This window comes from Aegilops tauschii, chromosome 5, assembly GCF_002575655.3.
Source record: "Aegilops tauschii subsp. strangulata cultivar AL8/78 chromosome 5, Aet v6.0, whole genome shotgun sequence".
Taxonomy (NCBI): Eukaryota; Viridiplantae; Streptophyta; class Magnoliopsida; order Poales; family Poaceae; genus Aegilops; species Aegilops tauschii.
This window is the reverse complement of record NC_053039.3, coordinates 394,064,608-394,136,696: the sequence shown is the minus strand read 5'-3', so window position 1 is coordinate 394,136,696 and position 72,089 is coordinate 394,064,608. Positions and strand designations below refer to the sequence as shown.

Here is a 72,089-nt window from a genome sequence, read left to right as displayed (position 1 = left end):
TACCAGTCCACTACGCTGCCCTTTGGTGATAAAATTAGCACAAGATTTATAAGAACATACTACGCCGGTGCGCAAAACCAGTCCATCGGCACATCAATCTGGACCACCCAAGAAAAAATTATGTGTTTTATTCACACTTCTCAAGACTCGATTATCAACTGTAGGCTTTCTGCTTGTGGAGATATTTTCTAAAATGCCAAAATGCTATATATATGAATGCAATTAAAAAAGAACACCTAAAATACTTTTTATGCATGCAACCTGCCTGCCATAGACGACAAATTGATCTGGTAGGACGTTTTCTGTAACAAGATAGGGCCATCTTAGATTTTGACACAGGGACCTCGATTTTGATGGACCGCCCTGGAACACACGAACACCCCAATCTCCAAGGAGGAAAAACATTCGCGGAATTGAAAAATGTTCATCGATTTGAAAAAAAGTTCACGAATTTGACCAAAAAAATCGCAAAATTGAAAAAGTTCATCGATTTGAAAACAAGTTCACGAATTTGAAAACATGTTCACAAATTAAATACTTTATTCATAGGAGGCCGCCCGACCGGGCTGGTTCTCAGGGCCTCGTACGTTCCAATTCAAGGCACAATGACAAGCTGTTTTGGTTTTCAAATCTTTCTGCATTTTATGGAGTTTTCTCGGCCAAAAAAGACCGATAAATGGCCGAACGTGTAGCAACTTGCATAATATGTCAGAAATCATTCAGACTTAACATGGATGTCTACCATGAACATGCCGACCTGTTTGCAAAAGTTGGGGTGATTTGAAGGATGTCCAAACATATACCATGACGGAGGGTGTTCAGGTAGGCGAGAAGGCTTCGTGTGAGAGTATGTTGTTTTTCGACATCCTTGAAATGAACCCAAATTATTCATGACCCTGTATGAGCAATTCAAGGGAACATGCCAAGTTGTTTTGGTTTTCGACAATTTTTTTATTTTTCAGAGTTTTCTTGGTAAAAGAAAGACCGATAAATGGACAGGCGTGTCAGAACTTGCATACGGTGTCAGAAAAATTTCAAACCTGGTAAGGATAACTACCATGGTCACGCCCACCTGCTTGAAAAAGTTGGGGCTAGTTCAAGAATGTGTAAAACTAGACCATGTTCAATGGAGGGTGTTCGAGATGGCCAGAAGGCTCCACCTGAGGGTATGTTGTTTCTTGACATAATTAAAATAGTCTCAAATTTTTTTCCACCGACTTCTAAGATCAAATCAAGGCACCTTGCCAATTTGTTTGAGTTTTCGACAATTGTTACATTTTTTGGAGTTTTCTCGATGAAAATTGGCCGATAAATGGCCGGACGTGACACAACTTGCATATTGTGTTGAAAATTCATTCAAACCTCGCATGGATGCCTACCATGGACATGCCTGCTACTAAAAAAAGTTGAGGACATTTCATGCATGCCAGAAATAGATCACATTCAACAGAGGGTGTTCGGGTAGGTGAGAAGGGTTCGTTTGAGAGCTTGTATTTTTGGCATCCATCAAATGACCCCATTTTTTCTATGATCTTATATTTCCTATCCTGTTTTATTTTTTCTTTTTATTTCCTGTCCTATTTTGTTTTTTCTGTTTCTTTTTTCCTTTTTCATCTTCTTTGACTTTTTGTTTTTTTGTTTATTGTTTCTATTTCTCAAATTCAAAATTTTCAAAATTCAAATTGTGTTTGTATTTTTCTGATTTTTTAAAAAGTTTATGTATAATTTTTAATTTCTATTTTACGAAAAAAAGGGAAAATAAAAACGAAAGAAAAGCAAAGAGTTTTTTTCTTAGCGTTATTTATCTCATTCAAAAAGAGAAAAAGAAGGTCAGTTGGCACGCAAGGTTAGCTATCTCAGATGGTTGTGCACTTACGCATTGTTCCTGAGGACTTGAGATCGAATCCCATGTCGGACCCCCAGTTTTTTGAAGTTTAAGACTAAAAATGAAACTAAACGGGCTGAGCCCATGAGGGACGAGTGTGGCCGGGAATTGTACAAACCTACGCCGTATACATTCTAATGAGTACAATTTGTGAAATGTTCGTACTACCCTTTATACGTTTTTTGTGAGGGGGGGTGTACCGAAGCGCTCCTCTAATACAAATGCAAATGAAGTCCGCGATGCTCCGCCGGACAACGGCCACTGTGGCGTTCACTGAGCTGCTCGCCGCTACCCCCCAATTGCGCCGACCGGCTTCATCAAGCTTTAACTGCAAGTTTCATAAGTTCTACACATTTGCCTACGTCCATTATGTATAGGAAGCCATCAACTTAGGCAAAATAGCCACTGGAACAATTGTCGGGAAATTGAAAGTATGAACTTGTGTTTTCATTTAAAGTGGTGTTGTTTTCATATATTTGTACAAGATAGCTTCCTTCATTTCTGTCTAGCTGAGCAATTGGATACTAATTTTTGTTCACTCCAAATTTCATAACAACCACATGGGAACATTTTCAATACATTAAGGTCTGTTGATTGTTCTATCCCTTTTTAGCTTCTGAAGGCAAACATTACAGAGTTAGTCACACTTGTATGAGTAAAAGAAATCTTGATAGCTTGTTGTTGCTGGTTAGTGGGCTTGGTGGATAAATTTGATTACTTGCTGTAGCTTACTTCATGATTTTACATATAGTTCATCGGCCTCAAAAGAACAATGATCAAAATGTGTAATTATGCATTAGTTGTATTTCAGTTGACTCAACTTTCAGGTACTCTTTTGTGGTTATGCAAGAGCAGATGGCACCAGAGATCTGAAAGTATACGTACAAGCCTGTTTCAATCACACAATGCCTCAAGAATACTCTGTACTTCCTCCCTGGATGCTCCCGCGCTACCACAAGCTTGCCGCCAGGGGAGCTCTCGCGGTAGCTCGAAATTAGGCTCTGGTTTTGGCAGTAAACATGTTTATTTTGATCAACGACCTGCTATGTTCTGAATTTGTTTTTTAATTTATTTTAGCATGGTTTAGTTCACATATCAACTGGGATCTTCTACGGGCTGAAGTACCTTCTGGCACAGATATAGGCAAGAAATCCAGTGAATATATGGACAATGGCATCTTCTCCCGGACCAAGTTGTGACAGATGTTGTGGTCCAATTCTTGGGTTCTTTGTAGATGGTAGAATTCTATGAGCTAATAATGATGGTTGTTATTTCATATAGATGGCTGTCTCACGACTATCACAACCTATTCTTTGGGTGGTAAGAAGTTTATCAGTGGTAGTTCCTCCCTGATATATAAAGGTCTTCCCTCGGCTACTACGCTGAGAACACCCGCCCTTGGTACTGAGAAGTTCTGCTCCACTACTTTGAGAACTATGACAACGAGTTTTCAAGAGAGGTTTACAGTTGATATTTTTATCTGCTTTGCAGCTTCATATGTTTGTTCTTCCACCGCAAAGTCTGAACGAATCCCGTTGCAAGAGCACCTTACTATAAATCGAGTTGACTTTTAGCTATGGTTTTAAACATAAGATGATATTTTTGTAGCACATTTCGTATAAGTTTTCCTCCTATAAGGCTAGAATTCCAAATTCAAGCCACACACAAAGTTTCTAGCTTTTTATTTCCTATATTTTTTGGTTGTAGTTGACACAGTTGTGGTATTGATGAACGACACCCCATGCAGAGGCAACACTAACCATAGGGAAGAGATCAAGAACATCAACAACCTCTTGTGGTATTCCTCTTCATCACCGCCACCTCCACCAGTAGCAGCAATGACGACCATCTCATGAGACGGCCACTAGAGCATTGGAGCCTTCTTGAGAAGGCAACACACTCGAGATCAATAGAGGGTGAGTGAGAAAAGTGGGAGAGGGGGAAGAGATCGAGGGAGGGAGAGGGAGGAAGGGGAGAGAGATCTTGCAGGTACACATTAGTAGGACAACCACGTTCCAAAATATAAATGAGATTTGGTGGTAAGTCACCATTGTGTTTGTTTCCAATCTTTCGGATGCCATAACTTTCATGTCGAATGTGTAGTAGCAATGTTATTCGATACATATGTTTTATATCTTGATATTTTAGTATGGTTGTTAATTTATCCATTCAAATATCACTTCAAAAAACATATTTAGTTGGGAGAGGAAAGAAAGGAAGAAAAGCAGAGTGCTTTAACAGTAAAAAGGAAGTCGCCAATGCAGTCCGTTGCAACGCACGGGCGTTCTACTAGTCAATTATAAAACACCAATATTACTGAGCATCACAGATGCCTAAGAGCATCTCTAGCCGCGCCCCCAACAGGCCCTCCCCAGGCGATTTTTCTGCATCGGCGCCCAAAAATCGGCCGAGACGCGCCCCCAGGAGCCCTTTTTCGCCGGTTTGGGCCGAAACTGGCGCCAACGGACCCAGACCGAACCCGGCGCGCTGGGAGGCGCCCGGGGCTTCGGGGCGAGCGATTTTGGCGCGAAAAAGCCGTGGGCCCGCCGAGTCAGCGACGCGCGCCTCGTCTTCCCTCAGAACGCCTCGGTTTCCTGCGGGGAATCAATGGCAAGGCTGCCCAGCCATTGATTCCTCACAGGCGGCGCGGCGACGCCTCCCCTCCCGCCACGCATACACACGGCGCGGGGCTATAAAACCGGCGGCTCCCCTCGCCTCTGGCCACACCAGCCCGAGCCCAAACCAGCCGCCGAGCTCTGCCTCACTCCCTGTCCGCCGCCGAGCTCTGCCTCTCTTCCCGTCCGCCGGCGTTTGCCGAACTTTAGCCAAACGTTTTGTCCAATTTGTCGAACTTTGCCGAATTCCTTTTTTTTAATAAAAAACCGCGTCTTGGGGCGACCCTGGGGCCGGCGGCTGGGAACCCGCTCGCCCCCACGCCGATTTTAGCGCCGGCTCGCCCCTAGGCGGCGATTTTACGCCCCCCTGGGGGGCCAACGGCTGGAGATGCTCTAAGATGTTTGGTTCTGATAATATCTGGTAAATCAAAAACACTCTAAACAGTTTCAGAAGTGCAATGTACGAGGTAGCAGGCCATGTACACATGGAGTTCAAATTAGTTCCAAATGTCAGCATCTTTTAATCCTAGTATGAACTGCTACATCATACACTGCATTGATCTTGCCATTAGAACTTTAAGAAATGCAGCGCAGAATATACTCCCTCAGTTCCGAAATATAAGTCTTTTTAGACATTTCAAATGGTCTACAACATACGGATGTATGTAGACATATTTTAGAGTATAGCTTCATTAATTTTGCTTCGTATGTAGTCACATATTGAAATCTCTAGAAAGACTTATATTTTGGAATGGAGGGAGTAGTTCGGTACAGCAAATCAACCAGTGTCTTGGCATCAGAACTTCCAGAAATACAATGCAGAAATATAGTTCGGTACAGCAAACCGAAACTGGTGTCCAGTGCAGTGTAGCAGGTTCAGAGCTCCCATTTTTCAGTCCAACACTTAAGTCTCCATGAGAAGATTAATAATGAAACGCGGGGAAAAGTGTCCCTTTTGCCGAGGCACGCCAAAAGGGTGGCGCCTGGGGAACCCTAGGGCCTTTGCACATTTTATCTGATATAAGTACAAACAAAGATGATTTACCCTTTTTTAGAAAGGACGTGCTCTCCCTTAATGCATATGTTTAACACTTACTATTTGCATCACTTCATCTGTCTTGTTTACTTTTCTTGTATGTTCCGTCAGGCAGAAACATGACTGCTACAAATGATCACACTTGCAGTAGCATACAGGTCAAGGCAAAGATGAAGTGTGTATTACACTATTACCATTCCAAGATAGAAAGTACGGCAAATATAAAATTATACAATACAAGTTCACAACAATATTTAATGGACAACAGTAATATTAAGTACATTGGACAATCTGATAAACAAAGTTATCAGGAAGGTAATATCACAGACTCCTAAACAGCTCTGGTGACTTGAATGTAACATAGCACCAGACAACTAAAACATATCACCATTCAATAGTATCAGATAGCTACAGTGATTTGACACCTGAATTACTAAAAGCGATGGCATCGTTGGCAAGGCTTCGGCACATTTAACTTGACTGTAGAGGGAACATTCCCCTTGATGTATTTTTTCACAGCCAAGATTGATTTCAGGGGACAGCATTTCCTGCCCTTGCCAGAACACCGGTAATTAGCAGGACTAGCATCCACTATAAGGGACTCAAGTGATGTTGCATTCTCAAGAAGATGGCATGCCAGCTCAATCATGCTCTTTTGGGGGAAGAAACCAATGATCTTCACACTCTTGAGCTTCCCATGGCAGTGTTGTGGCAGTCGCCTAAGAGAGGCAGGATCTCCCTCAAACCAGTGATACATGGAGTGCTCCCATACCTTAAGATCAAAAGCCAAGGTATTTAAATTGATGATCCAAACATGGTTAGCAGATAATCATTGCAGAATGCAGTGGCTTTCCCCCCTTTTTTGAGGAAAGGGTGAACGACAAACTTACAAACAAGCGAAACGTCTCCAGGGAAGGAGATGCTTGGAAAACAGGAACCGAACGATAAATAATTGTAGTCCTTGTCAAAATTAGATCCACTCATAAGAAGAATACTCAAGAACTTGAGGTGGAGGAATTTGCCGGATGCCATTGGAGAATTGACTATCTGCATAAAGATGTCTCAGGTCTATTATTCCAACACTTGGCTACCTTTATATGGATGTTTGCCAACTTAAGAGTAAGACCATACCCCACAAGTAGAATATATGGTAAGAGTCTCGAGATTCGGCACACGTGAAGGAAGGTTGTCAGTAGCATAACTGATGGCACGGCTCTGCATTAACTGCACTTTCTTCACTTTCGACTCTCCGAACGAGACTTGCACCAGTTCACCTGCTTCACGGTAAAATCTGGAAAGATTTGGAGCTTTGTTCTCTATCACTTGAAGATTCATGCATCCAGCCACCTCCAGGAAGCTGAGCCTCTGCAGCAGGCAAGGTATCTCCAGACGAACTATATCATCACAATATACGAGCTTGAGGTGTTCCAAAGCAGTTGAACTGGACAGAATGCACCCTAACTCCTCCCCCGTGATACGCACATCGCGCAGATACAGCGTTTCCAGGCGAGAGCAGACGTCCTGCACGCAGCGGCCGCTGCTCCAGGCGATGTGATATGGGCATTAATCTTTGTTCAAACGAGAAAAGGGGACATACATCGGTCCATTCTTGCGAAATACCTGACGCAAAGGACCTGGCATGCAGAGTGTGTAATTAGGGTCCGGGACCTGGCGTGTAGCAGGTGGGGAAACATGACCCAATTGTCAACAACGGCGGTGGTGGGGCCGCACCATGCACGCATGCAGGGGACACGTCCTCTGGTGTGTACGACGTATACGCTGCCCGTGAGCGCGCTGGGGGCATGGACGAAATGTGCAGCGTGGGCGTCCGTGGCCTAGCACAAATGCTGTAAAAAAGTACGCCATGCTAGTTTGGTTATGTTGTACGTATAGTGTTGGAGATCGCTTATGAGTTTTTTATTTATATAATAAGTTGATAGTGTAAGCGTTTCGTTTGGAATAAAACTAGAGATATTTTGGTGTTTATGGATCAACCATGTGATTACCGCGACTAATAAAAAACATCAATATGTTTGCTTTCCTAGCTAAGGCTGCTGCGTTGCAGTACAACATGCATTAACTGAAAACACTCCTGATAATGGAGCGTAACTGGGTTGTGCGGGTACATGCTGTTGCGTTGCACGTCGTCCTCTCGTCCTCTCGTCTGCGCGCGTACCCTGCTTGTGTGAGATAGTGGTGTCAGGTTTGGTCCTTTGAATATGCATATACTCCCACTGCCCTATAATATAAGAACGTTTTTTATATTGATATAATGTCAAAAACGTTATTATATTATGGGACAGAAGGAGTACATTTCAGTTTGCTCTCCAACATTCGGCTATACTCTAAGTAGCATGCTTAGCTGATTCGAATCGCGATGGCACGCGCGCCGTCGATGCCCTGCGTGCAGCTGCCGCTGCGTTCAGGGATGCACTTCTCGTTTTCACGCTTCTCAAACCAAGTTGAAATGTGGGACCCAAGGCGCATCTGAACACTTCGTCTTCGGTACAACTCCCGTTGGACACATCAATGGCCCAGATTAGAAGATACCCTTTCGTGAGGATAAGTGAGGAGGGGTAGGATGGGAAGTTCAGATGGGCGCGGCGTACCGCGGCGGGCGGACGTACGGTCCGCTATACGCCGTACGTGGCGGTGTACGCCCGCGTCAGGGGCGGCCCACGCATACTTAGTCCACCACCACCGTCCCCGCATTAATCCGGCGCGGATTGCGGTGGCCATTTACGCCGCGCAACACCCCGTCGAATCGCCACAGTGAGGAGTCTAATCGCCGGCGTCGATTCCCACGCTGACCGCCTGCGCTCACCGCCTGCCCATGCCACCGCTTTGACCGTCTGCGCACGTCGCCCCCTCGCCTGCCGACATTAATCGCCGGTATCCACCCCGCCCCTCCTCCGCCCTATAAAAGTCAGCCCCTCCCGCCGTCGGTGGCACCCCGTTCTCGCCTCCCCACTCGCCGGCACCCACCACCGCCTCTCGCGCGCTCTCTCTCTGTCGCCGGCGATGGCCCGCCCCAACCTGACCTTGGAGGAGGCGGAGGAGCTCGCCCACTTCTCCATCCCCGCCGCGCCCGACGTCCGCTTGCCGTCGAGGTGGCGTCTCAGCGTCGACGCCGTGCCTGTCGCGCCGGTGCCCGACGTCGGCACGCCCAACATCGCCCATGCCGTTGGTCTGTATCGGGCGCGGCTCTCGCCGGAGGAGCGGGCGGACCCGCAGTACGCCCCCGACCACCCCGGGTGGGCGGCCCGGCTCGCCGACGACCACAACCGCCGTCTCCACGCCTACGCCGGCCCCCGCCCGCCCGTGAAGCACAACCACGCGGGGCGGCACCACCTCTGGGACGGGCGCTCCTTCGAGGACGTCGTCACCCCGTACCGCGCCCAGGCAGTCGCCGGCGTCGTGCCCGCCGCAACGAGCTACGGCTACGCGCTGTTCCGCCGCGGCGAGGCGTGGTCCACCCATGAAAACATGGGGGCGCGTATGAACCTCAGCACGCACGCGCCCCCGCGTGGGCCCCTCGCCGGCATAGGCGGCGACCGCGGCTCTGTCCGCCTCGGCAGCGGCGATCGTCGTACGCTGGCGAGGGACGGCGCCGGGTCCAGCCGCGCCCCTCCACCCGAGCCAGCGCAGGAACTAGAGCCGGCGTTGCTGGCTGAGTACAGGCGGATGGTGGCGGAGGCCGGCGACCCGGAGGACATGCCGGGCTACTTGACGGCGATCCGGGAGTCGGAGAATGTCCCGATGCCGCCGCCCCTCGTCCAGGAGTACATGCAGGTCGCCCCAGTCGCCGTCCACCCAGAGGACCCGCCGGACTTCCCCGGTTACCACGCCGCGGTGGCCGACTCGATGGCTGCACCGGCCGCGCCGGTGGTGCCCCTGGACGACGACAGCAGCAGCAGCAACGACAGCGACGACGACGACGGGCTCTACGATGAGGCGGACTTCGGCGGTGTCGAGGACGAGTAGTTTAGTTTAGGTTACTTTCGGAATAATGTTTAGTAATGTTTAATTATTTTCGTAATGTTGTTTACACTACTAGGAAAAGGCCTACTAGTGGCGCACCAGTTTTGCCTACTAATGGCGCACTACTGGTGCGCCACTAGTACCACGCCACTAGTATTAAATACTAATGGCGCACCACTGGTGCGCCGTTAGTATCTGGTACACTAATGGCGCATCACGCCGTGCGCCATTAGTATAGACCAACATGCGCCATTAGTGTGCCTCCCAGGGGGCGATATTTACACATGTGCTTTGCCATACTAATGGCGCACTGTGGGGTGATGCGCCATTGCTATTTTTGAATTATGAATTTGGATCTGGATCGCGATTTTTTTGCCCATTTTTTGCTCGTTTTTTTTGCTCGTTTTTTTGCACGATATTTTTTCAAATTTTGTTCTCGTTTTTGGATCTTGTATGTTCTTTTGCCGGAGAGGAGTTCGCCGGAGAGGAGGGCCGAGGTCACCGGAGAGGAGGAGGAGGAGGTCACCGGAGAGGCGCTCGCCTACATCGCCGGAGAGGAGGAGGAGGTCGCCGAAGAGGAGTTCACCGGAGCATCGGAGAGGAGGAAGGAGAAACCATGAGGGGAGGGGAGGAGAGGAGAGGAGGAGCTCACCGGAGAGGGAGGAGATCACCGGAGAGGAGGGAGGAGGAGATCACCGGAGAGGAGGGAGGAGAAACCGTGAGGGGAGGGGAGGAGAGGAGGGAGGAGGAGGTCGCCGGAGAGGAGGAGGAGGAGGAGGTCGTCGGAGAGGAGGAGGAGGAGGCCGCCGGAGAGGAGGAGGGGAGTATGGTGGAGGAGAGAAGGGGAGATGGAGTGGAGGAGAGGAGGAGAGGTGGAGTGGAGGAGAACAATGAAGAGGTAAGGAGGAGAGGACCCCGCCCAGCCATATATACGGCATAGTAATGGCGCATCGTGGGCAGGTGCGCCATTACTAACTTTTTTATTTTTTTGATTTATTTTGAATTTTGAAGGCGGGAAGATAGTAATGGCGCACCGTGGGCAGGTGCGCCATTACTAACTTTATTTTTTATTTTTTTGATATAGTTTGAATTTTGAAGGCGGGAAGATAGTAATGGTGCACCATGGGTAGGTGCGCCATTACTGAGTTTGTTTTTTTGAATTTTTTTGCCTCCCCGGATCTTAAAAGCCCCGTAACTTTTTTTGTTAGGTTTTTGAGGATTCTGAAAATGTTTAACGGGGTTCCCCCGTTAAATTCGGATGTATCTTTTCGAGTAGATGATTTTTCATATAAAAAACTTTTTAATCCGAGTTCGTATGCAAAAGTTATGCGCATTTTACAAATTCCAGAGAGATTTTGCAAATAAAGTCGAAATTCATATTTGTAAATTTTCCCAACAAGTAGACCACATATCACATAGGAAACTTATTTTCTTTTATTTTTTTGACATTTCCATCATTTTCTTTTATTTTTTCTAAAACTGAAAAGGCGGTCCACGGGGGGTGCATTTGGTGGAATTTTTGTGGCAAGTTACTAATGGCGCACCGTGGGAGTGATGCGCCATTACTAGTTCAACTAGTAATGGCGCACCATTCACACAGTGCGCCATTAGTAGTTTTGAAAAAAAAATTGAAAAAAATTACTAGTGGCGCACCGTGGATGTGGTGCGCCATTACTAGTTTAACTAGTAATGACGCACCATCCCCTGGTGCGCCATTACTAGTTTTGAAAAAAAATTGTTACTAGTGGCGCACCGTAGATGTGGTGCGTCATTAGTATTTGGACACTAATGGCGCACCAACACATGGTGCACCACTGCTATATAGTAGTGGCGCACCACATGTCTGGTGCGCCATTAGTGTCCATATCATCTATAGCCCCTTTTCCTAGTAGTGTTAGTTTAGTTAAGTTAAATTTCTAGCAGTATGTAAAATATTTATGAAAACTATAATGAAACATCGAGTGTGTTTCAATGCATGGTTTTAAAATATTGTTTAAAAATCGAGTGTTTGAGTTGATAATATTATTTAAAATTGTTTTATTGTACAAAATTATTGTAAAAAATTGAAAACAGAAAAAGTTAAACTTTAAGTGCAAAAAAACTATGAAAATTAGGAAAGAAAAAAAAGAAAAAAGGGGGAAAATAAATAATATTAGCAAAAAAGAATGAAAATAAATTTTAAAAACAGAAATGAGTTAAACTTTAAATGCAAAAAACTATGAAAATTAGGAAAGGAAATAAAAATGAAACAAAGGGGAAAATAAATAATATTTGCAAAAAAGAATGAAAATATTTTTTTTGTTTTAAAAAGAGTTTGAACAGATACCATTATTTGAAATCGTTCTATTGTAAAAAATTAAAAATCACAACCGAATAAAACTTGAATTGAAAAAGTATAAAAATTAGAAAAGTAAATAAATATGAAACAATAAAAAATTACATAATATTAGCAAAAACAAAAATCAAAAGAACCTTGTTAAAAAAAAGACTGCCGGCCCGGAGCCGAGCGAGGCGTAGTAAGTCGGTCCCGATCAAGCCGACGGCGAAAGGGACCGCTTTTCGGCCCTGCAAGGCCCACGGGCCCAACCAGACGGCGAAGAGAGAGTAGGCGAGCTATTTTTTTAGGAGTACGGTGGGGTAGGGCGGGGCGTGCTATTTAAGCGGTGTGGGCGCGTTTCGGCAGGCGAGGTGGGACTAAAGTTAGACCTCGCCTCCCGCAGCGCTGCGCGGACCACTGAGGGGGGCCAATTTCGGTGGGCCGAGTGGGCCGCCTGGAAGGCGCGCGCGCGAGCGGTCCAGGGCACAGGGGCGGTGTGCGGTACGGTGGAGGCGCATTTTTTAGTCCCACCTCGTGTTGGGAAACGCAGTAATTTCAAAAAAATTCCTACGCACACGCAGGATCATGGGGATGCATAGCAACGAGAGGGGAGAGTGTTGTCCACGTACCCTCGTAGACCGAAAGCGGAAGCGTTAGCACAATGCGGTTGATGTAGTTGTACGTCTTCACGATCCGACCGATCAAGTACCGAACGCATGGCACCTCCGAGTTCAGCACACGTTCAGCCCGATGACGTCCCTCGAACTCCGATCCAGCCGAGTGTTGAGCGATAGTTTCGTCAGCACGACGGCGTGGTGACGATGATGATGCTCTACCGACGCAGGGCTTCGCCTAAGCACCGCTACAGTATTATCGAGGTGGACTAAGATGGAGGGGGGCACCGCACACGGCTAAAAGATCAAACGATCAATTGTTGTGTCTCTAGGGTGCACCCTGCCCCCGTATATAAAGGAGCAAGGGGGGGAGGTGCGGCCGGCCAGGAGGGGCGCGCCAGGTGGAGTCCTACTCCCACCGGGAGTAGGGTCGGAGTAGGACTCCCTCCCTTTTCCGAGTTGGATTAGGAGTGGAGGGGAAAGAGGAGGGAGAGAGGAAGGAAAGGGGGGGGGGGCGCCGCCCCCTCTCCTTGTCCTATTCGGACTAGGGGGGAGGGGCGTGCGGCCCTACCCTGGCCACCTCTCCTCTTCTCCACAAAGGCCCACTATGGCCCATTAAGCCCCCGGGGGGTTCCGGTAACCCCTCGGTACTCCGGTAAAATCCCGATTTCACCCGGAACACTTCCGATATCCAAATATAGGCTTCCAATATATCAATCTTCATGTCTCGACCATTTCGAGACTCCTCTTCAAGTCCGTGATCATATCCGGGACTCCGAACAACCTTCGGTACATCAAAACATATAAACTCATAATATAACTGTCATCGAAACGTTAAGCGTGCGGACCCTACGGGTTCGAGAACTATGTAGACATGACCGAGACACGTCTCCGGTCAATAACCAATAGCGGAACCTGGATGCTCATATTGGCTCCCACATATTCTAGAAGATCTTTATCGGTCAGACCGCATAACAACATACGTTGTTCCCTTTGTCATCGGTATGTTACTTGCCCGAGATTCGATCGTCGGTATCTCAATACCTGGTTCAATCTCGTTACCGGCAAGTCTCTTTACTCGTTCCGTAATATATCATCCCACAACTAAATCATTAGTTGCAATGCTTGCAAGGCTTAAGTGATGTGCATTACCGAGAGGGCCCAGAGATACCTTTCCGACAATCGAAGTGACAAATCCTAATCTCGAAATACGCCAACCCAACAAGTACCTTCGGAGACACCTGTAGAGCACCTTTATAATCACCCAGTTACGTTGTGACGTTTGGTAGCACACAAAGTGTTCCTCCAATAAACGGGAGTTGCATAATCTCATAGTCATAGGAACATGTATAAGTCATGAAGAAAGCAATAGCAACATACTAAACGATCGAGTGCTAAGTTAACGGAATGGGTCAAGTCAATCACATCATTCTCCTAATGATGTGATCCCGTTAATCAAATGACAACTCATGTCTATGGCTAGGAAACATAACCATCTTTGATCAACGAGCTAGTCAAGTAGAGCATACTAGTGACACTCTGTTTGTCTATGTATTCACACAAGTATTATGTTTCCGGTTAATACAATTCTAGCACGAATAATAAACATTTATCGTGATATAAGGAAATAAATTATAACTTTATTATTGCCTCTAGGGCATATTTCCTTCAGTCTCCCACTTGCACTAGAGTCAATAATCTAGTTCACATCACCATGTGATTTAATACCAATAGTTCACATCACAATGTGATTAACACCCATAGTTCACATCGGTGTGTGACCAACACCCAAAGGGTTTACTAGAGTCAATAATCTAGTTCACATCGCTATGTGATTAACACCCAAAGAGTACTAAGGTGTGATCATGTTTTGCTTGTGAGAGAAGTTTAGTCAACGGGTCTGCCACATTCCGATCCGTATGTATTTTGCAAATTTCTATGTCAACAATGCTCTGCACGGAGCTACTCTAGCTAATTGCTCTCACTTTCAATATGTATCCAGATTGACACTTAGAGTCATCTGGATCAGTGTCAAAATTTGCATCGACGTAACCCTTTACGACGAACCTTTTTTTCACCTCCATAATCGAGAAACATATCCTTATTCCACTAAGGATAATTTTGACCGCTGTCCAGTGATCTACTCCTAAATCACTATTGTACTACCACTACTGGAATCAGCTAATTTGCCATCTGCCAGCTTATTGCCGTCTGCTAGCTGACGGCAAAGAAGCTCTTTGCCATCAGCTACCCAAAAGCAGACGGCAAAGAAATGGCAGACGACAAAGAAGCTCTTTGCCATCTGTGAGCTCTTTGCCGTCCGCTGGCAGACGGCAAAGAGAGAGGTGGCCCCCACCCCCCGCCCGTTTGGAAAAAACTTAACGCCCCACCTCTTTGCCGGCAAAAAGGCGGACGGCAAAGAGGAGAGTACCTAACGGCCCGTACCCCCCCGCCCGTTACTCTCTGTTCTCTCCCTCTCTCTCCTCCCCGACGCGCCCCGCCACCACATCCCACCCACCGCCGCCGCCGCCTCGTCGCCCCGCCACCCGCCGCCCCCACCCCTCCGCCCCGTCGCCCCCCCACCCGCCGCCCGGCGCTGCCCTGCCGCCTGGCGCCGCCCCGTCGCCCCCTACGCCCCTCCGCCCCGTCGCCCCCCCACCCCTCCGCCCCGTCGCCCCCTCCGCCCCGTCACCCCCACCCCTCCGCCCCGTCGCCCCCCACCCCTCCGCCCGGCCAGCGCCACCCCGCCGCCCCTCCGTCGGTGAGCGCCACCCCGCCGCCCCTCCGTCGGCGAGCGCCCCGCCGCCCCTCCGTCGGCGAGCGCCCCACCCCTGCCGCAGGTGAGCCCCACCCCTCTTCTCCTTTTTTTTCTCTGTTTTTTAGTTTAGATTACTTTTAGTTTAGTTTTAGATTTAGTTTAGTTTAGTTTTTTAGTTTTAGATTTTTTTTCTGTTTTTTTAGTTTAGATTACTTTTAGTTTAGTTTTAGTTTAGTTTTAGGTTACTTAGTGCTAGGTTTAAGAAGAGGAAAAAGGAGAAGAACAAGAAGAAGAAGAAGAAGAGGAGGAGGAGGAGGAGGAGAAGAAAGAAGAAGAAGAAGAAGAAGAAGAAGAAGAAAGAGGAGAGGAGGAGGAGGAGGAGGAGGAGAAAGCTAGAGGAAAGGAGGAGAAGAAGAAGAAGACCACCGACACCCCGACCCCGACCACCGACACCCCGACACCTGACACCCCGACCACCGACACCCCGACCTCGACGACCGACACCCCCACCCCGACGCGACACCCCGGCACGACACCCCGGCACGACACCCCGACACGACACGACACGACACCCCGACACGACACGACACCCCGACCCCGACACGACACCCCGACACCGACACCCTGACACCACACCCACCCTTACCCCGACACCGACACGGCACCCCGACCCCGACCCGGCACCCCGACCCGACACCCTGACCCCAAGACCCCGACCCCGAGCCTGACCCGACACCCCGACCCCGACACCGACACGGCACCCCGACCCCGACCCGGCACCCCGACCCCGAGACCCCGACCCCGACCCCGACCCCGAGACCCCGACCCCGAGCCTGACCCGACACCCCGAGCCTGACCCGACACCCCGACCTCGACACCGACACGGCACCCCGGCCCCGACCCGGCACCCCGACCCGACACCCCGACCCCGAGACCCCGACCCCGACCCCGACCCCGACGTCAGCGGCGGACGGCAAAGGCCTGCCATGTAGTGACGTGTAGATGACATCATACAGCGGACGACAAAGACACTAGAACGTTTGCCGTCAGCGGCGGACGACAAAGGCACTAGAAAGTTTGCCGTCAGCGGCGGACGACAAAGGCCTGCCGTTAGCCACTTAACGGACTGACAGCGCAATTATTGCCATCCGCTCTCTTTGCCGTCCGCCGCGGATGGCAAAGGGCCTTTGCCGTCAGCCGCCAGGAAGCAGACGGCAAAGTAGCTGTTTACCGTAGCCTACTTTGCCGGAGCCTTTTGCCGTCCGCGGCTGACGGCAAAGGCCTTTGCCGTCCGCCGTGGCAGACGGCAAAATAGCTGATTCCTGTAGTGTACCTTGCCAAAATCAGTGTAGGGTATACAATAGTTCTGGTACACAGCATGGCATACTTTATAGAACCTATGGCCAAGGTATAGGGAATGACTTTCATTCTCTTTCTATCTTCTGCCGTGGTCGGGCTTTGAGTCTTACTCAATTTCACACCTTGTAACACAGCTAAGAACTCTTTCTTTGACTGTTCCATTTTGAACTACTTCAAAATCTTGTCAAGGTATGTACTCATTGAAAAAACTTATCAAGCATCTTGATCTATCTCTATAGATCTTGATGCTCAATATGTAAGTAGCTTCACCGAGGTCTTTCTTTGAAAAAATCCTTCCAAACACTCCTTTATGCTTTGCAGAATAATTCTACATTATTTCCGATCAATAATATGTCATTCACATATACTTATTAGAAATGTTGTAGTTCTCCCACTCACTTTCTTGTAAATACAGGCTTCACCGCAAGTCTGTATAAAACTATATCCTTTGATCAACTTATCAAAGCGTATATTCCAACTCCGAGATGCTTGCACCAGTCCATAGATGGATCGCTGGAGCTTGCATATTTTGTTAGCACCTTTAGGATTGACAAAACCTTCTGGTTGCATCATATAAAACTCTTCTTTAAAAATCCATTAAGGAATGCAGTTTTGTTTATCCATTTGACATATTTCATAAAATGCGGCAATTGCTAACATGATTCGGACATACTTAAGCATAGATACGAGTGAGAAACTCTCATCCTAGTCAACACCTTGAACTTGTCAAAAACCTTTTGCGACAATTCTAGCTTTGTTGATAGTAACACTACTATCAGCGTCCGTCTTCCTCTTGAAGATCCATTTAATCTCAATGGCTCGCCGATCATTGGGCAAGTCAATCAAAGTCCATACTTTGTTCTCATACATGGATCTCATCTCAGATTTCATGGCCTCAAGCCATTTCGCGGAATCTGGGCTCATCATCGCTTCCTCATAGTTCGTAGGTTCGTCATGGTCAAGTAACATGACCTCCAGAACAGGATTACCGTACCACTCTGGTGCGGATCTCACTCTGGTTTACCTACGAGGTTCGGTAGTAACTTGATCTGAAGTTACATGATCATCATCATTAGCTTCCTCACTAATTGGTGTAGTAGTCACAGGAACAGATTTCTGTGATGAACTACTTCCCAATAAGGGAGCAGGTACAATTACCTCATCAAGTTCTACTTTCCTCCCACTCACTTCTTTCGAGAGAAACTCCTTCTCTAGAAAGGATCCATTCTCAGCAACGAATATCTTGCCTTCGGATCTGTGATAGAAGGTGTACCCAACATTTTCTTTTGGGTATCCTATGAAGACGCACTTCTCCGATTTGGGTTTCAGCTTATCAGGTTGAAACTTTTTCACATAAGCATTGCAACCTCAAACTTTAAGAACAACTTAGGTTTCTTGCCAAACCATAGTTCATACGGTGTCGTCTCAACGGATTTAGATGGTGCCCTATTTAACGTGAATGCAGATGTCTCTAATGCATAACTCCAAATGATAGTGGTAGATCGGTAAGAGACATCATAGATCGCACCATATCTAATAAAGTACGGTTATGACGTTCGGACACACCATTACACTATGGTGTTCCAGGTGGCGTGAGTAGTGAAACTATTTCACATTGTTTGAACTGAAGGCCAAACTCGTAACTCAAATATTTCATCTCTGCGATCTTATCGTAGAAACTTTTATTTTCTTGTTACGATGATTCTCCACTTCACTGTGAAATTCTTTGAACTTTTCAAATGTTTCAGACTTGTGTTTCATCAAGTAGATATACCCATATCTGCTCAAATCATCTGTGAAGGTCAGAAAATAACGATACTTGCCGCGAGCCTTAACACTCATCGGACCGCATACATCAGTATGTATTATTTCCAATAAGTCAGTTGCTCGCTCCATTGTTCCAGAGAATGGAGTCTTAGTCATCTTGCCCATGAGGCATGGTTCGCAAGCATCAAGTGATTCATAATCAAGTGATTCCAAAAGTCCATCAGCATGGAGTTTCTTCATGCGCTTTACACCAATATGACCTAAACGACAGTGCCACAAATAAGTTGCACTATCATTATTAACTTTGCATCTTTTGGCTTCAATATTATGAAAATGTGTATGACCACGATCGGGATCCAACAAACCATTTTTATTGGGTGTATGACCATAAAAGGTTTTATTCATGTAAACGGAACAACAATTATTCTCTAACTTACATGAATAACCGTTTTGCAATAAACATGATCCAATCATATTCATGCTCAACGCAAGCATCAAATAACACTTATTTAGGTTCAACACTAATCCCTAAAGTTATATGGATTGTGCGATGATGATCACATCAATCTTGGAACTACTTCCAACACACATCGTCACTTCATCCTTAACTAGTCTCTGTTCATTTTGCAACTCCTGTTTTAAGTTACTACTCTTAGCAACTAAATCAGTTATCAAATACTGAGGGGTTGCTATAAACACTAGTAAAGTACACATCAATAACATGTATATCAAATATACTTTTGTTCACTTTCCCATCCTTCTTATCTGCCAATTATTTGGGGTAGTTCTGCTTCCAGTGACCAGTCCTTTTGCAGTAGAAGCACTCAGTCTCAGGCTTAGGTCCAAACTTGGGCTTCTTCACTTGAGCAGCAACTTGCTTGCTGTTCTACATGAAGTTCCCTTTCTTTCCCTTTGCCCTTTTCTTGAAACTAGTGGTCTTGTTAATCATCAACACTTGATGCTCTTTCTTGATGTCTGATTTCATCATCATGAAAAGCTCGGGAATCATCTACGTTATCCCTTGCATACTATAGTTCATCACGAAGTTCTACTAACTTGGTGATGGTGACTAGAGAATTCTGTCAATTACTATCTTATCTGGAAGATTAACTCCCACTTGATTCAAGCGATTGTAGTACCCAGACAATCTGAGCACATGCTCACTGCTTGAGCTATTCTCCTCCATCTTTTAGCTACAGAACTTGTTGGAGACTTCATATCTCCCAACTCGCGTATTTGCTTGAAATATGAACTTCAACTCCTGGAACATCTCATATGGTCCATGATGTTCAAAACATCTTTGAAGTCCCGATTCTAAGCCGTTAAGAATGGTGCACTAAACTATCAAGTAGTCATCATATTGAGATAGCCAAACGTTCATAACGTATGCATCTGCTCCTGCAATAGGTCTGTCACCTAGCGGTGCATCAAGGACATAATTCTTCTGTGCAGCAATGAGGATAAACCTCAGATCACGGATCCAATCCGCATCATTGCTACTAACATCTTTCAACTTAGTTTTCTCTAGGAACATATAAAACTAAACGGGGAGCAACATCGCGAGCTATTGATCTACAACATAGATATGCTAATACTACCAGGACTAAGTTCATGATAAATTAAAGTTCAATTAATCATATTACTTAAGAACTCCCACTTAGATAGACATCCCTCTAATCCTCTAAGTGATCACGTGATCCATATCAACTAAACCATGTCCGATCATCACGTGAGATGGAGTAGTTTCAATGGTGAACATCATTTATGTTGATCATATCTACTTTATGATTCACGCTCGACCTTTTGGTCTCAGTGTTCCGAGGCCATATCTGTTATATGCTAGGCTCGGCAAGTTTAACCTGAGTATTCCGCGTGTGCAAAACTATCTTGCACCCGTTGTATTTGAACGTACATCTTATCACACCCGATCATCACGTGGTGTCTCAGCACGAAGAACTGTCACAACGGTGCATACTCAGGGAGAACACTTATACCTTGAAATTTAGTAAGGGATCATCTTATAAAGCTACCGTCGAACTAAGCAAAATAAGATGTATAAAAGATAAACATCACATGCAATCAAAATATGTGACATGATATGGCCATGATCATCTTGCGCCTTTGATCTCCATCTCCAAAGTACCGTCATGATCTCTATCGTTACCGGCATGACACCATGATCTCCATCATCTTGATCTATATCAATGTGTCGTCACATGGTCGTCTCGCCAACTATTGCTCTTGCAACTATTGCTATCGCATAGCGATAAAGTAAAGCAATTATTTGGCGCTTGCATCTTATGCAATAAAGAGACAACCATAAGGCTTCTGCCAGTTGCCGATAACTTCAACAAAACATGATCATCTCATACAACAACTTATATCTCATCACGTCTTGACCATATCACATCACAACATGCCCTGCAAAAACAAGTTAGACGTCCTCTACCTTGTTGTTGCAAGTTTTACGTGGCTGCTACGGGCTGAGCAAGAACCGTTCTTACCTACGCATCAAAACCACAACGATAGTTCGTCAAGTTAGTGCTGTTTTAACCTTCTCAAGGACCGGGCGTAGCCACACTCGGTTCAACTAAAGTTGGAGAAACTGACACCCGCCAGCCAGCTGTGTGCAAAGCACGTCGGTAGAACCAGTCTCGCGTAAGCGTACGCGTAATGTCGGTCCGAGCCGCTTCATCCAACAATACCGCCAAACCAAAGTATGACATGCTGGTAAGCAATATGACTTATATCGCATACAACTCACTTTTGTTCTACTCGTGCATATAACATCAACGCATAAAACCAGGCTCGGATGCCACTGTTGGGAAACGCAGTAATTTCAAAAAAATTCCTACGCACACGCAGGATCATGGTGATGCATAGCAACGAGAGGAGAGAGTGTTGTCCATGTACCCTCGTAGACCGAAAGCGGAAGCGTTAGCACAACACGGTTGATGTAGTCGTACGTCTTCACGATCCGACTGATCAAGTACCGAAAGCACGGCAGCTCCGAGTTCAGCACACGTTCAGCCCGATGACGTCCCTCGAACTCCGATCCAGCCGAGTGTTGAGGGAGAGTTTCGTCAGCACGACGGCGTGGTAACGATGATGATGTTCTACCGACGCAGGGCTTCGCCTAAGCACCGCTACAGTATTATCGAGGTGGACTATGGTGGAGGGGGGACACCGCACATGGCTAAAAGATCAAACGATCAATTGTTGTGTCTCTAGGGTGCCTCCTGCCCCCGTATATAAAGGAGCAAGGGGGGAGGTGCGGCCGGCCAGGAGGGGCGCGCCAGGTGGAGTCCTACTCCCACCAGGAGTAGGACTCCCTCCCTTTTCCTAGTTGGATTAGGAGTGGAGGGGAAAGAGGAGGGAGAGAGGAAGGAAAGGGGGGGCGCCGCCCCCCTCTCCTTGTCCTATTCGGACTAGGGGGGGAGGGGCGCGCGGCCCTGCCCTGGCCGCCTCTCCTCTTCTCCCCAAAGGCCCACTATGGCCCATTAAGCCCCCGGGGGGTTCCGGTAACCCCTCGGTACTCCGGTAAAATCCCGATTTCACCCGGAACACTTCCGATATCCAAATATAGGCTTCCAATATATCAATCTTCATGTCTCGACCATTTCGAGACTCCTCGTCATGTCCGTGATCATATCCGGGACTCTGAACAACCTTTGGTACATCAAAACATATAAACTCATAATATAACTGTCATCGAAACGTTAAGCGTGCGGACCCTATGGGTTCGAGAACAATGTAGACATGACCGAGACACGTCTCCGGTCAATAACCAATAGCGGAACCTGGATGCTCATATTGGCTCCCACATTACGAAGATCTTTATCGGTCAGACCGCATAACAACATACGTTGTTCCCTTTGTCATCGGTATGTTACTTGCCCGAGATTCGATCGTCGGTATCTCAATACCTAGTTCAATCTCGTTACCGGCAAGTCTCTTTACTCGTTTCGTAATATATCATCCCACAACTAACTCATTAGTTGCAATGCTTGCAAGGTTTAAGTGATGTGCATTACCGAGAGGGCCCAGAGATACCTTTCCGACAATCGGAGTGACAAATCCTAATCTCGAAATACGCCAACCCAACAAGTACCTTCGGGGGCACCTGTAGAGCACCTTTATAATCACCCAGTTACGTTGTGACGTTTGGTAGCACACAAAGTGTTCCTCCGATAAACGGGAGTTGCATAATCTCATAGTCATAGGAACATGTATAAGTCATGAAGAAAGCAATAGCAACATACTAAACGATCGAGTGCTAAGCTAACGGAATGGGTCAAGTCAATCACATCATTCTCCTAATGATGTGATCCCGTTAATCAAATGACAACTCATGTCTATGGCTAGGAAACATAACCATCTTTGATCAACGAGCTAGTCAAGTAGAGGCATACTAGTGACACTCTGTTTGTCTATGTATTCACACAAGTATTATGTTTCCGGTTAATACAATTCTAGCATGAATAATAAACATTTATCATGATATAAGGAAATAAATAATAACTTTATTATTGCCTCTAGGGCATATTTCCTTCATCTCGCCCGCCGAAGGACGCCCGACCGGCTTAAATAGCCGGATTCATGCACCCTGGCACATAAGATAGTTAGTAATAATTTGATTTGACTTTGCACTACCCGGGCAGCTCTGCCGCAGCTGCCCGGATAGTGTAACACTGTCCGGGCAGCTGCGGGAGTGCTGCTAGCGCATTGTAAACTCAGATCATATCATTAGTATCTATCTTATTTTTGATAGTTCACCACTCTACGCAAGTTTGTTTCACCTCACTTAAATTACATCATTAATACCAATATTTTTTAATATTTGTCACACCTGATTTAAATCACATTATTAGTACCTATATTAATTTTGACCGTTTGGCAGCCCCGGAGCACACACTCATGTCACGTCATGTCCGGGGAGTGTGTTTCGGTTTCAGAGAACGAAAAATCATAGAAAATTGTCGGAGATTGGAAATGCCCCGAAACTTCACATGCTTGCTTGCCATGAGTGTAGAAACGTATGAAAAAAATTGGGTCCATTTGAAGGATGTCAAAAGAAAACCTCCGTCGGGACGGGGCCTTCGCTCCTACCAGAACGGCGTGTGCTGAGGGAGGTCATTTTTGGCCATCTTCAGAATGACCCCAAATTTTGCGAAAGGGTAGGCATGGCCACCATAGGACTCCTCGTCAAATTTCATCGTGTTCGGAGCACACACTCATGTCGCGTCATGTCCGGGGAGTGTGTTTCGGTTTCAGAGAACGGAAAATCGTAGAAAATGGTCGGAGGTTGGAAATGCCCCGAAACTTCACATGCTTGCTTGCCATGAGTGTAGAAACGTATGAAAAAAAATTGGGTCTATTTGAAGGATGTCAAAAAAACCTCCGTCGGGACGGGGCCTTCGCTCCTACCAGAACGGCGTGCGCTGAGGGAGGTCATTTTTTGGCCATCTTCAGAACGACCCCAAATTTTGCGACAGGGTAGGCATGGCCACCGTAGGACTCCTCGTCAAATTTCATCGTGTTCGTAGCACACACTCATTTTGCGTCACGTCCGGGGAGTGTGTTTCGGTTTCAGAGAACGAAAAATCATAGAAAATTGTCGGAGGTTGGAAATGCCCCGAAACTTCACATGCTTGCTTGCCATGAGTGTAGAAACGTATGAAAAAAATTGGGTCCATTTGAAGGATGTAAAAAAAACCTCCATCGGGACGGGGCCTTCGCTCCTACCAGAACGGCGTGTGCTGAGGGAGGTCATTTTTTGGCCATCTTCAGAACGACCCCAAATTTTGCGACAGGGTAGGCATGGCCACCGTAGGACTCCTCGTCAAATTTCATCGTGTTCGGAGCACACACTCATGTCGCGTCACGTCTGGGGAGTGTGTTTCGGTTTCAGAGAACCGAAAATCGTAGAAAACCGTCGGAGGTTGGAAATGCCCCGAAACTTCACAGGCTTGCTTTCCATGAGTGTAGAAACGTATGAAAAAATTGGGTCCATTTCAAGGATGTAAAAAAAAACCTCCGTCGGGACGGGGCCTTCGCTCCTACCAGAACAGCGTGCGCTGAGGGAGGTCATTTTTTGGCCATCTTCAGAACGACCCCAAATATTGCGACAGGGTAGGCATGGCCATCGTAGGATTTCTCGTCAAATTTCATCATGTTCGGAGCACACACTCATGTCGCGTCACGTCCGGGGAGTGTGTTTCGGTTTCAGAGAACGGAAAATCGTAGAAAAATTGTCGGAGGTTGGAAATGCCCCGAAACTTCACATGCTTGCTTGCCATGAGTGTAAAAATGTATGAAAAAAATTGGGTCCATTTGAAGGATGTCAAAAAAAAACTCCGTCGGGACGTACAAAAAAATCTTCAAGCGCGGATAGTCATACCTTACAACACTTATACAGGTCATGTTGTATCAGTCCACAATAATTGTGGAGTGACGGAGCAGAACCTGCATAAGCATAATGAGGTATGGCCACCATGATTAAAGATTTGATGTTGTATATGGATGAAGCTATTTAAACACATGATTAGTCGTGAAAACTAGCAATATGGGACTAAAAATACAACACTGGGCGGTTGGCGCCCCTAGCGGCGCACACACGGCCGGCCGCCCCACCATGGCCCGTGCGCGCCGTGGGCCACCCCCGCGCACCTTTTATGGCCACTGTAGGCGAACCTTTTTATAAAGAATTTTAGTACCACATTAATTGTGGAGACTCATATGTAGTGGATTAAAAAGGCTGATAATATTTTAACTTTCAGTTATTATTGCTTCATATTACATGTATACGAATCCAGATGGTGTAGGTGTTGCTCTGCTTGTTGATCTTTACCAACAAGCAAAGCAACACGTACATCATTCCTTCTGGGTAAGTATACCCGTCCTATGATGCAATAATTTTTTATTATTTTTGTAAATACTAAAAAATTATGTCTGAAGAGCACTGTATTTGTAAATATTAAAAAACACAAGAACAAAAAATCCTGTAGTATGGACGGATTTACCTCAGAAGATTAATGTGAATTTTTGCTGTGACACTCCATGATTATGGAGTGCCAGAGCATCATTTACATTATCCTACTGAGGAAAGACCGCCACATTAAAGGATTCAACATTGTACAGAGAGGACAATATTTAAACAGATGAATAAGCGTGTCCAAAAGCAATGTGGGACTAAACAATTAGCAGGTTGGGCGGTGGTCCCGTGGATTTTTGCTTTCATGGGCCCTCACGTGTGCGCCGCAAACGGCGCCCAAGTGGCCGTCGTTGGTCGCCTTCGTAGCCCGGCCGTTTGCGCCGCGCGCGCCGGCTGTGAAAAAATAAATAAATCTTGCAATTTTTGTGTTTTTCATGTAGAAATTCGTATAAAAAGAATGTAATGACGAAAAGCACCCAACTTTTGCATGCGCGTGTGAGTGACCCCCACCGTCTCCCACGCCAAATTTCAACGGAATCGGAGTACGAACGGAAGTTGCGTCACGTCAGGAGACCTTTTCTCGGTATTTTCACGGAGAAAATCGTAGTAAATGCATCGAGTGTCAAAACGCACTGAATTTTTGCATGCGTGCTTGTGTGGCACACTGTAGCGTGTGAAAAAAATGGTGACGTTTCATGACTTTGCGAAAGGGAACTCCCACTGGATGCCCGTCCCCCCAAACCGATACCTGAGGTTTGTACTGCAACTACATGTCAACATGGACGAAACGCACCCAACTTTTGCATGCGCGTGTGAGTGACCCCCACCGTCTCCCACGCCAAATTTCAACGGAATCGGAGTACGAACAGAAGTTGCGTCACGCCGGGAGACCTTTTCTCGGTATTTTCACGGAGAAAATCGTAGTAAATGCATCGAGTGTCGAAACGCACCAAAATTTTGCATGCGTCCTTGTGTGGCACACTGTAGCGTGTGAAAAAAATGGTGATGTTTCATGACTTTGCGAAAGGGAACTCCTACTGGATGCCCGTCCCCCCAAACCGATACCTGAGGTTTGTACTGCAACTACATGTCAACATGGACGAAACGCACCCAACTTTTGCATGCGCGTGTGAGTGACCCCCACCGTCTCCCACGCCAAATTTCAACGGGATCGGAGTGCAAACGGAAGTTGCGTCACGTCGAGAGACCTTTTCTAGGTATTTTCACGGAGAAAATCATAGTAAATGCATCGAGTGTCGAAATGCACCGAAATTTTGCATGTGTGCTTATGTGGCACACTGTAGCGTGTGAAAAAAATGGTGACGTTTCATGACTTTGCGAAAGGGAACTCCTACTGGATGCCCGTCCCCCCAAACCGATACCTGAGGTTTGTACTGCAACTACATGTCAACATGTATGAAACGTACCCAACTTTTGCATGCGCGTGTGAGTGACCCGCACCGTCTCCCACGGCAAATTTCAACGGAATCGGAATACAAACGGAAGTTGCGTCACGTCGGGAGACCTTTTCTCGGTATTTTTACGGAGAAAATCGTAGTAAATGCATCGAGTGTCGAAACGCACCGAAAATTTGCATGCATGCTTGTGTGGCACACTGTAGCGTGCGGAAAAAAATGGTGACGTTTCATGACTTTGCGAAAGGGAACTCCTACTGGATGCCCGTCCCCCCAAACCGATACCTGAGGTTTCTATTGCAACTACATGTCAACATGGACGAAACGCACCCAACTTTTGCATGCGCGTGTGAGTGACCCCCGCAGTCTCCCACGCCAAATTTCAACGGAATCGGAGTACGAACGGAAGTTGTGTCACGTCGGGAGACCTTTTCTCGGTATTTTCACGGAGAAAATCGTAGTAAATGCATCGATTGCCGAAACGCACCGAAATTTTGCATGCGTGCTTGTGTGGCACACTATAGCATGTGAAAAAAATGGTCACGTTTCATGACTTTGCGAAAGGGAACTCCTACTGGATGCCTGTCCCCCCAAACCGATACCTGAGGTTTGTACTACAACTACATGTCAACATGGCCGAAACGCACCCAACTTTTGCATGCGCGTGTGAGTGACCCCCACCATCTCCCACGCCAAATTTCAACGGAACCGGAGTATGAACGGAAGTTGCGTCACGTCGGGAGACCTTTTCTCGGTATTTTCACGGAGAAAATCGTAGTAAATGCATCGAGTGTCGAAACGCACCGAAAATTTGCATGCGTGCTTGTGTGGCACACTGTAGCGTGTGAAAAAAATGGTGAAGTTTCATGACTTTGCGAAAGGGAACTCCTACTGGATGCCCGTCCCCCCAAACCGATACCTGAGGTTTGTACTGCAACTACATGTCAACATGGACGAAAAGCACCCAACTTTTGCATGCGCGTGTGAGTGACCCCCACAGTCTCCCACGGAAAATTTCAACGGAATCAGAGTACGAATGGAAGTTGCGTCGCGTCGGGAGACCTTTTCTAGGTATTTTCACGGAGAAAATCATAGTAAATGCATCGAGTGTCGAAACGCATCGAAATTTGGCATGCGTGCTTGTGTGGCACACTGTAGCGTGTGAAAAAAATGGTGACATTTCATAAAAAAAAATCCCGTAGTGTGGACGGATTTACTTAAGAAGATTAATGTAAATTATTGCTGTGACACTCCATGATTTTGGAGTGCCAGAGCATAATATACAATAACCTACTTAAGTAAGGCCGCCACAATCAGGGACTTAACATTGCAGCAGAGGACGGTATTTAAACAGGTGAATAAGCATGACGAGAAGCAATGTGGGACTAAAGGATTAGCAGGTTGGGCGGTGGCTGCCGTCACACGGATAGGTTGGGCGGTATCGGGCCTGGCACAGTCGGCGCTTGGAAACGTTTTTTCCTCTCCATCGCCGTATACCGCCACGCACGGCGAAACCCTACCCCAACCCCACCACTCGCCCCCGTACGCCGCCCCGTGCCCCGACGTCGCCCTATCACGATCGCCCCACGCGCGCACAACGCCGTCCCCGCACATGCAACGCCGTCCAACGCCGTCGACCATCAACGGCGCATGTTGCCGCATTGGGTGTTAGGCCGCCCCACGCCCGCCGGCGCATCTCGCCGACGCTCGGCTGCCTACTTTCCCTCTGCCACAGCCGTTGTTCGACGGCTATCGCCTGGATGAAGGTCACATTTCCCGCCTCGTACAATTTCTTCTAGTGCTATTGCGTAATTTTATTTATTAATATAAAAAAATTGACATGCAATATGTACATCGATGGTGTGATTCCATGTTCCATAGAGAAGTGGATAAGTCTCATTGAGAAATTAACAACCGCTCAGCGATTTAGGTTCTACGAAACAAACTTGCAAGAGATGTTGATCATTCCGTCAGTACAAATGAGAGATTTTTTGCTGCAGTTTATGATGTTAGGTTATAACCCAAACAGCAAAAAATTCATGATACAAGAAGAAATTGGTAGTAAAGGCCTTATTTCACTTAGACCGGACGATGTGTTTTCAATATTTGGGTTTAAGAATGAAGGTGAGGATGTTTTTGGCATTCTTGCGACGGAAGGAAAAGAGTTAATAAAGAAAATTCCTATTCAGTACGTTCACAAAAAAAATGGTCAGATAATGATAGATGACTTGATCCAAAAAATTGTGAGGAATAAATCCGCCGACGATGAGTTTCTTTGGATGAATGTTCTTGTTTTGTTGGGGACTATTATTGCACCGATGTCGGTTGTCTCCATACCAAAGGAGTACTACACGTTGGTGCATGACGTGAAGAGGATAAGCACGTTGAACTTTAACGTGTTCACTTTGCGAACTTGTTTGACGGAGATTGGTAAACTCAAGCAGGACGGCCGTGTGAGGCAATGGCCATGTGGCAACCTAGCCCTACTCCAGGTATGGTATTAATTAATGTTATTTAATATTCCTTCATATTATGCATTCATAATTTATTTTGTCATTTGTTTTGTAGTACTTATATTGGGAGAAGGTGCAGCCAACCACCGGCCCGAAAAATGACCCGTTGTCGTTGCAAGTTCCCCTAATGAAAAACTGGACTGAATCTAAAGCGGAGAAACGAGACAAGTACGTCCTGGAAAATGGTCGTGGTCATGGATTGGTAATATTGTAATGTTTATTTAACAATACGTTGATTATCCCTCATAAATGTTATGTACTTATGTTACTTATGTTTTCATTGCATACTCACTTTGCAGATAGATGACTGCATTACGAAAGAGTATAGAATGAAAAAACTTGCAGATGAACATGCTGAAAGCAGTAAGAAACCTAGTAGCCGAAAGTCATCCGTTACGGGAAAGAGAAAAGTGGATTGTGTGCCCGAGGTCCCTGCTAACCTAAAGCCTTTTATGGACCGGGTTATGAATGATATGAAGGAAATTCGTAAGGAATTGTTTCGTATGCCGGAGTTATGCGCACAGGTAAAAATTTAGCAATTCTGGTATGCACTCTATTAAATTCGATAAATTGAAAAAAAGATATAACATGTAACTATGCTTACTTTTGCAGAGACTGTTAGAGAAAATGAATAAAACAGGTGTGCGGTACAAACCAGACACAATGGCAGAGGAGGAAGAAAATCTGTTTGGACAGAATAGTGAGTCCAGGTATGAAAACAAGTATCCTAAAAAAGAATTTCAGTATGATGACATACACACACCTAATGGCCGAAATGGCAGTGGGCATTATGATTTGGATTTTGAAGGAGGGGATTCGTTCAAACTCAGTACTGGTCACTTGAGTAGCTATAAAGGTGAGAAGGATGATCCTATAGATGTCCCAGAGCAGTCGGAAACAAAAGAAACATCATCTCTAAAAACCGATGAAATAGAAGCAACAAGATGGGAAGTGGAACAAAATGAGCAAGAAGTGTCACAGGGCATGTCAGATGGTAATAGCGAGATAGAAGAGAAGAAGGAGGTGATTCCAGGGAAGCGAAAGCGGACTGTGTCAAAGTACCAGAAATCTCCTTATGTTAAAAAGACTCCGAAAAAACGTGCGAAACGTTCCGCGAAAGCGAGTAAGTTAAACATGGTATGAATATTTATTTGTAATTATATATTAAAAATTTGTAATATAACTTTATTGACTTGTGTTGTAGAACTGTTTAATTAAACAAGCCCTCAGTTTGATAATTCTGTGGATGATATGGTGCGTGCGGCTGTGCAGTATGTGAAAGCGTACGAGCACTCACCAAAACATAAGAACCATGAAATATTCAACAACGGTAAAGATGAAGGACTTTCTGCGGCAAGAGTTTGCCAGATACTTAACCATGCATGGTTATCCGCTGATGTGTGTACTTCTATTGTCATGCTTATTTCATGTGCTAAGTATATTGCATCCATGTTAAATTTACTCATCTATTTCAGGTAATTGACGCTTATGCGACGTACATATCGGATTCAAGTATCGCCAAGGACATGTATCTTGTACCCACACATAGGTCTTACTGGTTATTGAACACTCGCCCAAAGATAGTAAGACGAGGGAAGTCGGTAGACGATCCAGAAGGTTTAGCACATGCAAATGAACCTCTCAACAGATGCATGACAGAATATTTTGCAAAACTGAAGGTATCGTTTGTATTGCAGAATTGTTTTTTCATTACTATCATATGTGAAAGGCGAGCTTAGTAACAATATTTAAATTGTGAAATAGTCTTATTTTGCTTTAAATAGGATAAAAACCACTGGATTACATGTGCTATGCACACTGGAAAGAAAGAGTTCCAAATTCTTGATTCTTTGAGGGGGGAAGAAAATATCTCTGAAGCTACCAGGAAATTCGTTGAAAATTTTGTAAGTTTTGTATTCATGTGTGTACAATTAACCATATAATTTGTTTACCGTATGTAGTCAACGTGTTTGTATTTTTTTCCAGAGAGAGCAACTTGCAGGAGATATCCAAGATGCAAATGATAGTGTAATTATGTCGTTCCCGGATGTGTCCGCATGGCCTATAGTCCCGTACGACATGCCTCAACAAGAAGATGAGTGAGTTACATGTTACACGTGCTTTCGAAATACATTAATTGATTCAGTGCTATCTTACTTAACGTGCTTTGAAAATTGCACTTATGATTTTCAAACACAGGAACTCATGTGGGTTGTTCCTCCTTCGCAGTTTTCAATACTGGGACGGAGAAAAATTTATAAGTGCTATTTCTCAGGTGGGTACATTTTTAGTATGAAAAATTATTACATCATATTATATATAAGTGATGAAATTAAAATTATTTTTATTATTTTTCAGGAATCTATTGATAGTTCGAGAGAAAGAATGATAGCTGGAATTATTTTGTCCCCAGAAAATAAGCTTACAGAAGTGAAGAACAAAGTAATTCGACTTGCGAAAAGGAAACAAAAATAAAAATCTCATACGAGAATTCTGCGTGGTTTTCGAAACATTATGTGTTCATGATTGAGGATTGTGTGTGGATGCTTTATTTTCTATGTGAGTTCCAAATATTTTTCACATGTCCAGATTATGTAGCCTGACAAATTTATTTAAGGTACATTTTAATCATTTGATATTTTAAAATTTATTTTATATTTTGTGTTGAATGAGTGTTCGCGCGAATGTACGAGGTTGAGGCTTTAAAATATTCAGTTGATATATGATGATCACGTATCAGAGGCGATCGTCGCCCGCGCCGCGCCTCACGTGCTCGCCTCGTGCGGCTTAGACGGCCACACATGTTCGGCGCGAGATGGGCCATGTGGGCCGCGTCATCTGGCCAGCCAGCCTGCGCCGCGCGTTGCTCCAGGGTTGGCATGTGCCGCCCCCGAGGTTGATTCGCCCTCGGCCCACTTGCGCCCCTCTGCGCCCGAGGGTGGCGTCTGCCTCAGGATCGCCATCTGCGGCAGCACCTGAATCATCCTCATACGTAGCGCCCCTTTGCGCCCGCTGGCGCCTCTCGCGGCCCAGCGGCTGTTAACGTTTTTTTAATAAAGCAACCGGCGGCTGTACAATACCTCCGATCGCCCAACATGCATGTTTTATACACAAAATCATATATTTCTACAAAAATAATGTGTACATCACATATCGTACTAAAAACAATGCTTATAGCGCCAAGAAATATATATTATAAAGTAAAATGTGTATGTCGCATATCATATTAAGAACAACGAGTATAGTGCCAACAAATATGACATAAGTAAACACCAATTACTGTAAGTGCATCTAGTGCCCCTTAGTGATTTTGGTGTATTGAAGACTTATAGGTTAATGGACTAATGTGTTTATGAGTGTACACCGGTCTATAAGTCTATGAGGAGTTTGATATTTACAGAGAAAGTCGACCCCTAAAAATGAAGTTCTTCGACTGAAGACTTTAGATTTCTGAAGACTTTCTCAAGACTTTGAAAGTGAAGAAATTGGTGTGACCTTGAAGACTTGGTATTCATTCGAGGAACATGAAGCGTGAAGACTTTTGTTTTTGTAGTTTCATTTTCTCTTTCTTGAGTCATAGGAAACACCGTACTGTTAAAGGGGGTCGAGGAAATACTAAGGAAAAATTTCCATGTGATGCTCAACTCAAAATCCTACACCTACCAATCCCTTCGAGTGAAGCCATTGGAAATCTCATACAGTTCAGTCATATTCTTCAGTGACAGAGACGAAGTTCTTCTGGTCTCTGAGGAATTTGTTCTGACTGAGGAGTTAGGAATTCGCCAGTGCGGATTGCCTACACAGTGAGGAACATGATAGCCCTAAGGAATTTGAACCTCAAATTTTCGACCGTTGCTGTGCTGCGCGCCAGCTGTCCCAAAATATCTTATCCACCTAACGGTCATATCATTGAAGGGCATTTATGTCTTATCATGTCGGGCTGCTCCCTAGGCTATAAATAGCCGCCCCCTACAACCACTAGCTGGTTGGCTGCTCCGAGAGAAACTGACACTTGTCATTTGAGAGCATCCCATCCTCCGAGGACTTTGAGCGAAAATCGTCGAGTGAGGAAAACCCAAACCCAAACACCTACGAACCCAAAGTGATTGAGCATCACTGAAGAGATTGATCCTGCGTGGATCGGACGCTTGTTACCTTTGAAGACTGTGCTTCTTCCAGACGGTTAGGCGTCATGGTCTAGAGCATCCAAGAGGAATTGTGGATCACCGAGTGACCAAGTCTGGGAAGGTTTGGAAGTCACCTGAAGACTTACCACGAGTGATTGGGCGAGGTCTGTGTGACCTTAGCTCAAGGAGAATACGGTGAGGACTGTGTGTCCTCAGGTTTAAATACCTAGCCGCTCCAACCAGATGTACAACTGCGACAGCAGTTGGAACTGGTCTATCAAATCATTGTCTTCACCAAGCTTACTGGTTCTATTTCCTCAACTCTTTCATTTCCTCATAACTGTGATTGTGCACTTGTTCATATCTGTGTTTGAAGACTCTGACTGAAGACTTTCTCAATTTCCTCAGTTTTAGTTATGTCGACCGCAGGTATGATCAAGGTCTCTGCTGGGTGTCCTACCTTCGATGGGACGGACTATCCCTACTGGAAGAATAAGATGCGAATGCATCTTGAGGCAATTGATAACGATCTCTGGTATGTTGTGGAAAATGGTGTTCCCTCAGTCACACCTTCTCTGAATGCTGTTGATGTGAAGAGATTCAAGCAACTCGATTCTCAAGCGAAGAATATCATATGTGGCCATCTGAGCAAAGGACAGTATGGAAGAGTGAGTGCTTTGGAAACTGCTAAGCTTATCTGGGATAGGCTGTCCAAAGTCAATGGAGGAGTCTCAACATAGCGTGACTCTCGAGTTGATGTTCTTCGCAATCTCTTCAACCGCTTCAAAAGACTCAAAATGTTCAACAAACCTTCGATCGCCTCACTGACATCTCAAATGAGCTTCAAGCGCTTGGTGCCACTGACATCACCGACCATGAGGTGGTGAAGAAATTGCTGAGATTGCTTCACTAGTAGAAAAAGGGCCATTTGTCCCGGTTCATAAGGCCCATCTGTCCTGGTTGTGGAACCGGGACTAAAGGGTCGTTACTAATGCCCTAGGCCTTTAGTCCCGGTTCTTATACCAACCGGGACAGATGGGCCTCCATGTGGCCGCTCCGGCGAGCCCAAGCAGGAGGGCCTTTGGTCCCGGTTGGTAGCACCAACCGGGACCAATAAGCTTCCACGCGTCAGCATTTCAGGGGCTAGTTTTTTTTTTGAAAGGAGGTGGTTTAGGGGTTTTGGGGGTTAATTTAGGTTGTTATAGGTAGCTAATAGAGAGATGTGTCCTCTCTTATCTCCGTGCTACTGCTATACTGCTATTTCTAAACATGACTTAGATTGAAATATGGCAACATGTGGTGCATGTCGAAAGTAATACTAATCCTAACTTGATCAAGTTTGGATTGTACTACTTTCGACATGCACCACATGCATGTTGGCTTCACTTCAATCCAATCCATGTTCATTTCACCCACAGATATATAATAACTCTTCATGCTCGCATCATGCATCATCATAATAACAAGTCCTACTAATCATCATCATACAACTTCTACTCGTTATTAATAACAAGTCATACGATCATCATCCTGATAGTCATCGAACCAACCCTACTTAATTGTTCTTAGCACATGATCATCAGTATTATGCAGGACCTAAATATCCTATTTAAGGTAAAATAGCATAAAACAATATAGACCCTGACTCTCCATTATGGAGAATGGAGATCATCCTGTCTCCAGTTCTTGTGCGGCGCTTCCTTTTGCTTCCAAGAACCTCCTTACGACTGTCCATACATTTTTTCCATTCTCTGATTCGCATGTCTCCACTTCTTTTAGAAATCCGGTATGGACAGTTAAGATTCGTAGGATGACCTGGATATATGTTCAAAACCCGAAGGCTGCCATTCTGATACATCAAATGAGGCACACAGTCCTCTGGGATTCTCTGTTGAAAAACATAGTAATAACTTCATAGTTAGCAATGATGTACTAGTTTTAGAAGTATGCAAAAGATGCACGGATGTCGTAATAGTAAAAAATCTTACCAAGGTATCTCCATGGTAGTTACCGTAGTTCAACACGTGCACTAGTGGCACGTATTGACCATAATGTTGAGTTTGATTGTAGATATTGTAATTCTCAAGATCAGTACAAAATCTGACCAGATGATTTTTCTCCTGATAAGTTAACTCGGAGCCATCGGTGTAGTGGGTTTTGTCTACCATGTTCCGCACATTGTTTGAACAATCAAAATAAGCTGTCAATGGAAATAAGCTGTCAACTATTTTGAAATAAACAATATAAATTAGTTAATAATTAACTATGTTTGAGAAACTCACATAGCGGTAGAACTGGAGGCGTATCAACAAGGACCCAAATGTCCATATTGTCTTGGTCGATGTCAGGATCACCAAGATCCATGGTGACAAGCATACCCTCATCAAAACCATACATCTTGCAAAATGCTTCCCAATTTTTGCAACTAAAATGGGTTACGCTCTCAGCATTATACAGATTTACTTCAAAATCCACATCATGATGGGTCCTTAGGTGAATTTTCTTCGTTTCAAAATTTTCATGGTCTTCAAAATCCATCCTCTCCAAGACATTGCGTCTTGCATGGCATGGGATAAGCTATACTCGAATTGTAAAAGATGAAAATTACACGTTGAAATAGTTGAAGTCATGCTTAATTACGAAAAAACACTTGTCGCCTTTGCGTACCGTTTCAACATCGAAGGTCTCCTCGAGCTTAATGTTGAAGCGCCGATCATCGTCCAGGTGAGGCCTGTCGCACAAACCTCGATCGTCGTGGCACCAGCCGCACTCCCCCAGGAGACTTTCGTCGTCCGATGACGACATTTCCTACGTTCATAATTCAAAGATTAAACTTGTACAATTAAATATATGTACTACAAAAACTAAATTAGATCATTATTATTCATCACGGGTTGACTATCGGTCTGTCGAGTCTTTTCTTGAAAACTATCAGCTCACGTGGTGTATACATTCGACCGTTGGTGATGGTCGCTCCTCCATTCGTCCCCGAGTGCATTACACCAAAATGTCTAGCACACGGGAATGAAGGAGAAGCGACCCCCACGACAACAGTCGGGATTCTTCGTCCTCTCATATATATATGGTGGAGACTCGACAGACTTAAAGTCAACCCGAAATATCGTTTAATTATCTTTCTAAAAAAGGATTTGGCTGGTCTCTCCTCGAGGTCGGAGGGGGTCGGTGATGGGGACGACGGCAGGGATGATGGAGGGGGGCTCCTAGATTTCTGCGACAACAAAAACCCTATAAGCTATCAATTAATCATATGCATACGCCTTGCATAGTGCTCTCCAATTTTAGCATTCAAAGTAGGAGTAGTTTTCCAATTTGAGCATTCAATAAGGAAAACCAAATCGTAAAATAAAGTAGTATTCAAATTAGCATGCATTCAATTATAAGCAAAACTACATCATCTCTTCCGTCCGTACATCGTCGAATATTATCACTAATACACCTCGAATACTATCATACATATACCATCGCTAGTACAGCTAAAACCGTAGTGCCCGACGGGTATCGGCGCGGGCTGTGGACACCCAAAGGGAAGGAACCATCACAGGATCATAGCTCCAGTGAGATCCCTGAAGAACATGCCAGGTATTGTCGAACCTGCCCTCCAACGCAACCATGTAGCAAAGGACGTGCTCGTCCTCCTCGCTGACACGATGACGTACCACCTCCGCGGTGTCCGGAAGCCTCGGCACCGTCACTGGCCCATGCGACCGCCACCAAACAAGGATCGGGTCAACGACGGGCTGGCTCCTCACCAACCTACGCCCCCCGGAAGGTAGCACCTCCCAAAACCAGCCCGGTGGAGCCTAGTCCCGGACATGGCCCCTCTGATCAAGCCGGCCTCCTCCGCCGAGTCTACGACGAGGATGCGGGATAGGCATCATCGACGTCGATGATGGAATAATTGCTTTAACTAAAAAAATAAACTAGTTCTATTAATTTTCTTGCTAAAAATAAACTACTTCTATATAGTAAAATAAACTAGTTTTATTAAATCAACTAGTTCAACTACTAAGCACTTACTATAAATAGAATAAAGTAGTACTTACTAAAAATAAACTAGTTTAACTAGTTCTATTATTTTTCTAACTAATTCTATTAAACACTTTCTAAGTAGTACTTACTAAAAGTTATCGGGGAGGGGGGTATATTGACAACGACATACCCAATAAAAAAATAAGAAGAGGAAGAAGAAGAAAAAAAAGAGGAGAAGAAGAAAGGAATAGAGGAGGAGATCGAAGAAAAAAAAGAGGAGAAGAAGAAGGAATAGAGGGAGAAGAAGAAAAAATAGAATAATCTTCTTCTCCTCTATTTCTTCTTCTTCTCCTCTTTTTTTTTTCTTTTTCATCTTCTTATTTATTTCTCCTCTTCTTCCTCTCCTCTTCTTCTTATTCTTCTTCTTCTTCTCCTTCTTCCTCTTCTTATTTTCCTTTTTTCTCTCCTTCTTTTTCTTCTAAATATGAACATACATAAATGACTTTGATCATACACAATTTTCAGATTCCTACACAATATGAACATATACATAAATTGACAAAGAAAATTCTATGAACAAAAAAAATCATAAAAATTCTATGAACAAAATTACAACAGGAAAAAATCATTAAAATTCTATGAACAAAATTACAACAGAAAAAAACATAAAAATTCTATGAAAAAATTGACATATTCTTTGCATATGAACATACAAACATTTGCATATTCAATAATAATATCACCAAAAAAAATCTAAACTACACATCTAAATTAATACATCTAAATTAGAACAACTAAATTAACTACACATCTAACTACACATCCAAATTAATACAACTAAATTACAAATCTAAACTACACATAATAGCTAGGGGGCGCGGCGGCAGCGGCGGCGGCCATTACAGGGAGGAGGAGGAGGAGGAGGAGGGGATCGGGGCGGCGCTTACAGGGTGCGCGCGACGGTGACGAGGAGGCAGCGTCGGGGCAGGGGCGGCGCAGCGACGGCGTCAGAGCAGGGCGGGACAACGTCGGGGCATGGCGCAGGGGCGCGGCCGGCGACGGCGTGGCCTCGGGGGCGGCGGACGGCGTCGGCGTGGCCTCGGGGGCGGCGGACGGCGTCGGCGTGGGCTCGGGGGCACGCACGACGGCAACGGCGGTGGGGCAGCCTGGCGGCGTCGAGGAGGTCGGCGCCGTCGGGCGGCAACTGGCGATGAAATCTGAAAAAATGCCAAGTGCTGGCTTATATAGGAAATGCTTTAGTCCCGGTTCATGGCAACAACCGGGACCAAAGCCACCCTTTAGTCCCGGTTGGTGCCACCAACCGGGACCAAAGGCCTCTTTTCAGCAGCCCAAAGGGCGGGAAGCACAGGCTTTTGGTCCCGGTTGGTGGCACCAACCGGGACTGAAGGGTGGCTTTGGTACCGGTTCGTGGTGCCAATCGGGACCAAAGCCCCTTTTAGTGCCAGTTGGTGCTACCAACCAGGACCAAAGGCCTGCGCCTGCCAAAGCCGCGGTGCGGTGGGATGTTTAGTCCCACCTCGCTAGCCGAGGAGCGGCAGGACCTGTTTATAAGCCCTGCCCCGCCATCTCCATTGAACTCCTCTGAATTGCAGGCCTCTGGGCCTAATCTCGCAGTGCTATGCCTGTGGGCCTGCTGGGCCTTCTGCGGGCCTGAATCCTGGCCCATGGATGGGTTTCTAGTCGTATTCAGGCCATTGTGGCCCAGTAGGTGGCATTATTTTATTTTTTCCTAGTTTATTTCTTTTCTTTTTTGCTTTATTTACTTTATTTTGTTTCTACTTACAACAAAATACTTATTTATTTTATTTTATGATAATTCTTTTTGCTATTAAAGTTTCTAATAAAAAAAATTCTTTATGAAAATTCTTTTTACTTTTAATGATTTTGAACAGAAAAAACTTTGATAATTCTAGTTGCATCAATTTTATATAATTTTTAGTTTCAATAATACTAGAGGTTGCTTATAATGTTTTGAACAGAAAATACGTTGATAATTTTAGTTTCATAAAATTTATTTATGTTATTAAAGTTTATTTTATTTTGTTTCTACTTATATATTTTATTAAAGTTTATTTTATTCTGTTTCTAATTACTTATTTATTTTATTTTATGATATTTGTTATTTTCCATGCATTTACTGATTATTTTGAGCTATAAGACCCTGAAATTGAAAAGCACTACAAATGAACTCTGAAAAGGTTGAAAGTTGGCATTGTATCATCATTTCACCCACATAGCATGTGCAAGAAAGTAGAGAGGGTTACGGCAAAAACTGGATGCACTTCATGTACAATACGGACAATCTGTTTCGAAGTATCAGGATTTCATACAGAAACTCGTCTGTTACAACGGGCATTTCAAATGAACTACGAAAAGGTTGAAAGTTGGCATGGTATCATCATAATAGTTGTGGAGAGAAAGTCTTCACTTTTTTCCGCTTGTGTGCTTTGCTTATTGCGCCGTAACCATGGATAATCTTCATCGTTTATCAGGATGCCTGGGTCAGCCTTGACTTTGAAGGGAGGAATTTCATGAAACTTTTCATAATCTTCAGACATGTCTGTCTTGCCCTCCACTCCCACGATGTCCCTTTTTCCTGAAAGAACTATGTGGCGCTTTGGCTCATCGTATGATGTATTCGCTTCCTTATCTTTTCTTTTTCTCGGTTTGGTAGACATGTCCTTCACATAGATAACCTGTGCCACATCATTGGCTAGGACGAACGGTTCGTCAGTGTACCCAAGATTGTTCAGATCCACTGTTGTCATTCCGTACTATGGGTCTACCTGTACCCCGCCTCCTGACAGATTGACCCATTTGCACTTAAACAAAGGGACCTTAAAATCATGTCCGGAGTCAAGTTCCCATATGTCCATTATGTAACCATAATATGTGTCCTTTCCCCTCTCGGTTGCTGCATCAAAGCGGACACCGTTGTTTTGGTTGGTGCTCTTTTGATCTTGGGCGATCGTGTAAAATGTATTCCCATTTATCTTGTATCCTTTGTAAGTCAATACAGTCCAAGATGGTCCCCTGGACAACGAGTACAGCTCATCACAAACAGTGTTGTCACCTCTGAGACGTGTTTCCAACCAACTGCTGAAAGTCCTGATGTGTTCACATGTAATCCAGTCGTCACACTGCTCTGGGTATTTGGAGCGCAGACTGTTCTTGTGTTCATCGACATACGGGGTCACCAAGGTAGAGTTCTGTAGAACTGTGTAGTGTGCTTGAGACCAAGAATGCCCGTCCCTGCATATTATTGAGTCCGCTCCTAGCGTGCCTTTTTCAGTCAGTCTCCCATCGTACCGCGATTTAGGGAGACCTATCTTCTTAAGGCCAGGAATGAAGTCAACACAAAACCCAATGACATCCTCTGTTTGATGGCCCATGGAGATGCTTCCTTCTGGCCTAGCACGGTTACGGACATATTTCTTTAGGACTCCCATGAACCTCTCAAAGGGGAACATATTGTGTAGAAATACGGGGCCCAGAATGACAATCTCGTCGACTAGATGAACTAGGACGTGCGTCATGATATTGAAGAAGGATGGTGGGGACACCAGCTCGAAACTGACAAGACATTGCGCCACATCACTCCTTAGCCTTGGTATGATTTCTGGATCGATCACCTTCTGAGAGATTGCATTGAGGAATGCACATAGCTTCACAATGGCTAACCGGACGTTTTCCGGTAGAAGCCCCCTCAATGCAACCGGAAGCAGTTGCGTCATAATCACGTGGCAGTCATGAGACTTTAGGTTCTGGAACTTTTTCTCTGGAATATTTATTATTCCCTTTATATTCGACGAGAAGCCAGTCGGGAGCTTCATACTGAGCAGGCATTCAAAAAAGATTTCCTTCTCTTCTTTGGTAAGAGCGTAGCTAGCAGGACCTTCGTACTGCTTTGGAGGCATGCCGTCTTTTTCGTGCAAACGTTGCAGGTCCTCCCTTGCCTCAGGTGTATATTTTGTCTTCCCATACACGCCCAAGAAGCCTAATAGGTTCACGCAAAGGTTCTTCGTCACGTGCATCACGTCGATTGAAGAGCGTACCTCTAGCTCTTTCCAGTAGGGTAGGTCCCAAAATATAGATTTCTTCCACATGGGTGCGCGTCCCTCAGCGTCATTCGGAACAGCTAGTCCACCGGGACCCTTTCCAAATATTACATGTAAATTAGAGACCATAGCAAGTACGTGATCACCGGTACGCATGGCGGGCTTCTTACGGTGATCTGCCTCGCCTTTGAAATGCTTGCCTTTCTTTCGACATTGATGGTTGGTCGGGAGAAATCGACGATGGCCCAGGTACACATTCTTCATGCATCTGTCCAGGTATATACTTTCGGTGTCAGCTAAACAGTGCGTGCATGCGTGGTATCCCTTGCTTGTCTGTCCTGAAAGGTTACTGAGAGCGGGCCAATCATTGATGGTCACAAACAGCAACGCCTTTAGGACAAATTCTTCCCCCATGTGCTCATCCCACGCACATACACCTGTTCCATTCCACAGCTGTAAGAGTTCTTCAACTAATGGCCTTAGGTACACATCAATGTCGTTGCCGGGTTGCTTAGGGCATTGGATGAGAATTGGCATCATAATGAACTTCCGCTTCATGCACATCCAAGGAGGAAGGTTATACATACATAGAGTCACGGGCCAGGTGCTGTGATTGCTGCTCTGCTCCCCGAAAGGATTAATGCCATCCGCGCTTAAAGCAAACCATACGTTCCTTGGGTCACTTGCAAACTCAGCCCAGAACTTTCTCTCAATTTTTCTCCACTGCGACCCGTCAACGGGTGCTCTCAACTTCCCGTCTTTCTTACGGTCCTCACTGTGCCATCGCATCAACTTGGCATGCTCTTTGTTTCTGAACAGTCATTTCAACCATGGTATTATAGGATCATACCACATCACCTTCGCAGGAACCCTCTTCCTGTGGGGCTCGCCCTCAACATCACCAGGGTCATCTCGTCTGATCTTATACCACAATGCACCGCATACCGGGCATGCGTTCAAATCCTTGTACGCACCGCGGTAGAGGATGCAGTCATTAGGGCATGCATGTATCTTCTCCACCTCCAATCCTAGAGGGCATACGACCTTCTTTGCTGCGTACGTACTGTCGGGCAATTCGTTATCCTTTGGAAGCTTCTTCTTCAATATTTTCAGTAGCTTCTCAAATCCTTTGTCAGGCACAACATTCTCTGCCTTCCACTGCAGCAATTCCAGTACGGTACCGAGCTTTGTGTTGCCATCTTCGCAATTGGGGCACAACCCTTTTTTGTGATCCTCTAACATGCGATCGAACTTCAGCTTCTCCTTTTCACTTTCGCACTTTTCCCTTGCATCAACAATGACCCGGCGGAGATCATCATCGAGCACATCGTCTGGTTCCCCTTGATCTTCAGCTTCCTCTTGATCTTCAGCTTCCCCCGTTGCAGCACCACCGTATTCAGGGGGCACATAGTTGTCATCGTCCTCTTCTTCTTCGCTGTCTTCCATCATAACCCCTATTTCTCTGTGCTTCGTCCAAACATTATAGTGTGGCATGAAACCCTTATAAAGCATGTGGGTGTGAAGGATTTTCTTGTCAGGGTAAGACCTCGTATTCCCATAATTAGGGCATGGACAACACATAAAACCATTCTGCTTGTTTGCCTCAACCACTTCGAGAAAATTATGCACGCCCTTAATGTACTCGGAGGTGTGTCTGTCACCGTACATCCATTGCCGGTTCATCTGCGTGCATTATATATAATTATGTGTGTCAAAAGTAAGAAAATTAGACAAGTATCTATCTAAAGTAAGATTTTTTTTCTTTCAAAAAAATATAAGAACAAGAGGCTCACCACGGTGGTCCCGGCGACGAGATCGACGGCGGTGAAGACGGGGACGGGGCGTGACGGACCGCTAATATAAACCTAGACAAATCTCGGGAAAAATGGAGCTCGGAGGTCGAGCTTCGAGAGGAGAAAGCTTAACTAGTGTGGCTCGGGCATTTCATCGAACACCTCATGTGCATAGGAGGTGAGCTAGAGCACCCAATGCCCTCCCCCTCGCCGGCCAGCAAAAAACAGAGCACTGTGGAGTGCTCTGCTCGCCGGCGAGGGGGTATATATAGGCAAATCATTTGTCCCGGTTCGTGGCACGACCCGGGACTAAAGGCCATCCTTCTGTCCCGGTTCCTGCCACGAACCGGAACCAATGGTTGTGGGCCAGGAGCGAGGCCCATTGGTCTCGGTTCGTGCCAATAGCCAGGACAAATGGGCCCAGATGAACCGGGACCAATGCCCACGAGGCCCCGGCCGCCCCCCTGGGCTCACGAACCGGGACAAATGCCTCCATTGGTCCCGGTTTGTGGAAGAACCGGGACTAATGGGCTGGCCAGGCCCAAACGAAAGCCCCTTTTTCTACTAGTGCTTGATTCATCATTTGATACTCTAGCATTGATGATACAAGAACGTGCTGATTACAAGTCACTTGATCCCACTGATATCCTCGAGAGGCTAAATACTCATGAGTTCCAGCTTGCTGAGAAGAGAGATCTCTATGGTTCTAGCTATGGCAGATCACGTGCCCTGAAGGCCAAGGTCGTTTCTGAACCTGAAGGTGAAGATTCTGGTAGTAGCCTTGGTGATCCTGAAGAACTGAGCCAGGAGCTAGCACTGCCCGTGAAGAAATTCCAAAGGTTCTCAAGACGTGGTCTCTTTGGAAAATCCTCAAGGAGCAATGATTCCTCATCCAATGACTACAAGAAGAGGCTATGCCACAAGTGCAAGAAACCTGGTCACTACATTCAAGATTGTCCTTAGTGGGAAAAGGAATCAAAGAAGAAGAAATACAAGGATTACAGTTCTGATGACACGAAGAAGAAGAAGAAATCGTCGAAATCTTCATCATCAAAATCCTCGAAGTCTTCATCTCACAAGAAGAGCAGCTCCAAGAAGGCTCGGGCATTCATTGGCAAGGAAATGGACTCTGAGGCTGAATCTGAGGAACATGAGGAAGAGGAGGCATCTGAGGAGTCCGAGTCTGGTGTGGCGAGTCTAGCTCTCGCTACTGCATTCGTCAGCAAGTCTATCTTCAACTCTGAAGAAAATGGCTCCATCAACAAGGCTGATGAAGACAATGATGACTACGCTCCCACCTATTGCTTCATGGCAAAGGGTGCCAAGGTACTGAAATATACCTCCTCTGAATCAAGTGAGAATGAATCTGATGAAAACCTCAAGCCCGGCTACTCAAAACTTGCTAAGGTTGCTGTGAAACAACAAAAGGCTTTTGAAAAGGTTCAAAACATGCTAGACAAAAGTGATGATATGTTGGGTGAAGAAATGGATCGCACTAAAACCTTAACTGAAAACCTTCAGAGACTTTAGTCTAGGTTTGACAACCTTGAAGGTCATCATAACACTCTCTTATCTGATCATGAGAAGCTTTCTTATGAATTTCTTCAAAGAAAGCAAGATCTTGAAAAGCTAAGGGTGAGTTATGAAGATCTTCAGAAGGAGCGCGATTCATTACTTGCTCAACAAATCAGCGCTGCTCAGGAAGAATTTGTTCCTCCATGCTTGAAATGCATTGAACGTGAATTAGCTAATTCTTCACCTGAATGTTCAAATGCTTCTAATGCTACAAATTCTTCAATTGTCTCTGCTATCACTAATTCCTCATCTGAGGACATTGCTAGTATCAGTGATGATGCAGGGCTGAAGGAATTGTACATGACAGGCATGTACAAAAGCCTCAAAGGGCATCAGATTCTTTGTGACGTGCTTAAAAAGCAGATCCTCAATAGGAACCCTAGGAAAGAGGGTATTGCCTTTGAGAGGAAACTCAACGCTGATGGTACATATTGGAAGCCTGAGCAGTACCCCAAAACCTCATGGGTTGCTGCAAAGGGACCTCCAGTTGATCCATCCAACTTATCTGGCTTTACATGTGAATCTCCTCATTCTTCTGATGAGTCATTTGACTCCAACTATAAACTGGTCAAAATCAGAATGGTGAAGTATTTGCTAGATATGTTGGCACTAACTGCAGGAACGGTTCCCCTGTGAAGAAAATCTGGGTTCCCAAAAGATGCCTCGAAAGTCTTCAGGTGAATGTCCTCATGACACCACCTGTGAAGAATAGGAACCCCGGATCAAATTCTTCATATGGACAAAATTCTTCATATGGATCCAAGTCCTCATACGGACCAAATTCCTCACGTGGATCAAATTCCTCAAAAGGATCAAAGTCCTCATATGAACATCATCGTGCTAACACCTCTTTTCGCAGGGAAGAACTAAGGGCTATGAATATGAGCATTATTCTTCTAATAATTATTTTCATAAGTCCTCGAAGAATTTCTCTGCTTATTCATATGCTTATCCTAACTCCTCTTATGTGAAACGAAATGGACTGGCGTCTATGCCACCTTTCTCATATGGAGCTCGCAGAGTGATGAACTCTTTGCCACCCCTTCAGATGTGCGTGGTGAAGAAAAGGAACTAATCTCTTCTGCAAGGTCAGGTCTCCAGATGTGCATAAACGTCTGAAGAATTTGCTGGAGACCCGAGAATGCCTGAAAGGACACAGGCTAATCATGAAGAAATGAACTATCACTTCTCACGTCCTCATATTGCTTTATCTGTTCTATTACTTGATGAAATTGATCTAATGAATTGTGATGTCATATTCTTCACTGATGAAGTTTATGAGTTCGTAAGCTGCACTAATTCATCTGCAGGATGATCAACCCAAAGCCAATGAGTGGGTCCTCGATAGTGGATGTACAAATCACATGACTGGTGACAAGAATCTATTGATGGATGCTCCCTTATCTCCATCGCATCTGAAGCATATCATCTTCGCTGACAAAGGCAAAAGTCAGGTATTGGGTCTAGGTAAGGTTGCGATCTCAAAGGATCGACACATGGACAAAGTCATGCTTGTCGAGTCCTTAGGATACAACCTCATGTCTGTCTCAATGCTTTGCGATCTTGATATGCTTTGTTGTCTTTGGCAAGTATCGTTGTGTTGTGATCATGGAAGCTGACAATTCCAAAGTCTTCGAAGGCTTTAGGAGGGGAGACTTGTATATTGTTGATTTCTCTACAGGACCACAACCAGCCGTGTGCCTACTTGCAAAAGCTTCAGAAGGCTGGCTATGGTATCGATGACTTGGTCATGCAGGCATGAGGAATTTGCACACACTTGTAAAGAAGAAGCATGTCATTGGCATTGAGAATGTCAAATTCCTCAAGGATCACTTATGCGGAGCCTGTGAAGCTGGAAAGATGACCAAGGCCAAGCATCCAGCGAAGACTATCATGACTACCACTCGACCATTTGAATTGCTTCACATGGATCTCTTTGGTCCTAATCATTATTCTGTAGTTTCAAATGATGCATCTCAATATGGCTTTGTTATTGTTGATGATTACTCTCGTTACACATGGGTACACATTGTTACTTACAAACATGAAGTGCAGGAAGTCTTCGAACGATTTTCCTCGAGGGCTTCAACCAACTTTGGTGTGAATATCAAGCACATCAGAAGTGACAATGGAACTGAGTTCAAGAATTCTGGTCTTGATGACTATATTGATGAACTTGGTATTACTCATGAGTTATCTTCTCCTTATACTCCTCAGCAGAATGGCGTCGTGGAGCGCAAGAACATGACTCTTGCTGAGATGGCTCGCACTATGCTTGATGAATACAAAACGCCTCGTCGTTTCTGGATTGATGCAATTGATACTGCGTGCCACATCATCAACAGAGTATATCTTCACAAATTCTTCAAGAAGACTGCCTATGAACTCCTCACTGACAAGAAACCCAATGTGAGTTATTTCAATGTCTTTGGTGCTAAATGCTGGATTAGAGATCCTCATCACAACTCAAAATTTGCACCGAAAGCACATGAAGGTTTCATGCTTTGTTAGGGAAAGGACTCGCACACCTACAGAGTCTTCAACAACGTTCTTAACAAGGTTGTTGAAACTGTAGATGTGCGGTTCGATGAAACTAATGGCTCGCAAAGAGAGCACCTACCTTCTGTGATAGATGAACCAGCACCTGAGGAAACTATCAAGTTCAAGGCTGCTGAGGATGTCATTCCTACCGAGGAATCTGCTGAAGAATTCATTCCTTCGCGTATTTCAAGTTGTCCCTCCTAATGCTGAAGCCACGCTTTTTCGCATAGTCGTTATAGAAATCATATGCCTCCCTGTCTGTCCTGAACATCGTGGACATCACCACCCAATGCGTGTCTAGTGATTCTTGCTGGTATTCATCGTACCCAGTGTCAAAATTGCACTCATCACCATTGGCATCATCATCGTTTTCGCACGGGCCACCAACCTCTCCCTGAAAAAAATAGAAACAACCTTATATGTCAGTAAGTAGTTGTATGAGGACTATCATATGTATTCACTTTGCACTACTTACTTTGCTCGAGCTGTCATTATAAGATGCATCGATATCGTTTTCGTCATTGGCATCATTGAAGAAATTCCACTCATAGTACCCTTCCACTTCCATCTGCGCAAATTTTAAATATGATTTGTAAGATTTGATGCGTTTTTCATGTCACTTTAAACTAAATTGCATAATTTTAAACTTACATGGCTACCGCTTGATACGTCTCCAATGTATCTATAATTTTTGGTTGTTCCATGCTATTATATATTCTGTTTTGGATGTTTAATGGGCTTATTTATACACTTTTATATTATTTTCGGCACTAACCTATTAACCGGAGGCCCAGCCCAAATTGCTGTTTTTTGCCTATTTCAGAGTTTCGCAGAAAAAGAATATCAAATGGAGTCCAAACGGAATGAAACCTTCGGGAACGTGATTTTTGGAACAAATGTGATCCAGAGGACTTGGAGTCTACGTTAAGCAATCAACGAGGAGAGCACGAGGCAGGGGGGCGCGCCTACCCCCCCCTAGGCGCGCCCTCCACCCTCGTGGGGCCCATGTTGCTCCACCGACGTACTTCTTCCTCCTATATATACCTACGTACCCCCAAACCATCAGAGGCATCCACGAAAACCTAATTCCACCACTGCAACCTTCTGTACCCGTGAGATCCCATCTTGGGGCCTTTTCCGGCGTCCTGCCAGAGGGGGCATTGATCATGGAGGGCTTCTACATCAACACCATAGCCTCTCCGATGATGTGTGAGTAGTTTACCTCAGACCTTCGGGTCCATAGTTATTAGCTAGATGGCTTCTTCTCTCTCTTTGGATCTCAATACAAAGTTCTCTTCGATTCTCGTGGAGATCTATTCGATGTAATCTTCTTTTGTGGTGTGTTTGTTGGGACCGATGAATTGTGGGTTTATGATCAAGATTATCTATGAACAATATTTGAATCTTCTCTGAATTCTTTTATGTATGATTGGTTATCTTTGCAAGTCTCTTCGAATTATCAGTTTGGTTTGGCCTACTAGATTGATCTTTCTTGCAATGGGAGAAGTGCTTAGCTTTGGGTTCAATCTTGCAGTGTCCTTTCCCAGTGACAGCAGGGGCAGCAAGGCACGTATTGTATTGTTGCCATCGAGGATAACAAGATGGGGTTTATATCATATTGCATGAGTTTATCCCTCTACATCATGCCATCATACTTAAAGCGTTACTCCGTTCTTATGAACTTAATACTCTAGATGCATGCTGGATAGCGGTCGATGTGTGGAGTAATAGTAGTAGATGCAGGCAGGAGTCGGTCTACTTATCACGGACGTGATGCCTATATACATGATCATACCTAGATATTCTCATAACTATGCTCAATTCTATCAATTGCTCGACAGTAATTTGTTCACCCACCGTAATACTTATGCTCTTGAGAGAAGCCACTAGTGAAACCTATGGCCCCCGGGTCTATTCTCCATCATATTAATCTTCCAACACTTAGCTATTTCTATTGCCTTTTATTTTACTTTGCATCTTTATTTCTCTTTATCATAAAAATACCAAAAATATTATCTTATCATATCTATGAGAGCTCACTCTCGTAAGTGACCGTGAAGGGATTGACAACCCCTTTATCGCGTTGGTTGCGAGGTTCTTATTTGTTTTGTGTAGGTGCGTGGGACTCGAGCGTAGCCTCCTACTGGATTGATACCTTGGTTCTCAAGAACTGAGGGAAATACTTATGCTACTTTACTGCATCACCCTTTCCTCTTCAAGGGAAAAACCAACGCAGTGCTCAAGAGGTAGCAAGAGTGATTTCTGGCGCCGTTGCCGGGGAGTCTACGCAAAAGTCAACATACCAAGTACCCATCACAAACTCTTATCCCTCGCATTACATTATTTGCCATTTGCCTCTCGTTTTCCTCTCCCCCACTTCACCCTTGCCATTTTATTCACCCTCTCTTTTCCGTTCGCCTCTTTTTCGCTCGCTTCTTGTTTGCTCGTATGTTGGATTGCTTGCTTGTCACGATGGCTCTACCTAGATTTGGTGATCTTCACCTTAAAAGGTTAGAAGAGATCGAACGCAACATCCGGAGTTTTATGACTTTACAATTTGAGCATAATAATTTCTTTAGGAACGAGCTTAAGGAACAAAAAAGCTTTATGGGTTATACGAATAAAGAGCTCGATGATATGTCTAAAGAATTTTATGGTTTGAAATCTCAGATTGCTCATCTCGAAAAGTTAATAGCTGAAGTTTCGGATAAGCAGGCCACCTTAGTTAATAAAATGGCCGCTAAGCCGGAATTTTTTTGTGAGAATAGAGATGAAGATCTAAAAGTTATTGATGAGTCCCCTATTAAATCTTTGTTTTGCAATATGAATCTTAATGATGGGACTGGAGATGATCCACCTTTACCTAGAAGGCGTTCAAAAAATTCTGAGTTTTTAGATCTTGATGCAAAAATTGATAAAAGTGGGATTGAAGAGGTTAAAACTTTAGATAGCAATGAACCTACTATTTTGGATTCCAAGGAATTTAATTATGATAATTTCTCTTTGATAGATTGTATTTCCTTGTTGCAATCCGTGCTAAATTCTCCACATGCTTATAGTCAAAATAAAGCTTTTACTAAACATATCATTGATGCTTTGATGCAATCTTATGAAGAAAAACTTGAGTTGGAAGTTTCTATCCCTAGAAAACTTTATGATGAGTGGGAACCTACTATTAAAATTAAAATTAAAGATCATGAATGCTATGCTTTGTGTGATTTGGGTGCTAGTGTTTCCACGATTCCAAAAACTTTGTGTGATTTGTTAGGTTTCCGCGAATTTGATGATTGCTCTTTAAACATACACCTTGCGGATTCCACTATCAAGAAACCTATGGGAAGAATTAATGATGTTCTTATTGTTGCAAATAGGAATTATGTGCCCGTAGATTTTATTGTTCTTGATATAGATTGCAATCCTTCATGTCCTATTATTCTTGGTAGACCTTTCCTTAGAAAGATTGGTGCAATTATTGATATGAAGGAAGGGAATATTAGATTCCAATTTCCGTTAAGGAAAAAATGGAACACTTCCCTAGAAAGAAAATAAAATTACCTTATGAATTTATTATGAGAGCTACCTATGGATTGCCTACCAAAGATGGCAATACCTAGATCTATCCGTGTTTTTATGCCTAGCTAGGGGCGTTAAACGATAGCGCTTGTTGGGAGGCAACCCAATTTTATTTTTAGCTTTTTTGCTTTTTGCTTCTGTTTAGGAATAAATATCTGATCTAGCCTCTGGTTAGATTTGTTTTTAAGTTCTAATTAGTGTTTGTGCCAAGTTAAACCTATAGGATCTTCTTGGATGATAGTTATTTCATCTTGCTGAAAATTTCAGAAACTTTCTGTTCACGAAAACAATTGTTAAAAATTACCAGAATGTGATATAATATTGATTCCAATTGCAGCAGATCAATAAACAAATTATTTAGGTCGTCCTATATTGTCTGAATTTTTAGAGTTCCATAAGTTTGCGTTAGTTACAGATTACTACAGACTGTTCTGTTTTTGACAGATTCTGTTTTTCGTGTGTTGTTTGCTTATTTTGATGAATCTATGGCCAGTAAAATAGTTTATAAACCATAGAGAAGTTGGAATACAGTAGGTTTAACACCAATATAAATAAATAATGAGTTCAATACAGTACCTTGAAGTGGTGTTTTGTTTTCTTTCACTAACGGAGCTCACGAGATTTTTTGTTATGTTTTGTGTTGTGAAGTTTTCAAGTTTTGGGTAAAGATTTGATGGAGTATGGAACAAGGAGTGGCAAGAGCCTAAGCTTGGGGATGCCCATGGCACCCCAAGATAATCCAAGGACACCAAAAAGCCAAAGCTTGGGGATGCCGCGGAAGGCATCCCCTCTTTCGTCCTCATCCATCGGTAAATTTACTTGGAGCTATATTTTTATTCACCACATGATATGTGTTTTGCTTGGAGCGTCTTGTATGATTTGAGTCTTTATTTGTTAGTTTGCCACAATCATCCTTGCTGTACACACCTTTTGAGAGAGACACACATGATTCGGAATTTGTTAGAATACTCTAAGTGCTTCACTTATATTCTTTGAGCTATATAGTTTTGCTCTAGTGCTTCACTTATATCTTTTAGAGCACGGCGGTGGTTATATTTTATAGAAATTGTTGAACTCTCATGCTTCACTTATATTATTTTGAGAGTCTTAAACAGCATGGTAATTTGCTTTAATTGTGAAATTAATCTTCTATATTGAGTTCATTAAATATCATGAGAAGTTAGATACTTGATAAGTGTTCTGAGATATAAAGGTGGTAATATTAGAGTGTGCTAGTTGAGTAATTGTGAAATTAAGAAATACTCTTGTTAAAGTTGGCAAGTCCCGTAGCATGCACGTATGGTAAAAGTTGTGTAACAATTTTGACACATAGGTGTTCTTTTATTGCTTTCCTTATGAGTGGCGGTCGGGGACGAGCGATGGTCTTTTCCTACCAATCTATCCCTCTAGGGGCATGCGTAGTAGTACTTTGCTTCGAGGGCTAATAAACTTTTGCAATAAGTATATGAGTTCTTTATGACTAATGTGAGTCCATGGATTATACGCACCCTCAACCTTCCACAATTTTCTAGCCTCTACGGTACCGAGCATTGCCCTTTCTCACATTGAGAGTTGGTGCAAACTTCGCCGGTGCATCCAAACCCCGTGATACGATATGCTCTATCACACATAAACCTCCTTATATCTTCCTCAAAACAGCCACCATACCTACCTATTATGGCATTTCCATAGCCATTCCGAGATATATTGCCATGCAACTTTCCACCGTTCCGTTTATTATGACACACTTCATCATTGTCATATTGCTTTGCATGATCATGTAGTTGACATCGTATTTTGTGGCAAAGCCACTATTCATAATTTTTTCATACATGTCACTCTTGATTCATCGCATATCCCGGTACACCGCCGGAGGCATTCACATAGAGTCATATCTTGTTCTAAGTATTGAGTTGTAAGTAATAAAAGTGTGATGATCATCATTATTAGAGCATTGTCCCATGTGAGGAAAGGATGATGGAGACTATGATTCCCCCACAAGTCGGGATGAGATTTCGGACTAAAAAAAAGAGGCCAAAGAAAAAAAGAAGAAGGCCCAAACAAAAAAAAATGAGAGAAAAAGATAGAAGTGACAATGCTACTATCCTTTTCCACACTTGTGCTTCAAAGTAGCACCATGATTTTTATGATAGAGAGTCTCCTATGTTGTCACTTTCATATACTAGTGGGAATTTTTCATTATAGAACTTGGCTTGTATATTCCAATGATGGGCTTCCTCAAAATGCCCTAGGTCTTCGTGAGCAAGCAAGTTGGATGCACACCCACTTAGTTTCTTTTGTTGAGCTTTCACGTATTTATAGCTCTAGCGCATCCGTTGCATGGCAATCCCTACTCCTCTCATTGACATCAATCGATGGACATCTCCATAGCCTATTGATTAGCCGCGCCAATGTGAGACTTTCTACCTTTTTGTCTTCTCTCATAACCCCCATCTTTATACTTTAATCCACCCATAGTGTTATATCCATGGTTGCTCTCATGTATTGCGTAAGAGTTGAAAAGGCTGAAGCGTGTTAAAAGTATGAACCAATTTCTCGGCTTGTCATCGGGGTTATGCATGATGAGAACGTTTGTGTGACAATATTGAGACATAGCCTAACTATATGATTTTGTAGGGATAAGTTTTCTTTGGCTATGTTATTTTGATAAGACATAATTGCTTGGTTAGCATGTTTGAAGTATTATTGTTTTTATGTCAACATTAAACTTTTATCTTGAATCTTTCGGACCTAAATATTCATGCCACAATAAAAAAGGATTACATTAAGAAGTATGCCAAGAAGCCTTCCACATCAAAAATTCTGTTTTTATCATTTACCTACTCGAGGACGAGCAGGAATTAAGCTTGGGGATGCTTGATACGTCTCCAACGTATCTATAATTTTTTATTGTTCCATGCTATTATATATTCTATTTTGGTTGTTTAATGGGATTATTTATACACTTTTATATTATTTTTGGGACTAACCTATTAACGGGAAGCCCAACCCAAATTGTTGTTTTTTGCCTATTTCAGAGTTTCACAGAAAAAGAATATCAAACGGAGTTCAAATGGAATGAAACCTTAGGGAACGTGATTTTCGGAACAAACGTGATCCAGAGGACTTGGAGTCTACGTCAAGCAATCAACGAGGAGAGCACGAGGCAGGGGGCGCGCCTACCCCCCCCCCCCCAGGCGCGCCCTCCACCCTCGTGGGGCCACGTTGCTCCACCGACGTACTTCTTCCTCCTATATATACCTACGTACTCCCAAACCATCAGAGGCATCCACGAAAACCTAATTCCACCGCCGCAACCTTCTGTACCCGTGAGATCCCATCTTGGGGCCTTTTCCGGCGTCCTGCCAGAGGGGGCATTGATCACGGAGGGCTTCTACATCAACACCATAGCCTCTCCGATGATGTGTGAGTAGTTTACCCCAGACCTTCGGGTCCATAGTTATTAGCTAGATGGCTTCTTCTCTCTCTTTGGATCTCAATACAAAGTTCACTTCGATTCTCATGGAGATCTATTCGATGTAATCTTCTTTTGCGGTGTGTTTGTCGGGACCGATGAATTGTGGGTTTATGATCAAGATTATCTATGAACAATATTTGAATCTTCTCTGAATTCTTTTATGTATGATTGGTCATCTTTGCAAGTCTCTTCGAATTATCAGTTTGGTTTGGCCTACTAGATTGATCTTTCTTGCAATGGGAGAAGTGCTTAGCTTTGGGTTCAATCTTGTGGTGTCTTTTCCCAGTGACAGCAGGGGCAGCAAGGCACGTATTGTATTGTTGCCATCGAGGATAACAAGATGGGGTTTATATCATATTGCATGAGTTTATCCCTCTACATCATGCCATCATACTTAAAGCTTTACTCCGTTCTTATGAACTTAATACTCTAGATGCATGCTGGATAGCGGTCGATGTGTGGAGTAATAGTAGTAGATGCAGGCAGGAGTCGGTCTACTTGTCACGGACGTGATGCCTATATACATGATCATACCTAGATATTCTCATAACTATGCTCAATTCTATCAATTGCTCGACAGTAATTTGTTCACCCACCGTAATACTTATGCTCTTGAGAGAAGCCACTAGTGAAACCTATGGCCCCCGGGTCTATTCTCCATCATATTAATCTTCCAACACTTAGCTATTTCTATTGCCTTTTATTTTACTTTGCATCTTTATTTCTCTCTATCATAAAAATACCAAAAATATTATCTTATCATATCTATGAGATCTCACTCTCGTAAGTGACCGTGAAGGGATTGACAACCCCTTTATCGTGTTGGTTGCGAGGTTTTTATTTGTTTTGTGTAGGTGTGTAGGACTCGAGCGTAACCTCCTACTGGATTGATACCTTGGTTCTCAAAAACTGAGGGAAATACTTACGCTACTTTGCTGCATCACCCATTCCTCTTCAAGGGAAAAACCAACGCAGTGCTCAAGAGGTAGCACTGCTTTCAGCATATGAATCATCTACATCCATATCCTCATTGTCATCATCCCCTCCTACCTGTGCAAAGTCAAACAAGTACATGTTATTATCATTGCGGATGCTTGTATTTACTATGCTTGACAACATGCAAACCACTTACATTGCCACTGTAAGACTCATCCAAACTCATATAATTCCCGTCATGTTCGTCTTCATCCAATGACAATGATCCATCCTCGCTACCGCCATCATCACCGTCATATCCGATTTCCGCCTCCATCTATACACGTTTATATATAATCAAAGATCCATTCAAACATCGAGCACGAAACATCTTCGCAACTAAAATCCCTTTTTAAATCAAGCGGCTCGCGTACCTCGTTGCCTTCATCAGACATGACAATAGTGTTGAGATTCGCCGGAGGCTCGACGGCGAACAACGCCGAGCTGACCGCGGCGGCGGCGTCTGCCCGACCGAGGCGGTTGTCGGCGTCTGGTCATGCACAACATGACGGCGAACCGCACGCCGAGCTGGCGACGGCGGCGGCGTCTATCAAACCTAGGCGGTTGTCGGCGTCCAGTAGCGCAGAACGCGTCGGTATTTTTCCGTCGGCCAGGTACTGCCGGAGATGGCGGCGGCGGCGGCGCGAGAGGCGGCGGCTGAGGCGACGTGAAGATAGGATTCGCCCGATCGGTTTTTTTTTCACTCGAACCACACGGGCGTACACAGCGGGGCGGGCGGGCGTACACCGGACGTGGGCGCGGACGGGCGGGCGTACGCGACAGCGCCGTACGGCGACGTGCGCGCGTACGGTGGGCGGGTATTTAATACGGCGTGTGAAATGACCGCCCTACCCCTTATACGTTTGGGGGGTGCCGAAGCGCGGGAACCTCTCCTCTTTCGAGCATACTAGATGCTCGAGTTCTTCGATCATCGGCGTAACAGCCATCTGAATCCAGCTATCAAGACGATGGTACGATTCAGCGCCATCACAAGGAACATGATAGTCAAGCCTGAGTTTCGTCACGGCGGCAGCGCCCGAGCGGTTCGTCAGAACACGGTCGATTTTGTTGTTGTAGTCTCTTATAATAGCATTTGATCCTGGCGTCTTCAAATTTTCTTTGAGGCACATCGTTTCATTGGTGAAGGTGAGATTGGGATGGTATCTCCAGTAGCCTAGGGAGCAGCAAGAAACATAGGCGGCCTGGGCAGCATCTTGCATCTGTAGTAAGGAATATATACGACACCACATGTCCTGCGTGCAAAAGCAGAGAAGCACCATGAGAATTAGAGGTGAAAGCAGGGAAAGGATGCCATAATCAGCAAGATCCAGCCAGCCAAGGTTAGGAACAAGTTGCAAAATGTTATTGTAGGCATAAACACAAGGAAAGACAATGCTAAATTCGGAGTTCACGACAAGATAACAACACAGCTCGCACAGATAAGTGTCCTAGTAGTTCTAGTCCCTACCCAAGTAAGAAGAAATACGTAAAAAAATTGTAATAATTTTTGTGCTGGAATTAACTGCAACAGAACAAAGCAAAGCTTGAAGCTATTCTACTGATAGAAGCCTCGCGGCAATACAAGAGCATACCTCTGGAAGGACTGGATCCAGATATCTTGCTTCTTTGCTGCCATGGGAACCATCATCCTGTCGGCAGGGTGGGCTGTCTCTTTCAGATACCGATGAAGCAGCATTCCATCCATCTGCAACACATCGGTTTTATGATTAGTACAGACAGCGATAAGGAACAAACGGGTTCAAGCGCAAGCAAACAAAGTGAGATCCGAGTCCGACAGAGAACTTGCCTGGTGATTGAGCCTGCTGGCTCATGGTGGGCATGGAGGATGTGGAGGCCGGGCCAGGAGTGGTGGCCGGTAGGTGCTTTGGTTGTCTGCCGGAGGATGACGACGCCGCCCTTGGCCGTGAGCTGTGCGATCCTTGTCGAAGTTGTCCGGGAGAGTGGGCGTCGGAGAAGAAGGGGCGTCCCGGGGAGAAGGGTGTCGCCGGGAGAAGGGGGGCGCGTCAGGCTGCCATCGCCGTCCCTGCGTAGCCGCCGACGCCAGCCGCCATCGCCATCGCCATCGTCCTGGTGGATTTCGGGATGGGTTCTTTTTTTCTGAGCAAAATTTCGGGATGGGGGTAGGGTTAGGAGGCCGCGCGCGATTTCGATTTGGGCCCGGGCCGCGAAAAGAAAAAACGCTATAGCTCACAGGATTTAGCGATCCGGTTCTTTTGCTCCAGGGCTATATCTCACTTATAGCAAAGATGTATACCCGGCTCGCTGAATGTTAATTCTGTATTTAGAAATATTAATTCTGTTACAAAATATTAACCATGTATATAAAAATATTCCAGATGTATATGCGGAAAATATATATTGTGTGCGCAAAATGGTTATTGCAATTAAAAATGTTCGCCGTATATTTGAAAAATGTTGACCATGTATTAAGAAAAGTGTTCAAAACTTGTATTTAAGAAAAAAATGTACATCATGTATTTGAAAAATGTTCATCATTTATCAACAAAAATGCTTTACATGTACATTGAAAAGTAGACATTTGTTGAAAAAAATTAAGTGATGAAAACCGACAAAGAAACAAAGAAAACCAACGAAAGCCAAAAGAATAAACAAATAAAACGTAGAAAATAAAAATAAAAACGATGAAAACCAATGCAGAAATAATGAAAACAACGAAAACCAAAATGAAGCCAGAATGAAGAAAACCAAAAAGGAAATAAAAAACCAAAAAAAAGGAAAAATACCCAGTGAAAACCGAGAAAGAAACAAAGAAACCAAAGAATGTTTATGTGATTTTAGATGGGATGTGATCGAGCGAGACTCTTTACCTGCAATACTGCAAGTGTGTATTTCACTTGTAAATCAATTATAAAACACCAATATTACTGAGCATCACAGATGCCTAAGATGTTTGGTTCTGATAATATCTGGTAAACCAAAAACAGTCTAAACAGTTTCAGAAGTGCAATGTACGAGGTAGCAGGCCATGTACACATGGAATTCAAATTAGTTCCAAATGTTAGCATCTTACAAGCCTAGTATGAACTGCTGCATCATACATTGCATTGCTCTTGGCATTAGAACTTTAAGAAATGCAGCGCAGAATATAGTTCGGTACAACAAATCCACCTGTGTCTTGGCATCACAACTTTCAGAAATACAATGCAAGAATACAGTTCGGTACAGCAAACCGAAGCAGGTGTCGAGTGCAGTATAGCAGGTTCAGAACTCCCATTTTTCAGTCCAACACATAATTCTCCATGAGAAGGTTAATAATGAAAGGTGGGGAGAAGTGTCCCTTTTGCCGAGGCACGCCAAAAGGATGGCGCCTGGGGAACCCTAGGGCATTTGCACATTTAAACTGGTATAAGTACAAACAAAGATGCTTTACTCTTTTTTAGAAAGGACGGTGCTCTACCTTGATGCATATGTTAACGACTTGTTGGCATCACTTCATCTGTCTTGTTTACTTTTCTTGTATGTCGAGTCAGGCAGAAACGTGACTGCTACAAATGTTCACACTTGCAGTAGCATACATGTCAAGGCAAAGATGAAGTGTGTATTACACTATTACTAAAAGCGATGGCATCGTTGGCAAGGCTTCAGAACATTTAACTTGACTGTAGAGGGAACATTCCCCTTGATGTATTTTTTCACAACCAATATTGATTTACGTGCCTTCACTATAGCTGTAGCTTTTCGGGGTGTTGCTGCGCAAAATTGATCCACACAGCACCACAGAATCCTCACTTTCGTGGAGGTAAACCGACCGTTTTTCAATGCAAAACGGCAAAGATCAGCCAAACCTTAGGGTTGCTAGGGCTGGGCAGAAGCTACGAGCTAGGTGCTGGAAAGAAAAGAACATAGGAGAAAAAGTAACGTAAGGTTGCAAAAGGATCGATTGGTCCTTCTTCCAATCGGACAAGTACCCCATATATATAAGGGCACGCCCTAGTCTTTGGCTGAATCGGAGTAGGACTCCTTTTGCACGTACAGAAGGTAATCCCTGTCTTGCTTCCTCTGCAAGCAGGTCAAATATAATATTCCTAATCCCTAATTAGCCCGGCCAGCACCCAAAACACATGGGACAACAGCCCAGCCTTATACTAGTACGTACTAGCCTATATTTGGGCTTGCTTCAGCCGAACAACTACCTCATGCAGAACCTTTTCTATCTCAAATATTCTCCAGACCAGATTTCTTCCTTGCCCCTCTACTGTCTAAGCAAGAACTCCATCATGGAAGTATTACTGTATTTATCCTCTGCACTGAACATATTTCGGATCTGCACTTTTAGCTGAACTCCGATTCCAACAGCTATCAAATTTGTAAAACTGGCAAGCCAAATTTCATCATTAACACATGGCCCCTGTTTTTGGTATGATTGCATCTACCAAAAACACTATAGCGATACCTTTGGATGATGTCAATTGCTTCATCGGTAATATCATTGCTCGGAGCGATGTCCAAATAACACATCGGCCATATTTTGCTTAGGACGATATCTTAAATAATATCGGCCGTCATGCCATCAAGCCTCCTGACACATACTAGGATAATACTTCTTTAAATATTTTCCATTGAGAGCTTTAGGCAATTTCTCCCCCTGCAAAGATTTTACAAAATATGAATTCCCAAGAACAATTTCAACAATTCTATATGGGCCTTCCCAACTCGGCGACCACTCGCCGAATTTATTGTTCCTAGTTCCAACAGGCAAAATTGTTTTCCACACCAAGTCTCCTATTTTAAACGATTTTCCCTCACCCTTTTGTTATAAGCCTTAGCTACTCTTAACTTTTCTTTTTCAATTTCCTGTAAGGCTCTTAATCTTTCTTCTGGAACATCATCAATTTTGTCCAGCATCAAATCTATAATACATAAATAGTTGATCCCCACTAAGTCTAATTCTCTCAACATGCAGCCCTCCAGATCACCAAATATGCCACATCATCATCCACTAGAACTATTTTGTAGTACATGCATACCCCAATTTAATTGTTCCATCTTCAATAGTCCAACTTACATGCATATTCTTTGTTCACATAGAATTACTTCCGAAAATAATAGCTTTCGATTTAGATCATTTCATGCATATAGAATGTATCCAAAATTAATCTTCCAAATCCCGCAGCAACGCGCGGGGAAGTCACCTAGTTATTATAGTCTACAGCCGAGAAACCATTTTGTCTGGCTACTCTAAGAGCTTGCAAATTAACCTCTACAGGTAACACTGCTTCCTGTCCATACACTAACTCATATGGTGTCACTTGAGTTGCTCCATGCTTAGATATCCGATGAGCCCATAAAGCCTCCGAAAGCACTTCATGCCACTTTCTTGGATGCTCCTTAATTTTCTTCTTTATAAGCTTAATTAAAGTTTTATTGCTAGATTCGGCCTGTTGTTAGCTTGAGCATAATAAGGCGACAAATTTAACAATTTAATTCTAAAAGATTCGGCAAACTCATGAAATTGATGAGACATGAAAGAAGAACCTTAATCAGTAGTCAAAGTTTGAGGAATACCGAATCTGCGAATAATATGCTCCAAAACAAAATTAATCACTTCCTTATGGGTCATATTTCTTAAAGGAATTGCTTCAGTCCATTTGGTAAAATAATCTGTAGCTACTAGGACGAACCGGTGACCTTTAGATGAAGCAGGATATATTTGACCAATAAAATCTAAACCCCATCCTCTAAACGGCCATGGCTTAATAATGGGATGCATCATAGCTGCAGGTGCCAATTGAACATTTCCAAATTTCTGGCATTCTTCACATCCTTTATAATAGCGAAAACAGTCTCCTAACATCATCGGCCAATAAAAACATGCTCTTTTCAATAACCATTGCATCTTATGAGCCGACTGATGTGTTCCGCATAGCCCTTCATGTACTTCACCCATAGCTACTCTTGACTGATCAGGACCTAAGCACTTTAAAAGTAATCCATCTATCGTTCGGCGATACAACTCACTATCTAGCAAAGTATATTTTAAAGCTTGTCGCCGAATTTTTCTATCTCTTGTTTGCCCAGGATCCCATAGATGATTAATCAGAGGAGTTCTCAAATCACCTGGTTCTAAATTAGTTGTTGATTCAGTTATTTGTGACTCCTGCACCGAATCTTCTTTGCCATGTACTATTTGCTGTTGGATTGAACAAGGACCTGCTGCATCCTTTAGCAAATTAATAGCCAACAGATCAGCATTACTATTAACAGCATCTAGCATTGGTTTCTCTAATATGAAAAACTTTCCCCTACTGATTTGGTATTCGGATGCTTGCTGCGCTAAGCAATTAGCTCTAGAATTCTCTTCCCTAGGTATATGACTGATAGTGAAACTATTCAAAGACTTAATTATATCTAAACATCGGTCTAAATAGCTGTTTAATAATCCATCAAAACATTGAAATTCACCACCAATTTGCCGGACTACCAGAAGTGAATCTCCAAAAGCCTCTATATCCTTTACACCTGAAAGAACATGCGGTGCCCCCATGTTTGGTTTTGGTAATTGATGACAATCTCTATGGACTAATGGTTGCCTTGAGTTATATTTGAAGGTTTTGTCCATAGGCTTTTCTTGGAGTACATTTGTTGGTTTCAAGGAGAGTTTGTGATGACCAAGGTGCTATTCAAGGAACTACCTAAAGATTGGTCTTGTGAGAGGTTGATCAAGACTAAGTAAAAGAGTGAATCAAGTTGATCAACACACAAAGCATAGAAGATGTACCAAGAGGGATCAAGCGATCCCATGGTATGGTAAGCATTGTCAATTACGCTTTGTGTACTAACCCATGATCTTCGTGAGAGTTCTTTGTGGGGTTAGGTTGCGGTGTGCAAGTTCAAGGAAGCATCACGAAGAGATCAAATGCTTGAAGCTTGTCGTCCATTGTGGTGACAATGGACTTGTGAAGATGTGCGGAAGAGTGGCTCACCCATAGTGGAGTATGGGGGAGCAATCAACTAGTCTTCATCAAGCCAACGCAATCAAGAAAGGTGGTCCAACTTGAGGGAGTCAAGATCGTCTTCATCTAGCTCAAGTGGACCATGTGCAAGGCAAAGGTTTGCCCTTGATAGGTTTTCTATTTTACCGGTCTCATGATGGTAGTTGGGAGACCGGGTTATAGGATCGATTGTCGTACTATCAAGGGGGCTCTCGATGAGTAGCTTGATCGTATCATTCGTAGAGAGCTCAAACCATTGCATCCTTGCATCATCTTTCTTGGTTCTTGTTTGCTTCTCTTTGTGAGTTTTGGAGCTTTTGGTCATCTTGTTGACAAGCTCGAGTTCATCGAAAACAGAGTTCACTTGCATCTTCTATGATGTTTTCGATGTTGGAGGTTATGCCGGTTCTTCTCTGTTGGAGGTTTCACTCCTCTATGTGTTAGGCATACCTCCCCTACCTCTTCTTACTATAACCAACAAGCTGTTTTGATGCCACTCGTTGTCTTGTATCCAACAAGCTTGAGTTTGCTCAATTCGGAGCTCTTTTGCAGAAGGTATGACAGTTCTGGTTTTATTGGTTCCATCTGTTGTCTTTAGTTGCGTTTTGAAGGCATCCAAGTGCTAAAGCCTCTGTGGCGTGCGGTAGTACTGCTCAAGGGAGCGGTAGTACCGCAGGGGCCAGCGGTAGTACCGCTCCTGTGAGCGGTAGTACCGCTGCCTCTAGCCCAGAACGCTGGCGCGCACGGAAGTAGGCGCGAAAGTAATTTTTTACTTCTGCGTCCTACGCGGTAGTACCGCTCCTGGTGAGCGGTAGTACCGCTGCCTCACATCCTGTCGCTGATTGCGTGCGGTAGTAGGCGTGGATGTAATTTTTTACATCCGCCCTTGCGCGGTAGTACCGCTCCCTGTGGGCAGTAGTACCGTGCCGCCTTTTTCTCGTAGCTAGCTCCAGCGGTTGTAGGCGTGGCAGTTATTTTTACTTCCGTGGTCGCGCTATAGTTCCGCAAGGGCAGGCGGTAGTACCGCTCTTGCAGTAGTACCGCCCTGTTGCCCGTTTGCAGTGTTGTTTCATTGGGCTTCTGCCGCCCTAGTGGTAGTACCGCTCGGTGCGGGCTGTGAGCATAACGGTTGGATTTTTCCCCTCCTATAAAAGGGGGTCTTCTTCCCCAATGAACCTTATCCTTTGAGCTCGTGTTCTTCCCCCATTGTTGACCTTCTTCGAGCTTGCTAACTCTCAATCCCTCCATGGATTCTTGCTATTTTTTGAGGGAAAAGAGAGAGGAGATCTAGATCCACATTTCCACCAATCACTTTCTCCTCTATGTGAGGGGAACCCCTTGGATCTAGATCTTGGAGTTCTTGGTGTTCTCCTTCTTGTTCTTCCTCTCATTTTCCTCCCTAGCATTAGTTGCTTCGGTGGGATTTGAGAGAGAAGGACTTGGGCACTCCGTGTGCCCTTGCAATTGCATTTGGTGCATCGGTTTGAGTTCTCCACGGTGATACGTGGAAGTTACAAGTTGAGAAGTTTATACTCTTGGGTGCTTGGTACCCTTGAGCTTGTTCCTCTTGGGTGCTTGGGCGCCCTAGACGGTTGGTGGTGTTCGGAGCTCAATCATTGTGGTGTAAAGCTCCGGGCAAGCGTCGGGGTCTCCAATTAGGTTGTGGAGATCGCCCCGAGCAATTTGACGGGTTCCGGTGACCGCCCCCAAGGGTTGCCAAAGTGTACGGGTTCGGTGACCGCCCCCAAGGGTTGCCATTTGTACGGGTTCGGTGACCGCCCTCAAGGGTCCCTTAGTGGAATCACGGCATCTTGCATTGTGCGAGGGCGTGAGGAGATTACGGTGGCCCTAGTGGCTTCTTGGGGAGCATTGTGCCTCCACACCGCTCCAAACGGAGATTAGCATCCGCAAGGGTGTGAACTTCGGGATACATCGTCGTCTCCGCGTGCCTCGGTTATCTCTTACCCGAGCCCTTTACTTATGCACTTTACTTTGTGATAGCCATATTGTTTCTTGTCATATATCTTGCTATCACCTAAGTAGTTTTTCTTGCTTAGCATAAGTTGTTGGTGCACATAGGTGAGCCTAGTTGTTGTAGGTTTTGTGCTTGAAAAATTAACCGCTAGGTTTATTCCGCATTTGTTCAAGCCACAACCGTAATTATTTTAAAGCACCTATTCATCCTCCCTCTAGGCGACATCCACGATCTTTCAACACCCATATCTACTAAATTTTGTAAACCAAACAACAAAGCTTCATATTCAGCTTTGTTATTTGTACAAGGATATTCCAAACGGACCGATGTTTCATAAACGACATTGTTTGGTGAAATTAAAACATTACTGATGTCTTGTCCCTCCCTACAAACCGATCCATCAAAATAAAACTTCCACGGGCACACACTAACATAATTAATATCTTCTTCATCCTTAATCCTATGATCAACAATAAAACCAGCGATGACTTGACCTTTCATAGCACGCAACGATTCATATGCCAAGTCATATTCTATTAGTGCATAAGCCCATTTTCCAATCCTATCACTAAGAATCGGCTGCAGCAGCATATATTTAATCACGTCGGCTTGGCAAGCTACTACACATGTACCATAAAGTAAATATGGCTGGAATTTTGTACACGCATAATATAAAGATAAACATAATTTTTCAATAAACATGTACCGACTCTCAGCGTCAAGCAAGCGGCGGCTCAAGTATGCAATGATGTACTCCTTCCCGCCATTCTCTTGTGCTAAAACTGCGCCGATCACCTTGTCTTGTGTGGCAATGTATAACCTGAAAGGCACACCAGACTTGGGTGCTCGAAGCACCGGAGGACTCGACAAATACCGTTTTATATTATTAAAAGCCTCTCGTTGTTCTGCCCCCCCTCCCTAGGTGAATTCGGCTTCATGTTTTAACCGAAGTAAAGGAACAAACGATTCAATTTTTCCCGCAAGGTTAGATATGAATCATATCAAGTAATTGATTTTTCTTAACAATTTATGCACATCCTTTTTACATGTGGGCTCCTCCAATTTTCTGATTACCTCTACCTTCTTAGGATCAATCTCTATGCCATGCTCATGAATTATAAAACCTAAGAACTTACCAGCCGATACACCGAAAGCACATTTGAGTGGATTCATTTTCAGCCCATACTGACGCATTCTTTCAAAAGCTAATCACAAATCGCTAAATGATGATCAAACCCATCCGATTTAATAACTACATCATCAATATATATTTCTAATACGATGCCTAGAAGATCATGAAAAATTAGATTCATAGCACACTGGTATGTAGCTCCGGCATTCTTCAATCCAAAAGTCATAACTGTCCACTCAAATAAACTAACAAAACCAGGGTATCGAAAAGCAGTCTTAAACATATCTTCTTCGGCCATAAATATCTGATTATAACCAGCATTACCATCTAAAAAATTGATTACTTTATGTCCAGAAGCATCGTTAATCAACATGTCGGCTATAGGCATAGGATACATATTCTAATCTTATCAGTATTTTTCTTTTCAACAAGAACTATATTAGAAATCCATTCTACATATCTACATGGCCGAATAAACCGAGCTTTTAACAACCGATCAATTTCATCTTTGATGCGGTCATATATACTAGGATTGAATCGCCTAAGGGCTGTTTATGCGGCCTAAAACCACATTTAATAGGCAATCTGTGTTTTTTTTTGAAAATTTAGGCAATCTGTGTTCAACTAAGTCCCTACTCAAACCGGGCATCTCAGTATAATTCCAAGCAAAGCAATCAACAAATTCCCTAGGTAATGCACATACCTTTCCTCTCTGATCGGCCCCATATTAGCATTAATAAATGTAGGTCTAGGGACACTTTCATCACCAATATCAACTTCCTCAAGTGGGTCAGCCGATGAGAATCCTTGTCCAAGCTTCTCCATGTCATCGAAATCCTCAATAGCTTCATGCATATCGTTCTTTCCTGAACGATACTCCTCAACACGGCTTTGCATCCATTTAACACTATCTTCCTTATTCATTGTTCACAAGGATAAGTCATTAAGCCGAGCTACACTAACCGACTGTGCATGTACAGGAACAAAACCATCTCTGCCAATACTAATATAATCATAATCTGATAAATCTCTACCCGTCAAGCATATGCATCTCACCGTGTTGCCAACCAACCGAAGCCTCAGCCAAAGCAATGCAGGCTGAATTATCTGCCTCAGCCACTTCAACATCATCATCAACCCTTTGAATCAAACATTGATGCAAAGTAGAAGGGATGCAACAATTTGCATGAATCCAATCGCGCCCCAAAAGAATATTATATCAGCCTTTGACATTAACAACAAAGAAAGCAGTCGGCAATGTTTTGCTACCAACCGTGAGCTCCATAGAAATAACACCTTTAGCTTCAGACAAGTCTCCTGAGAACCCACTAAGTCCCATTTTGGTTTTCATCAGTTCTTCCTCTTTTCGGCCCAACTTAGAAAAAACCGGAAAAGGCATGATATTAACACCGGCACCGCCGTCAACAAGCATGCGACCAATAGGTTTACCATCAATGTGACCCTTGATAAACAAAGGCTTTAGGTGTTGTCCATGCTTCTCTGGTTTCTCAAATGTAACACTTTTTGGGCCAAGAACAAGTTCTGCAACTTCAGCCTCTTCAGCCTTAGGCGCATGAAATTCAGCGGGCAACTCAAATACCATATTAATGTCCACATCTGAAGGCATGTCATGTTTATCCTCAGAGTTTCCAGCCATAACCATGTCATCAACACTATTGCCTTCCTTCCTTGCGATGTGCTTCTCTTTCCAAGTCATATTCGAGGGCACCATTGGTTTATCTTTATTGAACCACTCATCGCGCTTCTTCTCAGCTAGTTCCTCTCTGATTTCCAATGCCCGCAGCCGTTGCACCCTTCTTTTCTGATTATGTGTGAGCCTTGTCGGGCACCATCGAAGCTTCGGTTTAGTTCCTGGTGCCACTGACCTAATTCTGCTGCCCCCCCAAGCGTTCCTCGGTCTGTACTGATGTGCTGCTGCTTGGGGAGCAAACATTCTGTCTTTGGCCGAAACAATTCTGTATTGATTAGTTGTGCTAGCGGTCCCATATTTCTGCATATCGGGCCCCAAATCAGCATGTGAGTTGCTTTCTTTTGCTGGAATTTCCTCTTGCTGCGATGTATAAGGCCCCTGCTGCTCCAATGCACCATTACTAATCTTTTCTGAACCTGGAACTCTTTTCTGAACTGAACCAAATTTGAAACCTCCAATCATGATTGTTTCTAGATCAGGGGCAACACCTGCAGCTGATTTGAGCTTACCATTATCAACATTATGAGCAGCACGCAACCCAGGTTGGTTCGTAATAGCACAACCAGACTTAAATTCATCATGTACAACTGAATTTTTTACATCACCCTTAGATCTGACCGGTACCCATACAAACCTCTAGCCACCTATGTGAACCTTGCCATCCGCATTGTGTCTAGGCAATCTGCTCTACGCAAATCTTTTGCTGGATGAGCTATCTTCAGCCCCTTTGTGTGAACCATCTTTACCTCGAACCACAATAGCATCACGTGATCTTGCTTCATGATTAAATCGAGCCCTTTTCTCATGCATGTTTGGTCTGAACATAGGCCTAGGCGGGATCCATCCTGGTTGAAAATAACCTGCTGGCCCTATAGGATATGGCGCCCAAGGATTAAAACCCCATGGAGGAATTTGCGGATACATAGGAGGTGCACAGCCCCAATATGCTGGCTCCATTGCGAAATATGGCCGCTGGTCATATGAACTTCTCTACCATTGCTCATGACCGGCAGGTCCAGAAGGAGATCTAGGACGCTTATTACCTCCAAGCCGGTTAAACACATTGGTGGCCTTGAGTGAAGTGTATTTCTCCAACAACATGTTAACTGTCGGCTTTGGTCTCGAAGCTTGTCTCCTTCTTCCATTGACTTTCCACACTCCTACTTCTGGATTTTTTTGGTTTGATCATCCTTGGAGGAGCATTATCATCAACAACATTTTTCTCTCTTGCGGATTCGGTCTGATCCGATCGAATAAGTATTTTCTTATTCTCAAACTCAACCACATTGATAGGAAAAGGATCACTATCGAGCTTCATCTTAGTACCTTCTATAAATATCAATCGTCCGTCATTAATGGCCGATTGCACCTGTCGTCGAAACACATTACAATCGTTAGTAGCATGAGAAAAAGAGTTATGCCATTTACAATAAGCTCTTCTACCCAGTTCTTCTTGAGATAGAATCACATGCCCTTCTTTTATTCTAATTAACTTCCCTTGCAACAACATGTCAAAAATCTTGTCACACTTACTAACATCAAAAGTATATTTGATTTCCTCTCTTTTAGCTGGTGTGGGTTTCAGGGCAGCACATGCGAAAGGTTTTGACTTAGGTGCTCGAACCCATTCGGCCAAACATATATCAACATCATCTTCACTAGCCGAATCACTATCATGTTCTACCACATTAACCGTAGGTTTTTCCTTGTCTTTGCTCTTATTATCTCTAAACCGGTTGTATGGTTTAACTTCTTTAGCACGGTTTTCCTGTGCCCAAGCCTTTTGCAAAACTTGGTTAACATCTGAAAATTCTTGCCCTTCCAATTTATCTCTAATATGAGCAAGCAAACCCGAAAAGGCAAGATCAGCTAAATCTTTTTCGGCTATGGTCAAACTGAAGCATCGGTTTTTGACATCTCTAAATCTTTTAATATAATCATAAACAGATTCATTATGATTTTGCTTAACCATTGTCAAATCTGAAAGTCTAAGTTCAGTTTCACCACCATAAAAGTACTCATGAAATTTCTGCTCCAATTGGGCCCATGTTGCAATGGAGTTAGGAGCAAGCAATGTAAACCAAGTAAATGCAGTACCAGATAAAGACAAAGGAAATAATTTCACTCTAAAAATATCTGATGTACCAACTTCACTGCATTGTGCTAAAAAAATCCTACATGCTCAAAGGTTGATCTACCATCTTCTCCTGTGAACTTAACAAAATCTGGAATTCTAAACCTACGAGGATAAGGTGTTGTGTCGAAATATTCAGGGTAGGGTTTTTGATATGCACGTGCTCTAGCCTTAGGTTCCAAGCCAAATTCCCTAAGTATGTTAGCAAGTTGATCCTTACAATTTTCAGCAGGATGTGGAGAACTAGCTTATGGCATAGATGCACCATAGGTACGTGGCGGTAACTCTGACAAAGAAGTTTGAGCATGATACATTTGCTGCGGAGAACCATTAAAACACGCATCTGGCACCGGCCCGTAAGGAACCCCGGTACCAATAGGTGGCAAGGGTGGTGTGCTATATGCTACTGTTTGATAGTAGGGTTGCTGCAGATTGGAATTAAAGCCAACACTTCGGTTATTGCTACTGAAAGGTACAAAATTATTGGCCGAATTGCTAATGTAATTCTGGCCACTTTGGTTATTCTGGCCACTTTGGTTATTCTGGCCACTTTGGTTATTGCTTAACGGGATGTGGGGCTGCACAACATTGGGTACTGCAACGGGTGTATGCATAGGGTTAGGTAAATTAGTGAACCTACTATTTTCTGGACGCACCGGCTGTTTCTCATAACGTTCATCATTGGCCTGTGATACCATTGAACGAATTTGACGAGGCAAGCTGATTTGAATGTCCTTATTAAATTGCTCTCTGAACTCATCAAATTTGTTAGCTACAGATTCAGTAATTGTACGTGCCATATCTGTCATTTGTTTGCCATATTTACTAGTCACAGATGCACCAATTAAATGTGCAATCTCTTCTGTACAAGCAGTTTTACTTTACCCCAGCAGGATGACTTGGTGTAGCTACCTTCTAGATGATGTCGTTTCTTGTCCTTTGGAAGCCAGCCAACTTCTGCTTCAGCTTTTCCACCCTCTCTTCCTCAAGCTCATGTTCAAGTTTCTGACGTTCATCCTCAGGATGATCCTCAAGTGTGACGGCGTTGATGTTGTTGGGGTTGAGATCACTCCTGTCCTTGGGGTCGATGCTCATTGTGTTCCTCTTCTTCCCCAGCGAAGTCGCCAATTGTGTTGCTGCACGAAATTGATCCACGCAGCACCACAGAATCCTCACTTTCGTGGATGTAAACCGACCGTTTTTCAATGCAAAACGGCAAAGATCAACCAAACCCTAGGGTTGCTAGGGCTAGGCAGAAGCTACAAGCTAGGTGCTGGAAAGAAAAGAACATGGGAGAAAACGTAACGTAAGGTTGCAAAAGGATCGATTGGTCCTTTTTCCAATCGGCCAAGTACCCCATATATATAAGGGCACGCCCTGGTCTTTGGCTGAACCAGAGTAGGACTCCTTTTGCACATACAGAAGGTAATCCCTGTTTTGCTTCCTCTGCAAGCAGGTCAAATATAATATTCCTAATCCCTAATTAGCCCGGCCAGCACCCAAAACACATGGGACAGCAGCCCAGCCCTATACTAGTACGCACTGGCCTATATTTGGGCTTGCTTCAGCCGAACAACTACCTCATGCAGAACCTTTTCTATCTCAAATATTCTCCAGACCAGATTTCTTCCTTGCCTCTCTGCTGTCTAAGCAAGAAGTCCATCATGGAAGTATTACTGTATTTATTCTCTGCACTGAACATATTTCTAATCTGCACTTTTAGCTGAACTCCGATTCCAACAGCTATCAAATTTGTAAAACTAGCAAGCCAAATTTCATCATTAACACGGGGACAGCATTTCCTGCCCGGTTTACTGAGGTTCCCATGGCAGTTTTGTGGCAGTCGCCTCAGAGAGCCACGATCTCCCTTAAACCAGTGATACATGGAGTGCTCCGCTACCTGAAGATCAAAAGCCAAGGTATTTTTAAATTGATGATCCAAACATGGTTATCATATAATCATTGCAGGATGCAGTGACTTTTTCCCCCTTTTTTGAGGAAAGGGTGAACGGCGAACTTACAAACAAGCAAAACGTCTCCAGGGCAGGAGATGCTTGGAAAGAAGGAACCAACGATAAATAATCGTAGTCTTTGTCAAAGTTAGATCCACTCATAAGAAGAATACTCAAGAACTTGAGGTGGAGGAATTTGCTAGATGCCACCATTGGTGCATTGATTCTCTGCACAAAGATGTCTCAGGTTAATTATTCCGACATTCGGCTACTGTAATATGTACGTTTGCCAACTTAAGAGTAAGAGCATACCTCACAAGTAGAATATATGGTAAGAGTCTCAAGATTCGGCACACGGGAAGGAAGGTTGTCAATAGCATAACTGATGGCACAACTCTGCACCAACTGCACTTTCTTCACTTTCGACTCTCCAAATGAGACTTGCACCCGTTCACCCGCTTCAAGGTAAAATCTGGAGAGATTTGGAGCTCTGTTCTCTATCACTTGAAGACTCATGCATCCAGCCACCTCCAGGAAGCTGAGCCGCTGCAGCAGGCAAGGTATCTCCAGCCGAACTATATCATCGCAATATACGAGCTTCAGCTGCTCCAAAGCAGTGGAACTGGACAGAAGGCACCCTAAGTCCTCCCCCGTAACACACACATCGTGCAGATGCAGCGTTTTCAGGCTTCTCAAACCAAGTTGAAATGTGGGACGTAAGGCACATCTGAAAAGGAGAAGCTTCTGAATCGAGACCCCACACCTGTCAGATAGTAGTGTGCATGGGAAATCAAAGCTCGCCTCTTTCGACCATACTAGAAGCTCGAGTTCTTCGGTCGTCGGTGTAACAGCCATCTGGAGCCAGCTATCAAGACAATGATACGAT

The 72,089-nt window shown here is 44.2% G+C and overlaps 1 protein-coding gene across 1 annotated transcript; it reads left to right on the top strand.

Annotated features, from left to right (window-relative positions):
* Positions 1-28,999: 28,999 nt before the first annotated feature.
* On the top strand, positions 29,000-32,173 carry LOC109783156 (uncharacterized). Its single transcript, XM_020341759.1, has 11 exons — positions 29,000-29,173; positions 29,250-29,396; positions 29,494-29,718; positions 29,807-30,331; positions 30,467-30,553; positions 30,670-30,873; positions 30,979-31,098; positions 31,181-31,293; positions 31,394-31,469; positions 31,553-31,636; positions 31,910-32,173. Exons 1-11 carry the CDS (start codon positions 29,000-29,002, stop codon positions 32,171-32,173), a joined length of 2,019 nt encoding a protein of 672 aa, XP_020197348.1.
* The last annotated feature ends 39,916 nt before the right edge of the window (positions 32,174-72,089 follow it).

What these genes read in the sequence shown, in the direction of transcription:
- LOC109783156 (XM_020341759.1), top strand. Translation starts at nt 29,000, where the DNA reads ATGTCGGTTGTCTCCATACCAAAGGAGTACTACACGTTGGTGCATGAC. An exon ending in GCAACCTAGCCCTACTCCAG is followed by an intron (nt 29,174 to 29,249) that starts GTATGGTATTAA and finishes TTTGTTTTGTAG; the next exon opens with TACTTATATTGGGAGAAGGT. An exon ending in ATGGTCGTGGTCATGGATTG is followed by an intron (nt 29,397 to 29,493) that starts GTAATATTGTAA and finishes CTCACTTTGCAG; the next exon opens with ATAGATGACTGCATTACGAA.